Source organism: Rattus rattus, chromosome 2 (genome assembly GCF_011064425.1).
Source record: "Rattus rattus isolate New Zealand chromosome 2, Rrattus_CSIRO_v1, whole genome shotgun sequence".
NCBI lineage: Eukaryota > Metazoa > Chordata > Mammalia > Rodentia > Muridae > Rattus > Rattus rattus.
This window is the reverse complement of record NC_046155.1, coordinates 74,335,874-74,405,455: the sequence shown is the minus strand read 5'-3', so window position 1 is coordinate 74,405,455 and position 69,582 is coordinate 74,335,874. Positions and strand designations below refer to the sequence as shown.

The 69,582-nt window shown below is 42.7% G+C and overlaps 2 protein-coding genes and 1 non-coding gene across 6 annotated transcripts; all 3 read left to right on the top strand.

The window, feature by feature from the left end:
- Positions 1-15,059: 15,059 nt before the first annotated feature.
- Srcap (Snf2 related CREBBP activator protein) lies at positions 15,060-63,952 on the top strand. 4 transcript variants are annotated; one of them, XM_032892562.1, is made up of 34 exons: positions 15,060-15,391; positions 17,126-17,201; positions 18,895-19,157; positions 21,812-22,063; positions 24,120-24,305; positions 24,755-24,895; positions 28,069-28,291; positions 28,407-28,681; positions 31,007-31,100; positions 31,646-31,735; positions 32,705-32,887; positions 32,968-33,359; positions 33,461-33,638; positions 33,898-34,034; positions 34,286-34,455; positions 34,585-34,777; positions 36,444-36,580; positions 36,670-36,856; positions 40,063-40,232; positions 40,573-40,838; positions 41,019-41,306; positions 41,831-41,995; positions 42,279-42,461; positions 42,682-42,948; positions 43,290-44,758; positions 51,274-51,539; positions 51,670-51,872; positions 54,365-54,534; positions 54,685-54,881; positions 54,976-55,090; positions 55,290-55,409; positions 60,159-60,353; positions 60,502-60,585; positions 60,696-63,952. In XM_032892562.1, the coding sequence occupies exons 3-34, from the start codon at positions 19,104-19,106 to the stop codon at positions 63,528-63,530; spliced, it is 9,885 nt and encodes a 3,294-aa protein (XP_032748453.1). In that variant the 5' UTR covers positions 15,060-15,391; positions 17,126-17,201; positions 18,895-19,103; the 3' UTR covers positions 63,531-63,952. The 4 variants fall into 4 exon arrangements, with proteins under 4 accessions (XP_032748453.1, XP_032748456.1, XP_032748454.1 ...); XM_032892563.1 differs by lacking the exon at positions 15,060-15,391 and adding an exon at positions 15,462-15,679; XM_032892564.1 differs by lacking the exon at positions 15,060-15,391 and adding an exon at positions 15,709-15,830.
- LOC116894990 lies at positions 30,460-30,593 on the top strand. The gene has a single exon (XR_004387181.1). It is a non-coding gene; the product is annotated as a small nucleolar RNA SNORA30/SNORA37 family (small nucleolar RNA).
- A 14-nt stretch (positions 63,953-63,966) lies between the features above and the next one.
- On the top strand, positions 63,967-67,798 carry Tmem265 (transmembrane protein 265). The gene is made up of 3 exons (XM_032892566.1): positions 63,967-64,519; positions 65,662-65,832; positions 67,315-67,798. The coding sequence occupies exons 1-3, from the start codon at positions 64,358-64,360 to the stop codon at positions 67,474-67,476; spliced, it is 495 nt and encodes a 164-aa protein (XP_032748457.1). The 5' UTR covers positions 63,967-64,357; the 3' UTR covers positions 67,477-67,798.
- Positions 67,799-69,582: the final 1,784 nt, after the last annotated feature.

Sequence of the window (69,582 nt, the reverse complement as noted above, 5' to 3'; positions counted from 1 at the left end):
AATATATAGCCAAGGGTGACCTTGCACAACTTTTTTCTGTGTAATAATCTTTCCCACTATGTAGATAGTTTTAGCTGGCCTAGAACTTTCCATGTAAATCAGGCTGGCCTTGAACCTGTAGCATCACCATGCCTAGTTTTACAGGGCTATGGTATATACTCAGGGATTTGTACTCTATGAAAAGGTACTCTACAAACTGAGCTAGATACAGTCCTTCCTTGTTTGCTTTTAGAGGCTATGTATAGCCCATGCTGATATTAAATTTCAAATTCTCCTGCCTTACCACTCTAGTGCTGGGATTATAGACATCTGCCACTGTATCTAGTCCAAGTATATTTTTAAAAAGATGTGAAGGAACTGAAGAGATAGCTCAGTAAAGTTTTTGCTGTGAAAGCTTGAGGACCAAAGGTCAATTTCTAGAACATATGTTAGACGAGCCTTGTGAAGCCAATGACAGTAGTGGCACACGCCTTTAATCCCAGAACTCTGGAGGCAGAGGCAGGCAGATCTCTGAGTTCGAGGACAGCCTAATCTACAAAGAAAATTCCAGGACAGCCAGAGCTATAAACCTGTTTCAAAAAAAAAAAAAATTGAGGTTACTTCAGAACCTAACAGTAAAACTGTGTGGGTGGGGTTTAAGTAAGTGACCTGAAGCTCAGCACAAATACAGATTGTTTTGACTCTTAACTAAAAATACAATTGTGTACCCCACACTAGGTGTCCTGGATCAGAGTATTACAATAATAAACAATTATAGCAAGCTGAAGAAAGGAGTAGGGCTAAGGGTTGTAATTCAGTCAGCAGAGTGTTGGACTCCACGAAAGAAGCTGAGTTCCATCCCCAGTACCACATAAAAGTTGATATATGAGAATGGAGAGATGGCGCACCAGTTAAGGGCACACACTGCTCTTCCAGAAGGCCCATTTGGTTTGGTTCCTAACCCCCATGTCAAACAGTTCACAACCACCTGTATCTCTGGCTCCTGGAGATCTGATGATGTCTCTGTACTTGAACTTTGTGCTCATTCACAAAATAATTTTTTAATGGCTAGAAATATGCCGTAGTGGTTAAGAGTACTTACTACTGTGTCCTGCAGAGGACCCAGGTTCTATTCCCAGCACCCACATGGAGGCTCACAAGTCTTTCTACTATTTCCAGGAGATCTGATGCCCTCTCTTCTAAAGTGCCAGACATGCACATGATGTGCATATATGAATGCAGGCAAATATTCATACACAAATATATTTTTTCTAAATTTTATATTAAAATCATATGTAACAGTGAATGCTTCTACTTCTAGCACTAAGGGTTATCAGGAGTTCAAGGTCATCCTCAGCTACATACGGAGCTCCAATCCAGCAAAGGATATATGAGACCATGAAAGGGGATGATATAGGGGCTGGAGATGATTCAGCAGTTAAGAGTATTTGTTCCTTTTGCGAAGAACACAGGTTCAGCTCTCAGCACTCACATACATAGCAGCTCATAATCATCTGTAAGGTCAACATAGCAAATTGCAGGCTACCAGGACTACATAGGGAAACCCAGTCTCCAAATAACTTTTTAGTTTAAGAATCAAATGACAACTTCAGATATAATTCTTACATAATCCACCTTTTTAAAAAAAAAAAATCACCACTGCCAACGAATTGTCTTTCTCACAGTCTACTTTTCTGTCTGTGGTGGGTTTTTTTTTTTACTTTTTATTTTATTATTTATATGAGTACACTGTAGCTGTTTTCAGACACACCATTAAGAGGGTATTGGATCCCATTACAGATGGTTGTGAGTCACCATGTGGTTGCTGGGAATTGAACTCAGGACCTCTGGAAGAACAGTCAGTGCTCATAAGCACTGAGCCATCTCTCCAGCCCAATCCATCTAATCTTACAACTGCTTTCATTCATTTGGCATTATGGTATCATGATAAACACATTGTACCAGCCTTGCCTGGCTTCTACTTTTTTTTTAAAAGATGCGTTTATTTTATGTATATGATGAGTATACTGTCGCTCTCCTCAGACACACCAGAAGAGGACATCAGGTCCCATTACAGATGATTGTGAGCCACGTAGTGGTTGTTGGGAATTGAACTCAGGACTTCTGGAAGAGCAGTCAGTGCTAACCGCTGAACCATCTCTCCAGCCCCGTTCTACTCTATTTTTTAAGAGAGGGAATTTGCATTTCAGTTAGACTGACTGGCCAGTGCAGCACTGGGATGTGCTGTGTGGTAGGAATCCAAATTCAGGTCCTCATGTTTGAGCAGCAAGTACTCTACTCATGTAGCCCAGACTAGCCTTGAACTTGCTGTGTAGCTGAGTATGACCTTGAACTCCTAGCCCTCCTACCTCTTGACTTCTGGGATAAACACCGTGCACACCTGTTAATTGTTTTGAAGCAGGAAACTGTAATAGCTGGGTCTGGCTTTTATTTAACTCATGTCATCTGCTTCCCAGGTGCTATAATTACAGACATGAACTGTGATTGATATGGAGTTTTTTAAACAAAACTTTTTCACTTATTTTATGTGATTGGATGTTTTGCCTGCATATATGTCTGCATACTATGTGTGTACCTGCTGCTGCAGGGTCCAGAAGAGGGTGTTTATCACCTGCGGTTGGAGTTATACAGAGGGTTGTGAGGTGCTGTGTGAATGCAGGTTATTTGTACACATGAGTCCTCTTAATCACTGGCTGACCCATCTCTCCAACACCAAGATGTGGAATTTTAATAGTTTCATCTAGCTTCTTGCTGTATTTTTTTTTTTTTTGAGACAGGTCTCATTATATAGTTGTGGCTGTTCTAGAACTCTCTATGTAGACCAGGTTGGCCTCAAACGCAGAGATCTCTGCCTCCTGAGTGCTGGGGTAAATGTATCCCCACAGCCAGGCACACCTTGAATTCTAATACTAGGGAGGCAGAGGCAGGTGCATCTCCATGAGTTCGAGGCTAACCTGAGTTATAGAGTAAGATCTAGGACAACCAGAGCTACACATGAAACCCTGTCTCAAAAAAGAAAAGGGGGATGAGATGGCTCCGTTAATAAAAGCTCTTGCCACTGAGACTTAAGTTCAATTCCATGACCCATACAGTGGAAGGAGAGAATCAAGTTCCCAAAAGTTGTCCTCTGGCCTCCAAGTCCTGTGGCATGCATGCCTGCACGCACATAAATAAAATGTAGTTTTTAAATGCTTGCTATCCTTCCTGGAGATGCCTTTCTGATTAGAAACTCCAGAAGTCTCTGAGAGCTGTGATCAAAGAGAATGCTATTGTACATGCAGTTTGTGTGGGAAGCATATCTTTCAAACTTGGCTCTGAGGTGGGCAGAGTCTATCTGACGTGGGCAGAAAGAAGGGGGAGTCTGAGTTGTTGAAGAACATGGGCTGAAAACTTTGACACCAGAGCCCTCCAGTACTTGGCAATCCTATGGCTTAGAGACTTTCTGGTGGGAAAACAAGGGAAATGACAATCCTAGACAGGACACATGGGATAATGCATGTAAATAAAGGTGGCTTAGCACAGAATTTAGTACACAGCAAAATCAAACTGGGGTAGTTCAAAAGATGAGAAATGAGGCAGTGCTAAGGATGTAACTAAGTTGGTAGAATCCTTATGCAGCATGTAGGAAACTTGTATACCTGGCATGATAGTATACCCTGGTAATCCCAGCACTGGGCAGTGGAGATAAGAGAATAAAGAGATTCAAAGACCTGCCTGGTTTAGTGGTAAGGCCTTTAATCCCAGCACTTGGGAGGCAGAGGTGAATAGATTTCTGAATTTGAGGCCAGCCTGGTCTACCCAACAGGGTATGGGCCAGTCAGGTCTAAATAGTGAGACTCTGGTTCACAAACAAAAGAAAAAGTTCAAGGTTAGTCTTGGCTCAGTGAAGGCCAATCTGGGATTTTGTCTCAAAACAAACAAACCCAAGCCAGAAAGAGAGTAATGATGTAGAGCACTTACATATGACCCTAATAACAATAATAGTAATAATAGTTCACTATTGTACTTTATTTACTCTCAGTATTTCATGTGTGTTATTTGCACCTTTGTCTGTGCAACATGTGCATGTCTGCCCAAGGAGGTGGTGATAAAGCCTCCATGTGTGTACTGGGAATCGAATCAGTTTCACTTGCAAGAACCAGTGTGCTTAACCACTGAGATAACTCTTGAGCAGTAATTTCACTACTTCAAAATGGGTAAATTATAGACGTGGTAGTTTGCCTAGCATTCATTAAGTTCTGAGTTCAAGTCCCAGTACTACAAAGATGAAAAAGAAAGATGGGCAAGTTGAGGTTCAGAAACTATACATGGCTAATGGAAACTGGGGGAAGGATGTGTTTGGGAAGGGGATTGAAACCAGGTTTTCTACACTGAGAGTGCAGTTAGTGCTGGCCTAACATGTGTCAACCCCTCACTGAGTTCTATCCTTATACCACACACATAAAGGGAAAAAAGCCAAGTTGTAAGCAACTTAGCACTTAATAGCAAGGTTTGATCTTGTTAGAGTTTGTCAAAAAACAAAAAGAGAAAAACAGACAGGGTTGGTGAAATGGCTCAGTGAGTTAAAGGGGTTTGCCACTAAGCTTTTGATCCCCCAAATCCTACATGGTAGAAAGAACCAATTCTGATAACGTTTTTCTGATTTCTGAATGGACACCACTGAATCCATATACATACAACACATAATAAGAAAATTAATGTTTTTAATATCCTGTGAATCATTTTAATCTTTTTGGTTTTTTTTTTGTTGTTGTTGTTGTTGTTTTTTAGTTTCTCTGTGTAGCCCTGGCTGTCCTGGAAGTCCCTCTGTAGACCAGGTTGACCTCAAACTCAGAGATCCACCTGCCTCTGCCTCCTGAGTGCTAAATTTAAAGGCGTGTGCCACTGCCTGGCTCTTTTCTTTTTTAGACAATGTCTAACTTTGTAGCTATGGATGATCTAGAACTCATCAGACTCACAAGAGAACCACTTGCCTGTGCCTTCCAAGTGCTGGGATTAAAGGTGTGCTCCACTACACACAATGCTTTGTATTTTAAATCTGTATTATTTTATGAATCTTTTGTCTGCATGTATGTCTATTGACTACAATGGTGCCTGCTACCTAGACACCGGAAGAGGGTTACATATCTTCTAGAACTGTAGTTACAGATAGTTATGAGCTGCTATATGGCTGCTGGAAAATGACTCTGGAACCTCCTAACCACTGAGCCGTCTCTCCAGCTTCCAACTTCTCATTTTACAATACTTACAGGTTTACAGAACAATTGAATAGAGAATGTGGAAAGGTTCTGAAACTAAGCATACTCAGCCTCATTTACTATGAAAATCTCACAGGATAGAACTGACTCATCAAAAGAATGCTATTAGGAACTAAAGTTTAATCAGACTTCCTTGGATTTCACGCAATGTCCCTTGTTCCAGGATCCCAGTTACAATGAGGGTCTCATAGATGTTCATTAATATAGAGGGCAGAGATTAATGTTCAGTGTGTTTTTCTATGTAGCCCAGGCTATGCTGGAACTCAATCTGTATTCCAAGCTTGCCTCAAACTTCGATTTGCTTGTCTCTGCTTCCCTTCCCGAGTGCCAGGATTAAAGGTGTGCACCAGTATAACTGACCCCAGTTGTTTTTTCTTTTTAATCATATTTATTTTATTTTGTAGAGGCTCAAGTGTGCCATAGTCCCCAAGTGGAAGTCAGAGGAGAATTTGTAGGTTTGGTGGCAAACACCTTTTACCCACTGAGCTATCTTGCTGGCCCTATGCCCAGCTATTTTATGTGAGTTCTGGGACTGAATTCAGGTCCTTGTGATTCAAGGAAAGCATTTTATTAATTGAACTATCAAGTCCCAAATACATAAAAGTTTTTTTTTTTTAACTTTTGTCTCTTTTCTTCTTCCCCTTCCACTATATGAACCCAGAGATCAAACTTAGATCATTAGGCTTGGGGCAAGTGTGCTTACCTGCTGAGCCGTCTCAGCAGCCCCTAGTCTACTTCTAGGAAGAAAAAAAGGGCGGCAGCGCTGGCTGCTCTTTTAGAGGACCTGAATTCAGTTCCCAGCACCTATATGGCAGCTCACAACCATTTGTAACTCTAGTCCTAGAGAATCTGACACCCTCTTCTGGTCTCTGAGAGCACTGCACATAGGATGTGCACACACGTACATACAGGTAAAACATTTCCACATAAAATAAATTTTAAAAGTAAATTGAAAAAAGAAAAATAGGAATTGGGAGAGACGGCTCAGTGATTAAGTTTCTGTCCTTCCAGAGGACCTGAGATTGAATTGTAGACCAGGCTGACTTTGAACTCAGAGACCTTCTTGCCTCTGCCTCTGCTTCCTGAGTGTTAAGATTAAAGGTGTGCAGCACCATGCTTAGAATTTTTAAAAATCAAATATGTGTAAACGTGTGTCTGCATGTAAGTATGTGGACATGACTGCAGGTTGGACATGATTCACAGATCGGACCTGTGGATTCCAGGGTAGCCAAGGACAACAATAGTTAAAACCTGTCTCAAAACATAATAGAAATAGAAAAGGAAATAGATGTGAAAGTGTTAAATATGGACACTTGTTTTCTTGAGATAGGCTCATATTTAGATCAGGCTGACTCTGAATTTACAGGGGTCTGTCTGAATTCTGAGATTAAAGATGTGTGACACCATACTTGGAATAATAACATTTTTGAGATAAGGTTTAATTTATTACAGACTAGCATCATTCTTACTACATAACTGAGGATTACAGGTATGGACCACAATTTATGCAGTACTGAGGTGCAAACGTCAGGCTTTGTGGATGTTAGGCAAGCAGTATACCAACTAAGCTAAAGCCCTTTCTCCACTGGTAACAGTTTTTTAACCTCCCCCGAAATGCTCAGAAATAAGAGTTTGGAGACAGAATATATACTTCACAAAACGTTCTATGGTAACAATGAGGTGGCTGAGCTTGATGGCTCCTCTAGGAGGCTACCATGTCTGATGCCGATAATGAGTCATCACTGGCCCTGATGGCCATCCTGACCATTTTCTGCAAGTCTAGCAGTCATTAACCCCAGTATAGTGGACAGTGTGGAGTAGGACTGACAAATGCCTTCATCAGCTCCCACTGCTCTCAAGAGTCAGCAGGAGTTCTGGCCCCCATCTTACAAGGGGTCTTCTTGTCTCTGTCCATTCACTTTGTTCAGGATCCTTCAAATTAATGGAAGTTGAGCTCTGGATTGAATAAGTAACTTCACATCTCTGAAAAAAATCTGTCCCTCTGCAAAACCTATCTCGATGGAGTTATAAGAGTTATTGATCCATGAAGGGGGAGAATTCTTAATACTATTAGTCTGTCTCTAGGTACTGATTTTTTACATTATTTATAAATACAGAGGGGCTACCTGGCAGTGGTAGCACATACCTTTAATCCCAGCATTTGGAAAGCAGAGGCAAACCTCTGAGTTTGAAGCCAGCCTGGTCTACAGAACGAGTTTCAAGGCAGAAATCCGTCTTGAATGCACCCTACTCACATCCCCCTTCCCCCCCCCCAAAAAAACCCCAGAGTACTTGCTCATTCAGAGGACCAGAGTTCAGTTCCCAGAAAGTGTCACATCTGATGGCTGACAACTTCCTATAACTTCAGCCCCAAGGGCTCTGACAACCACATCTAAGTACACACACGAACATGAGCACACACTCAAAACTAAGTCTTAGGGAAATCTATGGAGCTGAACATAGTGGTGTATGCCTGTAATCTCAATAGTTACTGTTGTTGCTGTGAAATGGAGGAGGACTGCTGTAAGCTTGAGGTAGCTCTAGCTACCCCACAGAAATGTCTTCAAAAGACTGGGGTTGGCAGTAGATATGGCGATGTACACCTATCTGTACTTAGAAGGTAAAGGTAGGAGGATGGTGAATTTGCTCGAGCCTAGTTTACAGAGCAACACCTATCTCAAAAAAACTACACAGACTATTATGCTTAATTTTGGCTACAGCATTATAGCTTAATGGTACAGTACAAACTTTGGTTTATTCCCTAGCACTAACACACACACACACACACACACACACACACACACAATGCTTACCAAAAAAAGAAAGAAAGAAATGCGGGCTGGAGATGGCTCAGTGGTTAAGAGCACTGACTGCTCTTCCAGAGGTCCTGAGTTCAAATCCCAGCAACCACATGGTGGCTCATAACCATCTGTACTCTTCTGGTGTATCTGAAGAGAGCTACAGTGTACTTATATATAATAAATAAATAAATCTTTTTTAAAAAATGCTACAAACTGGGCACACCTTTAATCCCAGCACGTGGGAACCAGAGGCAGATGGATCTCTGAGTTTGAGGCTAGCCTGGTTTACAGAGCAAGTTCTAGGACAGCCAGGGCTGCACAGAGAAACCCTATCTCAAACTACAAAACAAAAAACCAAAACTGCTACAGAGTACAGGGGCTGGCGGTGTAGCTCCGTTATAACACCACCACATTAAAACAGGCATGATGGCATACACTTGTAATCCCTGCAATGGGGAGGTAGACACACAGGGATCAGAAGTTAAGGGGATCTTCAGCTACAAGGGAAGCAAGTTTGATGCCAGCCTGGGATACCTGAAGACAAGAGGGGGAAGGGGGAGAAGAGGGAAAAAGAGGAGGAAGAGGAGAAAAGAAAAGCAGCAGCACCAGCAGCTGGTTTAGATGAAACTAAGAGCTTTTCAACACTTGGAGCATGGTTAACCACCCCCAAATAGTAGAACTCCATGCTTATACTAACAGTTACAACTACTTCCTTTTATGGAGCTAGATATGGCTGTTTTATTAGGTTTTTAGGTGCCCAGGTCTGACCCATCTCATCATCTCACTTTTTTTGAATCTTCCTATATCTGCCACTCCCCACCCTCCTTCTTGATATTTGCATGAATGTCCTCACATAGATGCATGAGAAGTAGAGGCCAGTCTTCCTCTGTTGCTGTCCACCATATTTTTAAAAGATTATTTTTATATGTATGAGTATTTTGCCTGCATATATGTCTGTATACCACATACATGCTTGGTACCCACAGAGGCCACAAAAAGGAGTCAGATCCCCTGAGACTAGAGTTACAGGCCATTGTGAGCTAGGTGCTGGGAACTGAACTCAGGTCCTCTAGAAGAGCAATCAGTGCTCTTAATCATTGAACCATCTTCCCAGCCCCTCTGCCTTATTTTTCAGATAGCCTCTGGCTGAACCAGGAACTGATCCTTTGTGCTAAGCTGGGTTGCCTGTCCCTGGGATCCACTTGTGTCCACCCACCAGTATGAGGTTACAGACATTTATCGCTGCATCAGGCTTTTTATATAGAAGCTGAGGGTTCAAACTCAGGTCCTTATGTTTACTCAGTAAGCACTATACCCACTAACAGTTCTCCCCAGCCCTATGTTTTGAGGATGTTTAGTTTGTCCAAGGTTTTTTTTTTCCTCCCAAGACAATTTCTCTGTATAGCCCTGGCTATCCTGGAGCTTGCTTTGTAACCCAGGCTATCCTTGAACTCAAAAGGTCTGCCTGCCTCTGCCTTCCCAGTGCTGGGACTAAAGGTGTGACCATCACTATCACTCAGGTTCTTTGTCCAGAATTTTTTGAGACAGTTTTGATATATGGTCCTGGCTAGCCTGGTCTCTGCAGATGATTCTCCAGCTTCTGATGGAGTGTTGCAAGGTTACAGGTATGCCCCAACACTTACCTCCCACACCTTGCTTTTCTTTCCTTCTATTGTATTGGCTTCAATTTTTCATTGCCTTCAATCTCTAGAGTTTTGGGATTACAGACACCCGCCATCACTCACACCAATCCCTAGAGTGCTGGGATTATAGACATCCGCCATCACACCAAGCTTTTCTTTTCTCCACATCAGAGCCAGACTTTGAATGAGCAGGAGTGCTTTTAGTGATGCAGATGCATGTAGATACCCTTAACAAAAAAAAAAAAAAACCAAAACTGGGCCTATTGTAATAAACCAAGGATATGTTTAGAATGCTAAAAGGAGAGATATTGATTAATTAGTGTTTATATATTCACACCCATGTCCAAGTGTGTGTATGACAGTGTGATCCTCTACATGCATGTGAATACATATGTAAGTACACTCACACACATGAACATCCACCTACCCCGCTACACAGGAATATGTACATACATACACACACAAGCACCCCCAAATATACAGAGAAAGAGAGAGACAGAAACCCAGAGCATTTTAAAATGAAGCAGATAAATATCTTTTTTACTTCTGAGTAAAGAATTTCATAAATCAATAGTTAGATGTAAAATAGTTATCTAAGGATAGAACTCAGAGCACTGGCCTAGCCTGGTATAGGCCCTGGGTCTAATCCAACATTGAAAAAACACAAGTATAAAGCAATGTTAACAATATTGAATGTCATTATAAGCATTATATATATATATGAAGAAAATATATTACAGATATATTTAAACATTAAAGATATATGCTCATGTTTCTTCTATTTTTCTCTTTTATGTATGTTTTGCCTGCCTATATGTTTGTGCACCACAGAAATGCCTTATGCCCAAAGGAAGCCAGAAGAGGGCATCAGATCCTCTGACACTGGAGCTAAAGGCAGGTGTGTGAACTGCCATGTGGGTGCAGGGAACAGAACTGGGGTCCTCTGGAGAGACAGGAGGTTCTCTTAACCATTAAGCTGCCTTCTCCAGCCCCATATACATTGACACTGTACAGGACTATCCTCCAAGGCAAACAGCTACCATCTTGATCAATCATCTGTGCTGTTTGCAAAAGACCATCAAAGCTGGCTTGTGGACTACTGTCACCCCCTGGCATCTTTTGTTGTTGGTTTCGAGTAGAGCTGAAACAAGATCCCATACAACCCAGGTTGGTCTCTACTCACTGGGAAGCTCAGATAACGCTTAACTCCTGATCCTCAAAGCTCTACCTCCCATTTGCTGGGATTACAGGTATTTTGTTACCTTAGCCAATTCTGGCCAGAAACTATACAGCCCAGGCTAGCCTTGAACTCCTAAGTACTAGAATTACAGAATCACAGTTCTCAGGGTTTATTTTAAGTTTAGGCTGTCCTCAAACTTGTGATGTGGTCAAGAATAACCCTGAACACTGATCCTCCTGTGTCTACCTCCCTGGTGTTAGGATTATCATTTCCAGTTGAAGCAAGCACACTACCAACTGAAACACACACAACCCCCTCCATGTTTTTGTGGTATTGTGTGTGTGTGTGTGTGTGTGTGTGTGTGTGTGTGTGTGTGTGTGTTTTGAGAAGGGTCTCACCGTATATACCTAATTGGTTGGGAATTCACTATATAGACCAGAGTTGCCTCATGAGATCATCTTTCCTCAATCTTCAGGTACTGGGATTATTATCTTTCATAGCAAGTTTTATGTAGTGCTGACAGCCAACCAAAGACTTTGTGCCACAATGCAAACACACTACCAACTGGGCTAGCTATTTTTTTTTTTAGCAGAATTTCATATAGCCCATGCACGTCTCAAGAGTTGCTAGATAACCCTGAACTTCGTGTCTTCCTGCCTCCTCCTGCAGAATGATGGTGTACGCCATCACATCTGTTTTAAAATGACACTAAGAACTGAACCCAAGGCTTCACAAATGTTGGGCAAGCACTCTACCAACTGAAATAGAGACCCTTATTCGCCTTCTACTTTGTGAGTTTCGGCATCAAATTCATGTCAGGTTTAGTGGCAAATATGTTTACTCACTGAGCCCCTAATTTGTAAAATTCTTACATGAATATTAATGTTTTATCTGTATGTATGTGTACCATGTGCATGCCTGGTGGCAGAGGAAACCAAAAAGGGGGTTTGGATCCCCTGGAACTGGTATTATGAAAGATGTCAGTCATCATGTAGGTACTTGGAACCAAGCCCAGGTCCTCTGCAAGAGCAACAAGTGCTCTTGACTACTGAACGATTGATCTCTTCAGCCACCTGTTGAAGTTACTGTCTTGGAAGGCAAAGGTATACACATGGACTTTTGGGAGTTGGTTTCTCTTTTTACATGTACATGGGTTCTGGGGATTCGACCTGGCCCCTACTTTTTTTTCCTCCTACTCAGTAATGTGAATTCAAATCACACCCTTGCTGAACCTTGCCACTAGCCTTTAGGAAGGCTTGTTTGGGCTACACAGCAAGACCCAGAAAGATATTTTTGTTGTTTTTCAAGATAGAGTCTAAGTGGTTCTGGCTGGCTGACCTAGAATTCACTATTACACATCTATCTAGTATTTATTTGAGATAAAGTATGGCTATATAACCCAAGCCAGTCTGGTCTTGAGAAGGGGGTGTACTTGCATCAGGGCACAAATGTGAAGCTTAGAGGACAGTGTCTTGGGAGTTGATTTTCTTTTAACCTTGTTTTGAGGCAGGCTCATTCCTTCTGTTGTTGTTGTTATGCTCCATTCTAGCTGGCCTGGGAGTAATTTTTCAATGTTGCTGGTAGGAGTTCTGGAATTACAGATGTGTATCACTGAATCTAGTTTTTTTTTTTTTTTTTTTAAGTAAGAGTTCTTTGGATGTAGCTCAAGTGGCTAGCATTTGTACCCACTGAACCATTCCCCATGCTGATCTTCCTCCTACAATTTTCTTTTCTTAGATTCCTTAATTCCTGGGATTATAGGCACCCAGCACCTTACTCAGCTTTTATCTATTCAAGAGTGAAATAAAGCTTAGCATACATTTATTTTTTATTATTATTACTTTGGTGTTTTGAAACAGAACTATGTGGACCAGACTGGCCTTGAACTCACAGATATCTGTTTCTGCCTTCTGAATGTTTGAAATTAAAGTTGTTCATCACCATACCCAACATTTTAAAAATATTAAAATATATTTTAAATACGCATGGGTGTGTTTTGCCTGTATGTATATCTGTGCACTATGTGCAGTGGCACAGAGGTGAGATGTTTGCAAGATGTCTTGTTGGTCCTGGGAACTCAATAAAGTCAGGTCCTAGCCTGAGCCAGCCAGTGCTCTTAACTGCTGAGCCATCTCTCTTCCAGTACCTACATTTCTCCTTTCTCTCTTTCTTTTCCTTTCTTTTCTTTCTTACTATCTATCTCTTCTTCCTTCCTTTCTTTGTCGGGGGTGGAATACAGGAACAAGTGGGGTGGTAAGGACTGGACATAAAAAGATAAGGTCTCACTATGTAAAAAAGCTTGGACTTGAATTCAAGATTTTCCCTGCTAATGCCACTGAGCACTGTAGTGAAAGTGGCTACCACACCTGGCCCCATCGTTATCTTTATTAATATCTTTCCAGATATTATAAGCCTGAAAAGGCAAGGTGTAAAACAACTATAAATTGCCAAAGTGTAAAGAAAAATAAAACAATTTATAGTATGGTATCATTTAGATATAGGGGACTCAACACTGATTACTTCTGGGTAGGGCACTCTAGGCAGGGTACTGAGAACATGTGGGGAAGTTTGTTTTGCAGATAATCCTTTGATAATTCACATTAGATTTATTTTTACGAAAGCAAATATTTATTACCCCTGTAATTTTAGAATTTATCTTTATTTTATGCCTGAATTTTTGTCTCTGTGCTAGAAGGTTTCAATTCCCTTAATACTAAAGTTAGAAACTGTTAAAAGCTTCCATGTGGGTGCGAGAATCAAACCCTGGATTCTAAGGAAGAGCAGCCAGTGTTCTTAACCACTTAAACTATCTCTCTAGCCCTACATCTGTAATTATTTAAACACAAACACACAACTTTAAAGTCCTAAAGTGAAAAGAAGCAACACATAGTTTCTACAAGACTATATGCATGTCCTTTTAAAAGACAGGACAATCTTGAACTTTAGAATCTGTGTGTGTGTGTGTACTGAGTTATGCAACATCGAAGAAGGCTGGCCTCTACCAGTAAATTGGGATTGTGTGTATATGCTACCATACCTAGCTGTAAAGAATCTTTCTTTCAGTCTCTATTCAACTTCTATTTCCCCACAATGGCTTCTCCCCTGTCCATCTTTGATTTATTTTTATTTTATTCCACCTGTTTTCTTAATTATTAGTTATGTTTGGGGTAGGATCTTGCTATGTAACCAAGGGCTTAAGATCTTCCTTGGAACCGTTGCAGATAATAAATGCATTAAAATGGGGAAGGAATATTAGATTCTGGAAGGGATTTTTTTTCCCCCTAGACACAGGAATTTTTCTCTGTAGCCTTGGCTGCCCTAGAAATCAGAGATTCATCTGCCCTACTTTGGATTAAAGGCCATGGTGATCTTTAATCCCAATGGTGACCATCCAGCTTTTTTTTTTTTTCCCTTAAGGATTTTTATTTAATGTGAATGGGCGTTTTACCTTCGTGTATATCTGTGCACCATGTTTGTGCATTGCTCCCTTAGGCCAGAAGAGGGTGTCAGATTCCTTGGAACTGGAGTTAAAGAGCAGGAGCTTCTTTATTCTGGAGATAGAATGTGGGTTCTCTGGAAGAGGAAGCAGCCAATATTCTTAGTCACTGAGCTATGTTCCTAACCTCTCAAAATAGTTATTAATGTAAAAGACTGTAATCCATTGGCAAGATGTTTGGGAGCTCTTTGGAAACCAATGCTACAAAGTTGCAGCTGGTAGTGGTGGTGCACACGTTAATCCCAGGAAGATGCAGGAGCATTTTTGTAAATGTAAGTAAGGTTAGTTCGATCTACATAGTGAGTCCAGGTCAGCCAAAGCTACATTGTGAGACCTGGCCTTTCAAAAACAAACAAAAAAAGTAACTGCTTTGGGAATCAGGAGATCTAGGCTCTACTATTCATTTGTTTCATTTCACTCGGTGATCTGCAAAAATAAAAACTTCCAAATCCGTTTGAAACAAGTAGCCCTGAAAAAAAACCAAAAAACAAAACCTTCCTAAATCCAAAGGGCGGTCCCAGCGGGCAGCTGCAATGTAGCAGGAGTTTCAGACCCATTGAAGCATGCTGGGCCAGCATGGAGCCATGGAGCGAACTACAACTCCCAACTTGCTTTGCGCCCCACTGTCCTACGCTAGCACGCGAGCCTACCCGCCCCTCCAGCCTCCAGTTACTGTGTATCGCGAGAAGACGGGCCGCTCTGGCGGTAGCGATAACGAGCCTTGGTGGTGGTGGTAGTGGTGGTGGTAGTGGCGGTGGCGGCCGAGACGGCGGCGGCCATTTTGGTGAGGCCTCGGGAGCAGCGGCGGCGGCGGGGTCGCTGAGAGTAGCGTCTCCTTTTTCTTCAGCTCACTGATCTCACCTTCGTGGAGTGACTAGAAGCGGTGGGAGCACTGGAGTGGCTCTTGTTGCGGCCCTTAGGGGAATTTAAAGCAGTGAAGGCGGTGACCAAGAGGGGGCCCTCCCCCCTCCTCAGCGGGAGGGGGGGTGGTGAGCACGCCCCCGAGGACGCAGGTAAGGAGAGGGAGACAAGATGGCGGAGGCTCCACAGTTTCCCCTCCCCTGACGGGTGACTGCGCGCGCATCTACGAGCGCCTCTTCCCACCTTCCCGGGGTGCTGCGCGCGCACCGTCAGCGGGGCCCTGGGGCCGGTGAGCAAGGTTGCCTGCGCGCGCCCATAGAGACGTCGTGGGGGGTGGGGGGGTCAAGCCGAGTGGCACCTGGTGTCGGAGCGTCTCCTTGCCCTCCTGCCCTTCTGCGCACGCGTGCGTGAGCGAGCAAACCCCGAGAGGACGGACCCAGGTGCGCTTTGCCCGCCCACCAACCTGCCTCCCCTCAGGGGAGAGGAAGAGGAAAGGGAGCATGAGACGAATAGTCCGGGCGCATGCCCACCATAATCCATTTAGGAGACCGAGACTTTGCGCACGAACTCTTCCTTCCTGAGCCTTTTGCGGTCTGTTGATGTGTGGGCGCTGACGGACGCGGACTTCTGAGTCCTGTGACCCAGTCTATGGGATAGGGTTCTGGCGGGAACCCCCCCACCCTCAGGCCGTGCGCGCTGCCGGCTCACCCCGCCTCCAGCCGCGCACGCGCCAGCCCCTCCCCCAGCCTGGCGCGCACGTTGGGTGGGGTGGGCGACCGTGAGGGGGCGGGGCTGCTGTCTTGGTAGTAAAAACTTGGCAGAGGTCAAGGGTCATGTTGGGTCAGTCTACTGACGGGTATTGGGAGATCATTAGGAATGCTGGAGTCAATAATTCAGGCCCCATGGATTTGGATTTCCTCCACTCCTCGGAATGTTCTGGAGGATGAATCAAGGCAGCACAGCACCTAGATAAGGAGTTAACTGGACTTAAGCTTCTGGGCCTTGAATACTTTAACCCTGCTTGTTTCCGGCTGTTGGGTCTCCTTGGAGCCTTCTTCACTTATGCCCGCTTAAAAAGCGCTTTCTTTAAAGTTCTTTGGCTCTTTTGTCTTGCTCATTCTGTATCCAAAGGGTCCTTTACTTTATGACCAACTATTTGCTTTTTGCTTTTTTGGGAACTCCACTCTCATTTCTGTTCTCACTGAAAAGGCAAAGAAGCTATCAGGCATCCAGGAGGCTTTGGCAACTTCTAGATAAATCCTTCAGTTGTCTGTCGGAGCTTTAAGTGCTTTTAGCTTTTACAGTTTTTTTGTTGTTGTTGTCTTATTTCTTCCCTGCTCTTATTCAGCCAGAATGTATAACCTTGTGAAATTCTCCATACAAAACACAATTTGCTTTTGTTGCCACAACATGTATATACACTGCATGCATGCTTGGTGTCCTAACAGGCCAGAAGAATAAATTGGGTCCACTGGAACTGGAGTTTTAGCAGTTATGAACTGCAGTTGTGGCTGCTTGCAATGAAACCCAGGACCTCTGCAAGAGCAATAAATACTCTTTTTTTTTTTTCTTTTTTTCGGAGCTGGGGACCGAACCCAGGGCCTTGCGCTTGCGGTCTACCACTGAGCTAAATCCCCAACCCCAGCAATAATACTATTAAATCACTGAAGCATTTCTTCACACCCACCTCCAAGTCCTCACTGAGCTACAACCTAGCCCAGTTTACTGTCTTATTTTTCTGAAGCCTGAGCTTTTCCTATTACTATTATATGAAATGACTTTGGGTGTATTTTAAAGTCCAGTAAATCTGGTGTAGGTAACCTTAAATGGGTATTGATTGAGAAATGTGGGTTCTATCCTCATTGCTGCTTCCTCTCCTGTTTTAGGTGTGATTGCCTTCTTTACAGCACGGCACCGTGGAAGTGCAGACTTTCACAGGGGGTGTGGTCTCTGCTCACACAGGTGAGCTCACCTTCAGATACAATTTTGTATGCTGATGTTAAGTGGGAGAAAAACAGTATGAAATAATCAGAGAATAGCTTTCAAGTGGTTATTTGCATGTGTTTTCTGTGGAGGATTTGGTGATAATGGTACAATGGAACTGGGGCTGAAAAAAGGAAGGTGTTACTTTAGCACTACCAGGGAGAGCACTAAGAGTGTTATATTTTTCCGTGGTTTGTTTCTTTTTTTTCTTTTTTTTTCTTTTTTCTTTTTTTTTTTTGGTTTGGTTTTTGGTTTTGCTTGCTTGTTTTCTTTTTTCCTTTTTTGTTGTTGTTGTTTTCCCAAGTCAGAGTTTCTCTGTGTGACCCTTCATGTCCTAAAACTTTATTTGTAGATCAGGCTGGCCTTCAACTCAGATTTTTGTCTCTGCCTCCCAGTGCTAGGATTAAAGGCCTCTGCCACCAACCTGGCTTCTTCAGTGTTTTGAAACAAGGCTATCTGGATTTAAGTTCTCCTACTATTATCTTTCTTCTTTGTTTTCTTTTCTATTTCTTTTTTTAAGACAACCTCACATAATTTAACTGGCCTCAGCCTGTATAGCTGAGAATAATCTTAAGTGGTTTTGATCTTCTTGCCTCAAGTGTACTATCATGACACAATTCTCTGTGGTTCTAGGCACGAAATCTCAGGCTCTGAGGGTACTAGTCAAGTATCCTACCAAGTGAGCTTTGTCTTCAGCTCTATGCTTCTCCCTGTTCCTTCTCTGTTTTCCTTTTTAAGAGAGGGGATCTCAGTCTCTAGCCTAAGCTGACTTTGAATTCATAGCAGTGATTTTGCCTTAGCCCCCTAAAAGCTTGGGATTATAGGTATGAACCACCACCCCTGACATATTTCTTCGTTTTTGTTTGTTGTTGTTGTTGTTGCTGCTGCTGTTGTTGTTGTGGGGGGTTTTTTGTTTGTTTTTTGTTTTTTGTTGTTGTTGTTGTTGTTGTTGTTGTTGTTGTTGTTGGAGATAGGGCTTAGTTTTGTAGCCCTGGCTGTCCCGGAACTTTTTCTATAGACCAGGCTGGCCATTTGAACTCACAGAAATCCACCTGCCTCTTGTCTCCTGAGTGCTGGGGTTAAAGACATATACCACAACTGCCTAGCATATTTCTTCTTTTGAAATGAGATCTTATGAGTTTGAGGCTGGTCTCTAATGCCTATGTTCAAACAATTGTCCCCCAGTGTTCCAAACAGCTGTGAATATAGGCATATATAAATATGTCTGTCCTACCACCTTTGTTTAAGCAAGTACTTCCAGGTATTTATACATAGTAAATATCCAAGAAACATAGGAATAAGTAGCATCTTGAGAGTCTCATGGTCAATGTATAACCAAAGATGACCTTGAACTTCTGGTCTTCCTTTGCTTCCCAAGCTTTCAGATTGAAGGAGTTTACCACCCTGCTGGCTTTAGGTAGGGTTGGGAATTGAACCCATGTTTCATGGGTGTTAGACAGAACCAGCTGAGCTACCTTCTTATCCCTGAAAACAGTTAACCCCAGCACTTTGGAAGCTGAAGCAGGAGGATACTAAGTCCCAGGTCATTCTGGATAGTAGACTAAGACCCTATCTGTCTCAAAAACAATTGTTTTAATAGCCTTTAATTTCTACTTGTTTTTTCTTGTTTTTGTTTGTTTGTTTTGTCTTGTTTTGTTTTATCCAACTGTAGGTACTCCAGAGGCTGGTGGACCTGAGCGGAGGCTGGGACGCCCTGGTGGGCCCCGGGCCCTGGAAGGCAGGTCCCGGTGGCTGGTGGCCCAGAATGAGGCCAGCTCCCAGCATGCCCTGCAGCCGGACACCAGCCACTCGGCCTGCAGCAACGGTGGTAATAACCCAGTCATTCTTCAGGCATCCAGCAAGGAGCCTGGGAGTGGGACCATGCAGAGCAGCCCCTCCCCTGCTCATCCTCAGCTCCCAATCCTACAGACACAGGTTTGAAAGTGGGAAAGGATCCTTTGATTATTTTCTGTGAACTCATTCATGGCTTTGAGATAGAAGTGGTGTTGCAGGCCTGAATACCCACACAAATAGCTGAGTTTGAACTCTCTCAAATAGATAGGGGTATAACATATGTGAAGCCTAAATTTTTCTTTTTTAATTTGGTTTTCTAAGACAAGAATTTTTCCATCTACTACTGTCTTGGAACTTGCTCTGTAGAACAAGGTGGTCTTGAACTCAGATCCATTTGTCTCTGACTTCCAAGTGCTGTGATCAAAGGCTTGGTTTTGTGCCTGGCTTCAGGTACTTATTTCTACTTTACATAATAATAATAATAATGTTGACTTCCAAGAGTACAGATCTTGAGAAGTGTGCTAGTACATGCTTTAATTAAAGCACTCAGAGGCAGAGACAGGCAGATCTCTGAGATCAAGGCCAGTAAAGACTACATAGTGAGACCCTGTCTTAGAAAAAAAAAAAAGAAACATGGGCTGGCGAGATAGCTCAGCAGTTAAGAGTACTGACTGCACTTCAGAGGTCCTGAGTTCAATTCCCAGAAACCACTTGGTGGCTCACAACCATCCCTAATGGAATCTGATGCCCTCTTCTAGTGTGTCTGAAGAGAGCAACAGTGTATTCACATACATAAAATAAATAGATAAATCTTCAAAAAATTATTAAAAAAGAAAAAAGACAGGTCTTTCTTACCATAAGGAGGTCTTTCTTACCATAAGGAGGTGGCACATGCCTTTATTCCCAGAACTCAGGCAAAGGCAGTTCAAGGCCAGCTTGGACTACAGAGCAAGTTCTAGGACAGCCAAGGCTACCCAGAGAAACACTGTCTCAAAATAATGAAAAACTGAAAACGAGAGATCTAGGCTAGGCTGTAAATGGAAATTCTAAGACTATAGGCTTTGAGAATAGTTTAACTTCATTTGGAATTGAAACAGGGTAAGCATTTATTGAGGCATTGTTTCTTTCCTCATACCAAGGGAATGTGAAGTGGCGGGGGCCATTGGGAGGGGGCATGTTTTTAAAATTAATTAGATCTTCATTTGCATTTAATAAAACATGGCTTCTTGTGGGGCTGGGGTATACCATAGTTGGTACAGTGCTTTTTATGCACAAGGCTCAGGATTGGGCCTTAGGCTGATTCCCAGTACTGTGTGTATATATTGTGGCACAGAATGGTAATTCCAGTACTTTGGTAAGGCAGGAAGCTTTGAGGTCAGCTGGGTGGTGAAGCACACCTTTAATCCCAGCACTTTGGAAGCAGAGAGAAGTCAGACTCTAAGTTTGAGGCTAGCCTAGTCTACAGAGCAATTTTAGGATAGCCGGGACTACACAGAGAAACCTTGTCTTGAAAAAAGGAAAAAAAAAATGCCAACAGCAAAAGAAGTTGGAGGCCATTCTCAGCTATATAAAGGATTTCCAGCCTCACCTGCGCTGCATGTGACCCCGTTTCAAAATGGAGGTGGGAATTGGGAGATGATTTTTTTTTTTTCATGTATTCCAGCCTCCTGAGTATTGGGATTATACACCTGTACCACCATAGATAGCTAGTTCAATTGATAGTTTGTTCATTTGCTGTTTGTTATGCTGGCCTTTGAGGTTAAGTCCTCGTGCATGCTGAAGTAAACTCTTTTAGCATTGAGCCATATCCTTTTGAGCTTTCAAATATGTTGCTGGGAGTTGAGTGCAGGGCTTTGCATGATCCAGGTAAGTAAGCACTCTGCATTGCATTTTCCAATAGATTTGATACTTCACGGTTTTTTTTTTTTAGCTAATTGGACATTTTGATACATAGTTTTTAGCCATTTAGTTGTGTTAGGAATTTGAGGCTTCTGTATTGTACTGGATTCCATGAGTGAGTTCATATTTCAGTGGGACATTGTTTTCCAATATTGCTTTTATAGTTGATACTTAATAATGTGTGGGTGTCTGAGAAGAATGTTTTATTCCATCTCTGTATCACAACTGAAGAAGTTTAGGGGCTTTTTCCCCTGGTATTTATGTTAACTCAAATTGATTAGATGAATCTACCATATTTCCTCTTTCTGTGAGTAAAATCAAGGTCCTAAAAGGACTATTAAATTTGAAATCATAGCATGCTTTTGATCATAGCTCTCCTGAGGCAGAGACATGTGCATCTCTGTAAGTACATAGACTATCTCAGGGGCAAAAAGATCAAAAGAATTGTGTGTTGTAGTATCCTAAAACAAACAAGTCTCATTTAGAGAGCTATACCTCATCACTGTTGTAGAAGTCTTTTAGGTAGTTGTATGTATCAGCATGTTAGTCTTGCACGTCAAAAGTATACCACAAATTTGCCTCTACCATTTTAATTTGTTTAAAAAAAAAAAAAACTTCCCAAGCCTGGTGTAGTGGCACTAGCCTGTTAATCCAGCACTTGAAAGGTGAGTTAAAAATCCCAGGCCAGATGCAGTGAGGTTTTGTCTTCAACTGTAGCATCCTCCCTTTGACACGAACCAAAAAGAAGAAAGAAGACAACAACATGTTTGGGTTGATAAAAATGGGAGTGATATCTTATTCTGCATTTTTTGTTGTAAAATGGAATATAAAAATGCATTTAAAACATTTAGCACAATGCTTAGCATCCTTTTTCTCCATATTTTCCTTTTTTCTAGATGGTGTCGGACGGCATGACAGGCAGCAATCCTGTGTCCCCTGCCTCCTCTAGTTCTCCAGCTTCTAGTGGGGCAGGTGGCATCTCCCCACAACACATAGCTCAAGATTCCTCACTGGATGGACCGCCAGGCCCGCAAGATGGTACCACAGTTCCTCTGGAGGGGTTCAGCTTATCCCATGCTGCTGACCCAATCAACAGGGGCCCAAAGTGGGAGAAGAGCCATGCAGAAATTGCAGAGCAAGCCAAACATGTATGTATTGGGAAGGCCCATGAAGATTTGTGGGAGTTGGCTTAAATTCCAGGAGGTCCAGTTCCCTCTGCTTGCCTTCATGGATATCAGGCATTCAAGTGGTATGCAAACACACATGCAGGCACACCGCCATACACAGATGAGAGAACAGCATGAGCAGCCTTCCCTCAGCCTAAAGTGAGATCTTGTGCATGCTAGGCAAGTGTTCCCCTTTTTTTTTTTTAAAGATTTATTCATTTATTATATATAAATACACTGTAGCTGTCTTCAGATACACCAGAAGAGGGCATCGGATCTCCTTACAGATGGTTGTGAGCCACCATGTGGTTGCTGGGAATTGAACTCAGGACCTCTGGAAGAGTAGTCGGGTGCTCTTAACCGCTGAGCCATCTCTCCAGCCCAAGTGTTCCCCTTTTATTAAAAGGTTAATTTGTTATATTTTTGTATGTATGAGTGTCTTGCCTACATGTATGTATTTACCACATCCAACCCTGGTCTTCGTAGTGTTAAGAGAGGGTGTCATATCCTCTGGAACTGGGACTTATGAGCCACTATGTTGGTGTTAAGTATTAAACTAAGACATGTGCTTTAAATTGCTGAGCTGTCATTCTGCTCTAGGCAAGTGTTGTTATCAGAGTCATACCCCAGTTTTCATTTTCTTTGTCAGAATGGGGTGTCTGTTAAAGTAAGTATACTCTCAAACTTCCTCTTGTACTGCTCTGGGGATTGAAGTCAGGCCTTTTGCATGTACTAGGCAAATTCTCAACTGTCACCAGATTTAAAGAATTAGGCAGGTGGTGTGGCTCTACCTCTAATTCCAACACTGGGAGATGAAGGAAATGAAGTATGAGATCAAGGCCGCCTAACTATGAAATGGTCAGTGTCTTTTTTTTTTTTTTTTTTTTTTTTTTTTAAAGGTAAATGATAATTGAAAAAAATTAGGCCAACTGATGATAGTGTACATTTTAAATCCCTCGAGGCCAGCCTGGACTCCAGAGTGACTTCCAGGACAGCCAAGGCTACATGGAAAAACCCTGTCTTGAAACTGAAAAATAGATAACATGTATAAAGGAGCTAACCGAGGTAGTTCACACCTGTGTGGAGTACAGAGTCTGAGTCAACCTAGACCTCAGAGTGAGCTAGACACTATCTCAAAAAGTGAAAAAAGCCAAAAATAAATAAATAAATAACAAAACAAATCTAAATAAAGACGGCATTAGACACTGAAGTACTTTATAGGATGTTATGGTATTTTTTTTCTTTTTTTTTTTTCGGAGCTGGGGACCGAACCCAGGGCCTTATGCTTGCTAGGCAAGCGCTCTACCACTGAGCTAAATCCCCAACCCCGTTATGGTATTAAAATGTTTTCCCATTTATATCTAGCCTATAGCCTGTGAAATTTTAAATTAGATTGAAATCGTATTTCTAAGAAATAGATTTCTACATTGCTGAGAACCCTTCAGAAGTTAAGAAAGAATTAGGCACTCCTTTTGAAGTACGTTTTCCTGAGGCTCATCTTTGTTCAGGGTTTTTAGAGATTGTGTGAACCGAAAGAGTATGAAACCATGGCCTGACATTTTATACCTGTTTCACTTGTGTTATGGTTATAGGTGTTTGTGTGTGCACTTTCACATGGAAGGCAGTTGTCAACATTTCATTACTTCTTTGGGTATTTGTTTGTTTGTTTGTTTGTTTGTTTTGAGACAGGGTGTTAGTATGTAGCTCTGATTGGTTTGAAAGTTACTGTGTGGAACAAATTAGCCTGGAACTCAGAGTTCTGCCTGCCTTTGCCCTCCAGGACTAGGGATTAAAGACATATGCTACCATGCTCAGGTTTCTAGACATTTTTGATTCCCAGTTCTTTCTTAGCTATATAATTTCAGGAAAATCATTTAATTTCCTAAATATCCCCCCCATACCACTCCCAATAGAATCTTTTACCTTTTAGGAGTGATATGAGCATAAAACACCGAGCCCATTCAATGGTCAGGATTCCAGACATGGCAGTGAGATGTATGTGTAGGAACTCTTGATCAATGTCATTACCCCACATTAGGAAGCTGAAATTGAAACTCGGATTGCTGAACTTCGGAAGGAAGGATTCTGGTCATTGAAAAGGCTACCTAAAGTGCCAGAGCCTCCCCGCCCTAAAGGGCACTGGGACTATCTATGTGAAGAGATGCAGTGGCTCTCTGCTGACTTCGCTCAGGAGCGCAGATGGAAACGAGGTGTGGCCCGCAAGGTATGTCCTGTTTGCTGTAATGTATGTATGTTTTCAGGTGTTTTTGAAACCTTAATGATTAGCTGTGAGGTAGTGGTGCATACCTTTTTTCTTTTTTCTTTTTTTTTTTTTTTTTTTTTTGAGTTGGGGACTGAACCCAGGGCCTTACTGAGCTAAATCCCCACCCCGGTGGTGCATACCTTTAATCCTAGCACTAAAAAGGCAGACAGGAGTGAATCTCTTGCGTTTGAGAACAGCATGGTCTACAGAGTTTTAGGGTAGACAGGACCACACTGAGAAACCCTGTCTTGCACACAACACCCCCAAATAAAGCCCATGAATTAATATACCCCTTTTGGTGGTTTTTGCATTTGAGGTAAGCCTTTTCTTGCCCTTGATTACATTTGTGTTTATTGTGGATAGGGATATTTAGCTTTGAACGTTTTCATTCTGGGTTATTATTTCTATAGGTAGTACGTATGGTGATTCGGCACCACGAAGAGCAGCGACAAAAGGAGGAACGAGCTCGGAGAGAAGAACAGGCCAAGCTGCGCCGAATTGCTTCTACCATGGCCAAGGATGTTAGGCAGTTCTGGAGCAATGTAGAGAAGGTAAGTAGTGAGGCTGACAAAAAGGAGATGGCCCTGAACTAGCTTAGAGGGAGGTATATTAGTAGGCCTTACCAAAACTCACTGAGGAACACTGCAGTTCCAACTCTTTATGACATTTCCCTATGTACTGGACCTTTCTACCACTGAGTGTCACAAGGGAGAAGGACTTTAGCTTCCCTTTCCTACCTACTCCGTTAAAAGACCCAATAGTCTGTTTTATAGTGGCATATCCATTATATATTTAGGGGTGAATAGGACTCCTTGACTCCTAGGCCATACTTTTGCAGGGTGTATTTAGCTTGTTTCCTGTTTACTTAATTATCCCTCCTGCCCATATGTTAAATTGTAATTATCTCTGAATCCTTTCCTCTCCCTTATTGTGCTTGTGTGGTTGGTTCTGGGACTCCCTGTGGGCATCTAATCTGGAGATATTCAAGTCCAGGACTTAAAATGTATATAATATATGAACATCTAATTAAAAGAGTTTCAAATAGTTTCAAATTGTTTTATTATACAAATTGTGGTGTAAAAAGTATTATGTAAGTCATTGTCATACTATATTGTTTGAGATAGGGGTATTCTGTATTTCATAGGTTTTCTTATTATTTTAGTTTTGAGACAGTCTATAATGTAACTCATGTTATCCTCAAATTTGCTATGTAGCTAAGGATACTTTGAACTCCTGATACTCCCACCTTTTAAGGGCCCTTTGTTGTTGTTGTTGTTGCTGCTGCTATTCAATTTTGCAACAGGGATCTCAAGATTAGCTTCAAAATCACTGTGTAGCAGGGCTTGGTCCTTTTTCCTCTTTGCTCTCAAGTGCTGGATTATGAGAGTTTAACAGCATGATAATTGGTCTTGAACTCACTTTTCTTTAGTGTGCATACTTGGCTGCAGTGTTTATTTTGTATTATGTTGAGACAGTCTCTCTATGCAGCATATGATGTTCTGGAGCCATCTTTAGTTTCCTCCAGAACCATCTTCAGTCTCCTGAGTTCTGAGGCTGTGCCATTTAATACCTAGAATGGAGGGAAGGGGGATTAACATTTGTTTATTATGTGTGTATTTGGTTTTGGGCTGAGGAGACATACCATGTCACGCATAGGAGGTCAAAGGACAATTTGTGGCTGTCTAGTCTGTTTTCTGTTTCTGCTGTGTGAGTCACAAGGATTTAGTTCAGTCAGGCCTTTAGTCTTGATGTTGAGCCATCTTGCTGTTCTTTTTTTGTGCATTTGAGACAAAGTCTTACTATAGTCTAGATTGGCCTGGAATTCATGTAACTCAAGCTGCCCTTGAACTGAGTGTAATCCTGATTCAGCCAGCATGCCTAGGCATTTATTTGTTTGTGAGAGATATAGCTATGGCTAACCTAGAACTCCCTGTATGAATCAGGCTAGCTTGAGGTCTACCTACTTCTACCTCTCTAGACTGGATGTTCAATACTATGCCTGGAGGTAAAAAACTTGAAGATTTGTTTGTTTTATGCATGTATGTGTGCTTATAGGAGATTTATGTGCCCTACGTACATATAGATACCCACATACCTACCAGAGCAAGTTGGACCTCTGGGAACTGGAATTATAGGTTATTGTGAATGAACTGATACAAATGTTGGGAACCAAACCTCGAGAAGAGCAACACATGCTCTTAACCTCTGAGCCATCATTCTAGTCCCCAGTTTAAAAAACCTTTACATTCATCATTTTTAAATTATGTGTGTGTCTGTATATGGGTATATGATGTGCACAGGAATGCTGGTGACCTTGGAGGCCAGAGGATGTTGGGTCTCCTGGAGCTGAAGTTACAGGCAGTTGTTAATTGCCTGATGTGAGTGCTGAGAATTAAACTTCTGTCCTCTGTAAGAATAGTAAATGCTCTTAAGCACTGAGACATCTCTCCAGCCCTCATCCCCATTTTTTAAAAATTTAATTATTTATGTTAGGTGCACATGAGCCACAGCTGATGTGTGGGTCAGAGGACAATTTGTGGAAGTTGTTGGTTTTCTTTCCCACCCTGTAAGTCCTAGTTGAACTCAGGTTGTTAGCCTTGGCAACAAGTGCCTTTACCTACTAAGCCATTTTGTCAACCTCAAGTTTTTGAGGTTTAGTTTTTGTTGTTGTTTTGGTTTCTTTGGGATAGGCCTCTCTACATAGCTCTAGCTGTTCTGTAGACCAGGCTGGCCTCAAACTCAACAGGGATCTGCCTGCCTTTGCCTCCCCAATGCTGGGATTCAAGGTGTGTGTAACCATGTCCACCTATGGTTTTAGTTTTATTAACCCAGAGCCTCCTGTTGCTAAGTTTGTGCTTTGGTCACTGTCTTTTAACCTCCAAATTTTTTTGAATAATTTTTATTTGAGGTTAGTTCACATACTGGCCAATCACACATGATTTCTTTCTACTTCTGCCATTCTCCTTATTAGTAGTTAAAGAAGACAACACCACCACTCCCAAACCCCCACCCAAACCTAGGACTATGCATATGCTAGGCATGTGCTCTTCTACTGACCAACACTGGTAGCCACACATACTCTTGTTTATAATTTGATTGTTTGGATTTTTTGGTTTTTGAAAACAGGGCTTCTCTCTGTAAACCTGGCTGTCTTGGAACTCACTCTGTAGACCAAACTGGTCCTGAATTAAAGAGGTCTGCCTGCCTCTGCTGATACTAAATGTGTGTGCCACCACTGACTGACTACTTTATTATTAATTTTTTTAAATATTTATTTTTATTTATGTGAGTATACTGTAGCTGTCTTCAGACACACCAGAAGAGTACATCCCATTACAGATGGTTGTGAGCCACCATGTGGTTGCTGGGAATTGAACTCAAGACGTCTGAAAGAGCAGTCAGTGCTCTTTTAAACATCCAAACTAAGCTGATAGTGTTCTCCAGCTCATAGATACTTTTATTCAGTTTTTGGCTGTTTTTGTTGTTGTTTTGGGATTGGTGGGTTTTTTGTTTTGTTTTTGGTTTTTTGTTGTTGTTGTTGTTGTTTTGTTTTGTTTTGTTTTTCAGAAGTACTGTATACATCAGAGACCCCTTAAAGAGTTTTTAGCTTTTTCTGAATGGCCAGGCCAAAGTCTGGCATAACTGTATTATCCCTAAGTAGTTGACTAAGAGTATATAAACAAGTGATTATGTGGGTGACTGATGTCTTTTGTGATTATGGTAGGTGGTACAATTCAAACAACAGTCTCGTCTTGAAGAAAAACGTAAGAAGGCCTTGGACCTGCACCTGGACTTCATTGTAGGGCAAACTGAGAAGTACTCAGACCTTCTATCTCAGAGCCTTAACCAGCCACTAGCCTCCAGCAAAGCTGGCTCCTCCCCTTGTCTTGGTTCTTCCTCAGCAGCATCCAGTCCTCCACCCCCTGTTTCTCGGCTGGATGATGAAGGTGTGTGTGCTCTTTGGTCCTGTTACTCTTCCCCAAGTGCCCTTTCCAGAGCTGAAAAACCCACCCTGTGGCTTGCAGGGCCCGTGGACTTTGTGACCTTGTTCTCCTGCTATAGATGGGGACTTTCAACCCCAAGAGGAAGAAGAGGAGGATGATGAGGAGACCATAGAGGTTGAAGAACAGCAGGAAGGCAATGATGCAGAGACCCAGAGACGTGAAATTGAACTTCTTCGACACGAGGGGGAACTGCCGCTGGAAGAGCTGCTCCGTTCCCTCCCTCCTCAGCTATTGGGTGGACCTTTTAGCCCCTCTCAAACACCTTCTCATGACAGTGATACCCCTGATGGGCCTGAGGAAAATATTGAAGAGGAGCCTTCTCAGGATTTGGAGGTATAAACAGAAGAGGTACAGGAAGGAAGATTCAGAAGGGAAGTAGCTGGATAATTTCAGCTCTAAAATCCTGGGCATAGATTGAGCCATGGTTTTAAGAATATGGGTTAAGGGGTTGGGGATTTAGCTCAGTGGTAGAGCGCTTGCCTAGGAAGCGCAAGGCCCTGGGTTCGGTCCCCAGCTCCAAAAAAAAGAAGCAAAAAAAAAAAAAAAGAATATGGGTTAAGGACAATTGGGGTTTCATTGCTAGGGAAGTTGATCATTTGCGAACCAAATTGAAGCCTGCAACTAGCAAGGTTTCTTATAATATAATGGAAGCATTTATTGTACTTTTAAAATTCCTAGGGGAGGACTGAGGAGAGATAGCTTAGTTGGTACAGTGCTTGAGTTCATTCCCCAGTTTGCCACATGAAAAAAAGGCATGTGTAGTGGTATGTTATAGTAGTCTCAACTTTAAGAAGCAGAGATCGGAGGGTCCTGGAGGGTTGCTTGTCTAGCTAAATCAGTGAGCTCCAAGTTCAGTGGAGAGTGATTGAGGAAGACACCAAACAATGAGCTCTGATTTCCACAAGCATATGCAAATTATTTGATTTATTTATTTGTGTATGTGTGTGTGTGTATGTGCACTATGTGTTAGGTGGTATGAATTTGGGAGTTGTGGTCAGCTTAAAAATCATTTTTGGGGGGCTGGAGAGATGGCTCAGTGGTTAAGAGCACTGGCTTCTCTTCCAAAGGTCCTGAGTTTAATTCCCAGCAACCACATGGTGGCTCACAACCATCTGTAATGAGATCTGATGCCCTCTTCTGGTGTGCAAATGTATATAAAGGCAAGCTATCCATATATACAAATAAATAAAAAAAAATTTTAGAAATCGTTTTTGGAGCTTATGTAGTGTCATATACTTTTATCCCAGTACTCAGGAGGCAGAGGCAGGTGGATCTTAGACCAGCTTGGTCTACGTAGTAATTCCAAGACAGCATGAGGTACATAGTGAGACTTTGTCTCAAAAAAAAAAAAAAATCTTCTGGACCTTTATACCATTGGTCTGTATGTCTGCATCTCAAGGTTGTTTTTTAAATTACTATTATTGTCATTTTAAATTTTTTATGATGTCTTTTATTTGTAATTATAAACACAGATTTTTATTTCTGGGTATGGATAGGCATACACTGTAGCAGATGCCAGCAGAGGCTAGCGTCCTTAGATCCCCTGGACCTGGAGTTACAGATGGTTTTGAGCCACTTGAGAAGGGTGCTAGGAATTGAGCTTAGGTCTTCTAGCAACAGAACAGTGTTCTTAACCAACAAAATATTCTAGCCCGTGATTTAATTCTTTTTAAATTTCATTTTATTTATTTTTTGAGACGGGGTCTGACTGTGTTGTCTTGGCTGGCCTTGCACTCATGTAGATTAGGCTAACATAAAAAATTATTAGGATTGTGTCTGTGTATGTATAAATATGGAAGTCAGAGAATAGTTTTGTGGCATTGATTCTAACCTACCTATACAAGGATTGAGCTTTGGTTGTCAGGCTTGCTATTTTGATGGGGGTGGGGTTGAGGAGTTATTTGGTTTGGTTTGTTTGTTTTTTGTTTTTGCTTTTTTGTTGTTGTTTTGGTTTTGGGGGGAGGTTGGTGGGGGAGGGGAGGTGAAAGAGAGCCTCATTATGTATCCCTGTCTGGCTTGGAACTCATTGTGTGGACCAGTCTGGCCTCAAATTCAAAAACTCTAACTACGTACAGCTTGGATTAAGGGAATGGTCCCCCTTTATTTATTTTCTAGCACTTTTCACAGGTCCTTCCTTTGTCGGTGGGGTCAGGATTTGGTAGCTGGTGCTGAGAGAAAACCCTTGATTACATCCTTGCCCTGACACTCACTGTACCAGTGGCAGCTGTTACTCAAGGGAACAGTGATGCTTTTCTGAGCTATATGTCTGTGTCTTTCTACTTTGTTTTGGTTTTTGTTTGTTTGTTTGTGTTTGGTTTTGTTTGGTTTGATATTTTAGTTAAGGTTTCTCTGTGTAATAGCCCTGGCTACAGTGGAACTGACTTTGTAGACCAGGCAGACCTCAAACTCAGAGATCCCCCTTATTTCTACCTCCTGAGTTCTGATATTAAAGGTATGTATGTGCATCACACAGGGCCTTGTTTGTTTGTTGGTTTTTGACTCTCTGCTGACCCGGAATTCACTATGTAGACTAGGCTGGCCTCCAACTCAAGAGCTGCCTCTGCCTCCCCGGTGCTAGGATTAAAGTCTCACCACAACACCCTTTCAACTTTGTGCTCAGATGTTAAATTCTTCCCCTCTTTACCCTTTCCCAAACAGGTAGACCCTCCATCTTCCTCTGTCACACAGTGTAACAAACAGTGCTGGCATCCAGATGAAGATGATGAAGAGTTCACTGCTAATGAAGATGAAGGTCAGACCTCTTCTGTCATTTTTATTGTTGCTTTCTTTGTTTTCTTGAAACAGGGTCTATATTATGTATCCTTGGCTGTCCTGGAACTCTATATAGATTAGGCTAGCCTCGACCTTACAGAGATTCGTTTATGGCTGCTTCCCAAGTGCTGGGATTAAAGACGTGTGTCAGCGATGCCTTGCGCTCTCTCTCTTTTTTTTTTTTTTTTTGGTTCTTTTTTTTTGGAGCCGGGGACCGAACCCAGGGCCTTGCGCTTCCTAGGCAAGCGCCCTACCACTGAGCAAAATCCCCAACCCCTCCCCCCCCCCTCTTTTAATCAATCTGTTTTGTTTTTTTTTTGACATTTCAATACATGTATAAGATACATTTTGATTTCTCTTACTTTCCACCTCTGTCAACCTTCCATCTTCCCTACAAATCCCTTTCCTACGTCCATGCCTTTATTTTCTTTTTCACTGAAATTATGACCAGGACTACGTGTGTTACCATGGTTTTGGAACTGTCCTTTGGTGGGCTCACCAGTGGAAATGTCATTCTCTTTGTAGCAGAGGATGAAGAGGACACGATAGCAGCTGAAGAGCAGTTGGAAGGGGAGGTGGATCATGCCATGGAACTGAGCGAGTTGGCTCGAGAAGGTGACATTTACCAGATATTTTACGGAAAATCTGCTTGCTGTCTCTACTGTGCAGAAAATTGGTGGATAAATATACAATAAGTCATATTTTTATCTTCCTATCTTCAATTACTGATTATTGCATATGTATAACAACAAAAAGATATATAAATGAAAGGCACTTAAAAGTAGAAAGTGTCATGATTATGATAGGAGATTGAACTGAGATCTCAGTTGAAGGAATCACCACTGTAGCAGGATATTAGTAACATTTGACCAAAATTTTAAAAGGGTGTTTTAGTGCCTCAAGAGACAGCAGACATGCCTTGGTGGCTCAGGCATGGCTTGACACCTGGGGAGTGAAAGTCCTGAAAACTGAGGCTTGAGCCCTTGGAAACAGTGAGAAACCTGAAGAGGATTGACACCTCTGAGAGAAAACTAGAAAGCAACTGCCTCGAAGAAAAACTATGGTGATGAGATCAGACACCATGGAAAGGAGATTGAGCATCTGCAGAACAGTGCAACATAAAAATAGAAAAGTCTGGGTTGGGGATTTAGCTCAGTGGTAAAGCGCTTGCCTAGGAAGCGCAAGGCCTTGGGTTCGGTCCCCAGCTCCGAAAAAAAGAACCAAAAAAAAAAAAAAATAGAAAAGTCTAAAACCTGGAGTTTAAATGCACACAGTCCCCACTTAATGGCCCATGTCATCACCCACTTCTATAGATACATAATTCTGATTAATTAATATTTGGTCTGTGTGCTATTGACAGATAATAAATTACCAGCAGTGAGGGGAAGTTCACAGGTGTAGGTACTATTCTTCTCAGAAGAATGCTATACCTACTATGATTGATACCAGGATTGGATTTATTAGCTAGTGCTAAAGCTAAAAACTAGTCTTCCTATAGACCTGGGTAAAATAAACCAGTACCACTAAAATACCTGTTTCCAATCCTCTCAGAGGAACCCAGTGTTTACTTCTCTACTCTGTCAGGTGAGCTTTCTATGGAGGAGCTACTGCAGCAGTATGCAGGGGCCTATGCCTATGATGCCTCCGCTCCAGGCTCGGGGAATAGTGAAGATGAAGAGGAGGTTGAAGCCAATAGTTCTGACTGTGAATTAGAAGAAACAAGAGACGTTGAAGAGGCAGCTCAAGACGATAGTAGCAGTCAGTCAGGTAAATACTTGGTTTAAAGGGCAACTGGGAAGGGCTGGTGTTGGAGCAATAGTTTACCAAGCTTTGGTCTTCTCATTTAGACTCTGCTGAGGAGCATAGTGAGGATGAGGAAGATGAACATTCAGAGGAAGAAATGAGTGGGAGTTCACAGTCAGAAGAATCTGAGTCTGATGAGTCTGAGGATGCTCAGTCACAGAGCCAAGCAGATGAAGAACAAGATGAGGGAGATGATGATGATAATGATGATGATGATGATGATGATGATGATGATGATGATGATGATGATGATGATGATGATTTTGGAGTAGAATACTTGCTTGCTCGGGATGATGAAAGGAGTGAAGTAGATGGGGGCAGTGGACCTCCCACCCCTGGTCCCACGACCACTCTAGGGCCCAAGAAAGAAATTACTGATATTGCTGCAGCAGCTGAAAGTCTCCAGCCCAAGGGTTATACTTTGGCTACTACCCAGGTACCTACAGGCTATAGTTCTACTTTCTCATATCTTGACTTACTGTTTGCTACTAACAAGTGCCTCTTCTCCACCCTGTGTGATAACTCCCTTTCTATTAGGTGAAGACACCTATTCCACTACTCCTTCGGGGCCAGCTCCGAGAGTACCAACACATTGGCCTTGACTGGCTGGTTACCATGTATGAGAAGAAGCTGAATGGTATTCTTGCAGATGAGATGGGACTGGGAAAGACAATCCAGACCATCTCTTTGCTTGCTCACTTGGCCTGTGAGAAAGGTAATTTTTTCCTCCCTTGGAATCTCTGTGGCTAATTACCAGGAGGAGCTTATTCAGTGGTGATTTTACCTGTAGGAAAGTGAATTACTTGTTTCCCTTATTACTGTCTTGGTAGCCTCATTGAGTCCAGTCAGTATCTACATAAAGAGAACAGCATAGGTGCTGAGGTCTTAAGCATTATCAGAAAGATAATAGTTAGGGTTGTATAACCAGAGCTGCAAGATTTACATAGTCTTACTATGTCTTTTTTGCTCAACAGGTAACTGGGGTCCCCATTTAATCATTGTTCCCACCAGCGTGATGTTGAACTGGGAGATGGAATTGAAACGTTGGTGCCCCAGTTTTAAAATCCTCACTTACTATGGAGCTCAGAAAGAGAGGAAGCTCAAGCGGCAGGTTTGGTCTTCCATGTGATCACTTCCCTTATTGGTGTTTCCTTCAGTTTTAGATTCTTTCCTCACATGAATTACTTTGCCTCACTTTCCTGTTGCTCAATTCTCTTGCTAGTACTGTTTGATTTCCTCCAACCTGATTTCTGTACTCGAGTGCTTTAACATGTCTTCCCATTCCCCTTGTGGTTTTTTGTTGTTGTTTTGTTTTGTTTTGTTTTTTATCTTGTCATAAGCTGTTTTCTATTTGACTCTTAGGGCTGGACCAAGCCCAATGCTTTCCATGTGTGTATCACATCTTATAAGCTGGTACTGCAGGATCACCAGGCTTTTCGTCGAAAGAATTGGCGCTATCTCATTTTAGACGAGGCTCAGAACATCAAAAATTTCAAGTCCCAACGATGGCAGTCACTGCTCAACTTTAACAGGTAAAGATGAATATAGAGATTCATAGGAGACTTATCTTTGCAAGAAGTGCTGGCTGCCTGGGACAGCTATATTAAGAATGCTTAGAAAGTTGAAATTTTACTATGTCCTAATTCCTTTTGTCTTTACAGCCAGAGGCGCCTGCTCCTCACAGGAACTCCCTTGCAGAATAGCCTCATGGAGCTGTGGTCCTTGATGCATTTTTTGATGCCACATGTCTTCCAGTCTCACCGAGAATTTAAGGAATGGTTCTCTAACCCTCTAACTGGCATGATTGAGGGAAGCCAAGAATATAATGAAGGTCTAGTCAAACGCCTCCACAAGGTAGGACCTGTATACAATAAGTATAGTAAAAGTTAAAGTGGTGCCTAGTAAGGCTTTTAAAGGGAGAAGTCAGGATTGGGCTAAACTAAGTTGTCAAGCTGTAGTGCTGAAGAGAATCAATATTGCCAGGCTGAGCAGCTTTGACTTAGTTATTCTTTGTTTTCTATAGTTGGAGATGTTTTCTTCTTATTTTTTGTTGGGTCTTGAAATGTGCTATGATTTCACTTTATATGGACAAATTTGTATGTATATAGTGTTTTCCTCTGCATATATTATGTACATGCCTAGTGTTCAAGGAAGTCAGAAGAGTGTAGATACTGTGGAAATGTGATTGAAGATAGTTGTGAACCACGATGTAATGCTAGGAATTGAACCCAGATTCTCCGTAAGAGCAAGCTTTGCTCTCAACCACTGAACCATCTCTAGCCCTAATCTGAACTTATTTAATGTGATTTGGTTATTGTTGTTTGTTTTGAAACAAGGTTCTCTCCACATAGGCCTCGCTGTCTTGGAACTCATGTAGACTAGGCAGGCTGACCTTGAATTCACAGAGATCCCCCTGCCTCTGCCTTCTAAGTGCCAAGGTTAAAGGCATGTGCCACTCGGTACTGGAAATTAAATCTAGAGCATTACTGTATTATTGAGTTGTATCTCTTGGCTCTCTATTTTGTGGGAGTGTGGTGGTTGTCTCTGGTTCTTCCAGGTTTTGAACAGCTAGCTTCAACATTCTGAGACACACACATACCCTCCCTTTCTTTTGGTTTTTAGAGACAGGGTTTCTTTGTGTAGCCCTAGCTGTACTGGAATTTATTCTCTAGATCAAGTTGACCTTGAACTATCAGAGATCTGCCTGCCTCTGCCTCCCAAGATTAAAGGCTTACACCATAATGCCCTATGAAACCAGGAAGTATTAATGATTACTTTTTTCTTTTTAAGTCTCTTATCTTAGTTGATACTGAAGATTATGTCCTGAGATCTGTTCTTGAGCTGGGTCTCTCTACAAAGCTCTGGTTGTCCTGGAACTGATATGTAGATCAATCTTGAACTCACAAACCTGCCTTTGCTCTTAGGAGGTTTTTTTTTGTTTTGTTTTTGTTTTTTTGTTTTGTTTTGTTTTTTTTAATCTTGTGATTGCAGATTTATTTGCCTCTAGAAATCTAGAATGTCAAGGCCACTTCTTTGTTTTTTTTATTTTTTAAGTATTGGCAATTGAATCCAGGGCCTTTAGGCCTATTAAGAATGCTAACACTGAAAAAAAAAAAAAAAAGAATGCTAACACTGTCTCACACCTCATACCAGGTGGTGATGGTAGCAGCACACAGCTTTAATCCCAGCAGTCCCAGCCTGGTTTATTTTTGCAGCATGTAACATAACAAATAGTTTTTCTTCCAATTGTAATTTGAATCATCTGTCTTTCAAAGCTAGTTTGCCCTAGGTTCATCTTTGTATGTTGTTTATAATTATCTTTGTGTTTGTCTTCTCTATAAACAGTAAGTTACATGAGAGGAGACTTTGTGTCTGAGTGTATTTAATATCTGGCATGCCTGATGACTATTTTCTGGTGAATTAAGCCAGTACTTTGCCTATCCTGGAGCCAAGACCTATGTAGGAAGACTATGGGGAGCATAGTGCCCACTCTGTTAGCACCCTGCTTGTTTGCCTTTAGGTTCTGCGACCTTTTTTGCTGCGCCGAGTTAAGGTGGATGTTGAGAAGCAGATGCCCAAAAAGTATGAGCATGTTATCCGGTGCCGACTCTCCAAGCGCCAGCGCTGCCTCTATGATGACTTCATGGCACAGACTACGTAAGAAGGGACTGAGGGTAGATTCTGGTACTCTGGTAGAACCCAGGTAGCTGTCAAATGTCCCTTATTTATTATTTCTCTATCCCCAGAACTAAGGAGACACTAGCTACAGGCCATTTTATGAGTGTTATCAACATTTTGATGCAGTTGCGGAAAGTCTGCAATCATCCAAATCTATTTGACCCTCGACCTGTTACCTCCCCGTTCATCACCCCAGGCATCTGCTTTAGCACCGCATCTCTGGTGCTGAGGGCCACTGAAGTTCATCCACTCCAGGTATGTAGTTGCCCCTAAGGTTAGTGGTTTTATTATACAAACTTTCTGCCTCCACTTTAAGGTCTGACCTTTTACACATTTACTATTTCCCTATTTTATCAACTCAATACTATTTTCATAGCATCATTGTTCTTTAGTCATGTGACCTATGGCAAGTTAAATTATTGAACTAAGTGTCCTTGTCCATCAAAGCAAGGATTATAAAGCCTAGGTTACAGCGTGCTTGAAAATGAAGCTAATACTTTTGAAAACAAGTCTGTAATATCTATTACTATTTGGCAAATACTACTTTTCCTCTCCCCCCCACCCCCCTCTTTTTTTTTTAAAGACAGGGTCTTACTGTGTATTCTTGGCTGGTTTGGAACTCACTATACAGACCACTCCGGCATCAAACTTAAAGAGATTCCCCTGCCTCTGCGCCTCCAATACTGAGATCAAAGGCACATGCCACTAGGCCTGGCTCTTTCCCACCTTTTTAAGAAATTATTTTAACTATTCCAGGATAGCTTGAAACTCCTGTTCTGCCTGCCTCCACCTTCTACATGCTAGGATTACAGCATGTCCTGGTACTCCTGAATCCCCTAATTTTATAATTGTGGTGAAATACATTCATCGAAATTATTATTCTAACCAATTTTAAGTTTACATTTTAGTGATCTCAAGGGCATTTATGTTGTGTAGTCATCTCCATCCTCAGAACTGCCTCTATTTTCTTAAGCTGGTACACTGTACTATATATATATATATATATTGAAAAACCGTTCAGTTTTACCCATCCCCTGACATCTACCATTCTACTCTGTTACTATTCTGAGTATGTGATAAAATGGAATCCTAAAGTAACTGTCTACCAACACAGTGGCATGTGTAAAAAATTCTCCCCCATCCAATTTTTAAGCTAATTTAACTTTTTAAAGAAAATGGTAGGCCTGGAGTTTAGCTTGGGTAGAGTTCTTGCCTAGCTTGCATGAAGTAGTGAGCTCAAGCCCCATTACTGTATCAGCTGAACATAGTGGGACCATGTTTGTGAGGTGTGAAGGTAAAAGAATCAAAACTTCAAGCTCATCCTCAACTGTATAGTTTTAGCCTACTTCTGCAGTATCTAAGACTTTGATAATCCTGCTCCTAATACTAAAAACATGAAGGTACTTTTAGCCAGCCAGTGGCTGCTTTAATGCCAGCAGAGGTAGGTGGATCTCTGAATTCAAGGCCAGCCTGGTCTGAAGAGTTGGGTTCAGGACATCAAGAGCTACTCAGAAAAATCCTGTCTTGAAAAACAAAGCAAACAAACAAAAAAGTGAAGGTATTTTTATCAGTCAGAGCATAGTGGCATAGTTGGTAACCCCAGCATTTAGTAGCATTATTTATAATAAACTTTACATGTAGCAACTTCCCCAAATAAAAGACCTTGATCATTAAAATGCTGTAGTTGAAAAGTGTACAGTGAAATGTTCACCACAAAATACTTTGTTAATATGTATTTGTGGGGTTGGGGATTTAGCTCAGTGGTAGAGCGCTTGCCTAGGAAGCGCAAGGCCCTGGGTTCGGTCCCCAGCTCCGAAAAAAAGAACTAAAAAAAAAAATGTATTTGCATTCTCCAGTGTAAGCTAGATAGAGGCTAGCTAGGGATATAGCTTCTTTATTCTTGAAGTGCAGAAAGGGCCTGTAGTGTCAGTTTCACATTTACAAATGGACTAGGAAATCCCTAGTTCAAAGTCAACAACTGAGGGAAAATAGCAGACTTACTTTTGGGATTTCTGTCAGAATCATGGAGCCATTTTTCCATGTAAACCTTGACAATAGCTGAGCCTCTTGTTCCCTTTATACATTTAAGTAGTGTCCTTGAGACTGACTAGTTAAGAAATCTGAAATTCTTACTGACCTTCTCCCATATTCCCTCCTTTATCCATTGGAAAATAGGAAAAAAAAAAAAAAAAAACCCTGGGTTTCCCTTCATAGCTTAGAAGCTAGAATTGGCACTATCCCAAGATGGGTCATTAATGTCCATTGCAGTGGAATTAAGTGCCTTCTCACTACATGGCTATTAAGTATATAGGATTCCACTCTACACTAATCAGTTGTCCTGTTTAGGGGAGGGCAACTGAAACTAGGACTCAACCAGGCCCACAATTTTGTCCACTTCACTTGCTCACTTCTCTTCCAGAATATATGCTAGCCTTACTTTGACTTTGAAGAATTGGCTCACTGTGGGGGCTAGCTGCCTGGGAGTTTTTGTAGGGCTGGCCAGCAGGGTGGAAATCAAGGAATTCCAGGTGAGAGTTTTTGTTGGAGAAGCCAAAGCCAAACAGGGCTTCAAATGCTCTTCTCAGACAGATTTCTTAAGACTAAATAGAATTTCATTGTGTGGATAATGCCACATTTTATTTATTTATCTCTCAATGGACATACGACTTGTTTCTAATTTTTAAATGAATTAAATTTTTTAAAATTTGTTTGAGACCAGGTGTGGCTGTGTACAGGTCATCCTTGAACCCAGGATCTCTCAGCTTCTTGAATGCTGGGGTTACAGGCCTTCATTGCCACACCCAACCTACCTTTCAGCTTTTATGAATAATGCTGCCATAAACATACAGATAGTCTGTTTGAGTCCCTGCTTTCTATTTTGAGTCTGTACCCAGAAATGAAGTTGCTAGATCATGTGTTAATTCTATTTCTAATGTTGTGAAGAGCTGCCTCATTTATCCCTAGTTGCTGCTATATATTTCACATTTATTTTACATTTCTATCAGCAATGTTACAGGGGTTCTGTTCACATCCTTTCCAAAGGGTTCTTTTTAAGTAGTAGCCATGTTAATGTGTGAAATGTTAATTTATTTTAGTTTCGATTTGCATTTCTCTAATAATTATATTAAGCATTTTTCATGTGTTTATTGATCATTTATATGTCATAGGAAATGTTTGTATCCAAGACATTGGTGACTGGTTATTTTTAAATCAGTTTTGTCATTAAGCTGGAATGTTTTGTATATTTTGGAAATTAACCTCTTGTTAGATATGTGATGTATAAATACTTTATTTTTTCTATGGGTTGTCTTTACTCTGTGTTCTTCTCTACACATCATTTAAATTGTTTAATGTCCACTTTGTTGGTTTCTTTGTTACTTTTACTTTTGGTGTCATATCCAAGACATTATTACCAAAATGGTTTTATTGATAGTGTGCTTTGTGTTTTTTCTGTATGGCAGCAAATTGACATGGGTCGATTTGATCTTATTGGCCTGGAGGGTCGAGTCTCTAGATACGAGGCTGACACATTTCTGCCCCGCCACCGTCTTTCCCGCCGCATACTATTAGAGATAGCTACTGCTCCTGATCCCCCACCTCGTCCCAAGCCAGTCAAGATGAAGGTCAACAGGTACATGCATTAAGGAATAAGGGGATGGGTTTCTTGAAATAAATAGAGGAATTAGAATAGAGAACTTGTAAGTTAAGTTAGCTTATGCAGCTTTCATCAGAGTGTTTTGCAGTACAGGGGTTGAAGAAACAGAAGGACTGGTGAACTCTGGGAGGTATTCCTTTGTTGCTGATGTTTTTGTTCTCTCTTCTTGGTACTTTCTGGTTATCTCTGATTCCTTGCCGTGCTTTATCCTTAAGATGGTCTCTTTTCTTTTTGCTTGTATAGGTTTTCTGTCTTAATTTCTTTTGTTACTTATTTTCCTTTTGTACCTATTTAACCCTTTAATTTTTACTCGTAGGATGCTGCAGCCAGTGCCCAAGCAAGAAGGTCGTACAGTGGTGGTGGTGAACAGCCCACGGGCTCCCCTTGGCCCTGTCCCAGTCCGCCCCCCTCCAGGCCCTGAGGTCTCAACCCAGCCCACTCTTGGTCCAGTTCCTCCAGTGTTGCCAACACCACTCATGGTGTCGGCTTCGCCTGCTGGAACCCCAGTTGTTCCTGCATCCCGGCCGCCTGGACCTGTTCTCTTGTCTCCCTTGCAGCCAAATACTGGTCCTCTCCCCCAGGGTGAGTTAAAAGGAAACCAAGTGTCATGGGATTACTTCTGGGTATGAAATAGTGAAATTAAATAGTTCAAGGATTAGGGAGCATAGTGTTCAATAGGCTAGAAGGAATGGTAATATGGAGGCATTTCAGCCCAGCTAAGGTGTTTGTCAAGATGTATCTGACAGATGTTTGTATCTGCAGTGTTGCCATCCCCCATGGGAGTCATGAGTGGCACCTCACGGCCTCCCACACCAACCCTGTCACTGAAGCCAGCCCCACCTGCCCCAGTTCGGCTGAGCCCAGCTCCACCTCCAGGTTCCTCCAGCCTGTTGAAGCCCCTCACAGTGCCACCAGGCTATACTTTATCTCCCGTTGCTGCTACCACCACCTCTTCCACCATAGCAACTGTTACCACTACAGCAGTGCCAGCTCCGAATTCTACACCACAACGCCTCATCTTATCTCCTGAGATGCAGGCTCGTCTGCCTTGTAAGTTATCAGGGCTATATGATGAGGGTCTTTATGCTAGAGAGCTGTAGAAAAAGAGGAACAAGAGAATATAAAAATTTAGACAGCTAATTCACATTAGATATTTTGTGCAATAATTTTCAGTCATAATTAAGAGACATCAAGGAATTCACAGTTTATTCTGTGGGAGAGGTGGCCTATAGATGAGTAAATGGTGGTAAGCTATGGTGCTGACCTAGTCAGTGGTAAACTCCTTAACCAGCATGTGGAAGGCCAGAGTTCAGTTTTCTGGAGAAAGTCAAAAGGTGGTACAGAGCAAGAAGTAGTGGTTATCTGACTGGTAGCAGGCCATTAGAGAATGTAAAGGAGATTACAGACAAATGAATGGCATTCATTGGCCACAAAGCTCTCAGTGGAGGTTTACTTTGTTAAACATGGCAAATTTTGGGGAAGATTTAGATTCAGAAGTGATACATACTTGGTGGGGATCTGAGATGTGGTTTTGGACATGTGCCCTGTGTATATAAGTCTTTCTCTGTTTGTAGCTGGAGAAGTGGTCAGCATTGGACAGTTGGCTTCCTTGGCACAACGTCCAGTGACTAGTGCTGGGGGAAGCAAACCTCTCACCTTCCAAATCCAGGGCAACAAACTGACTTTGACTGGTGCCCAGGTGCGCCAGCTTGCTGTGGGGCAGCCCCGCCCGCTGCAAAGTAGGTAAAACCCACCCCCTGTCCTGCCTTTTTCCTCCTTACTCTGTCTTTGTGTGATTCTTTTTAGATGTCAGCCTTAATGTTTCTTAGCTTTGGTGGGTAGGGCCAGAGGGTATGGTTGGAAGGGGTCTTTGCTAAAAATGGGAAAAGATGATTCTAGAGCTGTTACTTCCTGCCTATTCTCTCTCTTGCTCTTGCCTCTGCCCTCAGGCTGATAGGTGTGTGTGTCTCTATCTTTCTCTCTTTCTCTCTCTCTCTTTCTCTCTGTTTTCCCTTAACCCAGGGAATGTGGTGCACCTGGTGTCAGCAGGGGGGCAGCACCACCTCATCAGCCAGCCTGCCCATGTGGCCCTCATCCAGGCCGTGGCCCCGACCCCTGGCCCCACCCCTGTCTCTGTGCTGCCTTCGACCCCCAGCACCACCCCTGCCCCCACTGGCCTCAGCCTTCCGCTTGCTGCTAACCAGGGTGAGGCTCTTGGCCTTTGTATTTACTCAGTCCTTACTTGGCCTTGGTCCTTTTCAGGCATGCCCTGGGCCTACTATGTGTCTAGCCTTCCCTCAGTGTTGTTTCTCTAGTCAGTATCTCTAGTATCTGTCTGCCACTTTTCCTTTCCCCTGGACTTCTTCCATCCTTTGCGTCTCTTGTTTCTTTTCTACCTTCCTCTCAATGTAGCTTCCTCTTGCAGTGCCACCATCCATGGTGAACAATACAGGCGTGGTGAAGATTGTAGTGAGACAGGCCCCTCGGGATGGATTGACTCCTGTTCCACCACTGGCACCAGCACCCCGACCTTCAAGTTCTGGTCTTCCAGCTGTGTTGACACCACGCCCTACATTAACCCCTAGCCGTCTAACATCACCTACTCTGGGTACTACTCGTACTCCCATCCCCACGCCCACTCTGGTGAGGCCCCTCCTCAAGCTGGTCCACAGTCCTTCGCCTGAAGTCAGTGGTGAGTTCATAATGGCCAAGGCCAGAAATTTTTATCAAGCATGAATGAGACATTGGTAGTCCTTAAGTTTTCTTAGTCACAGTGGATTCCTTTGTTAGCATATTGTCTTAATTTGCTATGAATTTCAAGCCTTGACTTAATCAAAGATATATTACTTAGAATCTTCCTAGAAAGGTCAAGTGACCCTATTTCTTAAACTTTGACCTTGTGTTATGGGACTGAAGGCTGCCTGGAAAATTAGTGAAGCTTACGGATTAGTGGAAAGGATGGGACAGGGTAGGAGTAGTAGGAGCAGAAAAATAATTCTTCATCAAGCTAACTCGTCCTCTGTGTCTCCACAGCTTCAGCACCCGGAGCTGCTCCCATGACCATCTCTTCCTCTCTGCACATGCCGTCCTCACTCCCTGGGCCAGCCTCTTCTTCGATGACAATTCACAATTCCTCTCCCCTTTCTAGTCCTGTGGTGTCCTCTACAGTCTCAGTCCCTGTGTCGTCTTCACTTCCCATCTCTGTCCCTACTACACTTCCTGTCCCTGCCTCTGCCCCACTAACCATTCCCATCACAGCCCCCTTGCCTGTTTCAGACTTAGGTCCAGCCCTGCTGACCGGTGTGACCCCAGCACTAGCTGTTGTCTCAGCAGCCTCTGGACCACCTTTGGCATCAGCTGGGGTTTCTCCGTCGGTGTCAGCCCTGGCTCTAGGTTTGGCTACTACTCCAGCTCTGTCCCCACCTCAGACATCTGGTCACTCTCTGTTGTTAGCTACCACCTCTTCACATGTTCCAGGATTGAACTCAGCTGTGGCCCCAGCATGCTCACCTGTCCTGGTGCCAGCTTCGGCTCTGACCAGTCCGTTCCCAATATCACCAAGTTCAGCTCCAGCTCAGGCTTCCCTTCTGGCTCCAGCACCTTCTACATCTCAGGCTTTAGCCACCTCTCTGGCTCCTATGGCGGCTTCACAGACAACAATCCTGGGCCCTTCTCCAACTCCTCCTCTGGCTCCGCTTCCTGTTCTGGCTGCATCACAGACTCCGCTTCCAGCTATGACACCACCATCAATGTCAGGAGCCCCTTTACCCTCATCATCATTGGTATCCGCTCCAACTTCTGTGTTGGCTCCCTCATCAACTCAAACTCTGGTATCAACCCCAGTTTCATCACCTCTCTCAAGCCTGGCTTCTACTCAGACATTGACCCTAGCCCCAACTTTAGCACCCACTCTTGGTGGATTGTCTCCGTCTCAGACACATTCTCTGGGAACAGGGAGCCCTCAAGGGCCCTTTCCAATTCAGACATTGTCATTGACTCCAGCATCATCCCTGGTACCAACACCAGCCCAGACACTATCTTTAGCACCAGGAGGACCAGTAGGTCCAACTCAAACATTGTCTCTGGCTCCAGCACCCCCTCTGGCTCCAAGCTCTCCAGTGGGCCCAGCTCCAGCTCACACACTGACTTTGGCTCCAGCAGCATCATCTGCTTCACTCCTGGTCCCAACCTCGGTGCAAACACTGACCCTGAGCCCTGCTCCAGTTCCTGTGCCCACTCTAGATCCATCTGCCACCCAGACGTTATCACTGGCCCCAGCCTTAACACAGGCTCCAGCTTCCCAGGCATCTTCCCTTGTTTCTGCATCTGGTGCCGCTTCCTTGCCTATCACCATGGTAAACCGGCTACCTGTTCCCAAGGATGAGCCTGAGACACTGACTTTGCGCTCTGGTCCTCCCAGCCCTCTTCCCACTGCTACCTCGTTCAGTGGGCCCCGGCCTAGACGCCAGCCCCCGCCGCCACCTCGTTCCCCTTTCTATCTGGTAAGTTTTACTTCCACAAAGGAATTGCCAGTTGAGTTTCTTGTAGTGTTGATAGAGTGGCTAGTACAGTTTGAAAGCTTAGTGGCCAGGACACATTTGGGTAGACTCCTCCCTCATAGGTGTGTATTCCGATATGTAAAACAGAAATATTGGGGTTGGGGATTTAGCTCAGTGGTAGAGCGCTTGCCTAGGAAACGCAAGGCCCTGAGTTCGATCCCCAGCTCCGAAAAAAAAAACCAAAAAAAAAAAAAAACAGAAATATTAATGTCTTATTTTTCTCATAGGATGCTTAGTTCAGGTTTTGGTGCTAGGGATTGTACACAGCATCAAAGAGTAAACTTAGTACAAATTAACCTAGAAACAGAAATGTCCAGCAACTTCAGATGCTTTTTCTCCCTATGTTGATTGTTCTTTGTTGAACCCCTACTCTTTATCAAGCAAAATTTTGCTAATAAGCTAAGTCACCTGTACTTGCCCTCTCTTTTTAAAAAAAGATTTTTTAAAAATATTATGTGTATGCATCTTTGTTGCACATTTATGTGCAGGTGTCCTTCAAGGCCAGAGGAGGGCATCACCTATTATGAGTGCTTAGTGTAATTGCTGGCATACTTTTTTATGAGAAGACTATCTTACTATATATAGCTCTGGCTATCCTGGAATGTGTGCCACAATGTCCAAACCAATACTAGAACTCTTAATCTCTGATCTTTAAGTCATTGCTCCTTCTCATTTTCTTTCTTCCTCCCTCGCTCCCTCTCTCTGTCCATTCCTCCTCCTCCCTTTCCTCTCCCACCCTCCCCATGCTAAGGGTCTTACTATGTATCCTAGGCTATCCTAGAATTTACTATATAACCTAGATTGGCTGTAAATTTATGATCATTCTATCTCAGTTTGCCTCCTGTGATCTCTGCTAACATGCCTGTCTTTATGTCTTACGTGTTTATTTTGGTCATTTGTATATTAGTTCAAGGAATGTCTGTGCAGATTATTTACCATTTTAAATTACTCTTGAAGCCTATCACCACTTTCTCCAGGTGCTAGGGATTAAACCCAGACCCTGTGTTTGCCAAATATTGAGTTTTAAGAATATTTTCCTCTTTTAATGTTTTTATTTAATATTTGGGAATTGTCTGTAATGTTTTTTGATCGTGTTCTTTGCCCTCCCCAACCCCTCCCAGATGCTCCTTCATACCCACCCGAACTTCATTATTCTTCCTCTCTGTTAGAACAAACAACAACAAAAAAAAGAAGAAAGAAAGGAAAAAAAAAAGAAGAAAGAAAAGGAAAACGTGGGGTCTTGATTTGTGTTGGCAAACTACTCTTAAGCTTAGGACCTACACTGGAGTGTGGTTGATATACTCAATGTCACTCAGTTGTGAATAGCTTCTTTTTCTGTTGTTTGGTTTCGTCTTTAAATGTATGAACTGCTAAACACCTGTCAAGAATAGCTTTTTGACTAAGGGTGGACTTCTCCTTCCTCCCCAGAATGGTTACTGAGGTCCAGTTTTGTGTTTTGTTTGTTTGTTTGCTTTCTCTTCCCTATGCCAGGGATCAAATACAGGGCTTTCAGCGTGGTAAATAAGAGCTCTACCATTGAACTATCTGGAGCACTAACATAAATTTATTGATAATGTACCTTTATGTCAAACAATCAACAATTAGAGCGATCAAGGTCAAATATTAGTCATGTGACATTTGCAGTTCAGTGAACAGAAGACCAAATAATTACATAAAACTATAAGCATGGTGAATGCTTTGACAAAAGGTGGAATTTTTGGTTTTGATTTTTAAAACAGTTTACTATATAGTCTTGACTGGCCTTGATTCATTATGTAGACAAGGCTGGCCTCAAATTCATAGAGCTCCTTCTCCTCGCCTGTGCCTCCCAAGTGCTGGGATTAAAGGTATGCTCCACCATGGCTGACAATAGTTGGGTAGTTTTACAGATAAGCTAGAAAGACAGATATGGGAATGAAATCAATCAAGGCTTTACCATTTTTCAGACTGACAAGTTGCCCTTATAAAATTCTAAGATACCTAGGTGACTGCTTAGTAAGTTCCCACCCATCACATTTTATTTTCTGGCTCTTGGCAAAAAAAAAAAAAAAAAAAAATGGCATTAGCTCTTCTGTATCTGTTCTTAAACTTTTTAAAACTAACAAATGTGTGTGTGCGTGTGTGTGTTGTTTGTTTTCACTTTTTCTAACTTCCTTGCATTCCTTCCCACTCCTGTTGAACCCTTTGTTCTCAAGACTCCTCCTGCTTTACCTTAATGTCTTTTTGTTTTAGTTTTGGTGGCCCATTGAGTTTAATTATGCTTGCTTATATGAGCATTAGTGGGTTGGTTATTGACCAATGGCTTTACCACTGAAGAAAATGACTACCTCTTTCTCCATGAACTACCACTAATGGAATGTTGATTAGTTTCATCTAGTGAAGGTAACTAACTATACAGCTGCTATGAGTTCATGAGTGTAATAGCTATTTCATGTCTAGAGACATCATTACATAGCACTCTGCCTCATTATCCAGGCCTCATAGTCTTTTCTTTCTATCTTGCTTTATGTTTTCTGAGCTCTGGAAAAGATGATATAGATTTAGGGTCCTATTTAGGGTAAGCAAGTAACAGTCATTTAATCTCAGCACTGTGACCAGTACTACCCTCTGCAAACAGAATCTTCTCTGCCCAGAGATGACAACAGTGCTCATCTGAGTACAAGTATAAATGTTTAGGCTGCAGCTTAACACACTGTCCACTTAGTAAAACAATAGTAGATATCATCGTGTCCATGTCTGTCCCCCATGAAGTGTGAAGGAGCTGGTTTTCTCCTTCCACTCTGGGTTCCAGGAATTGAACTCAGGTAGTCAGACTTGTGTAGCAGATAGTTTTACCTTGTGCCATTTTACCAGCCTAGCCTTAGACTTTTAGCCAAGCATAGGTACCTTCCTGTGGAGGAGACCTCAAACCCAAACAGAAGCATTTGGATACTTCCATTAACATGCCACTCTTAAATTAGTGGGCACATCTTGCCTGGCATGTTAGTTTTATAACTTGTAGAGTTTACAGCCAGAAAAGACCATTGCTGACTTTTCTCCTCCAGATGTTTGCTGAACATTTGGTGGTACCAAGACAGCTAGCAAGGAGCAAGCTTACAGCTATTTACAATTTAATTTCTCTGTCCTAGTGTGTAGAATCTTCTGCAATAGGGTTTTTGCCATCTAATCTGATGGGAAACCAAGAGCAGAAGGAGTAGCTTGTTGTTTGGGAGCCTTCTGGGACCTCTCTGAACAACAACTCAAATGGAGATATCTAATACCTGGCAACTGGCTTTTGTTTAATAACCTACAGCTTTTAGGAATAACTCTATCCACCCAAGCAGGTTACCCACTCACTTTTTTTTTTATTATTCTTATGTATATAGGGCTACAGACATGGCTCAGTGGTTAAGATCACTTGTTCTAACAGAGGACTGGAGTCAAATCCCAGCACCCACATAGTGGTTTACAACCGTCCATAAATCAAGTTCTGATCTTTAGGCCACTGTGTGCATATGTGCATGTGTTTTGTGTTTGTATGCGTGTACACATGTACATATACAGGTGCACACAGAGGCTAGGAAAGGATATCAATGGTCCTTTATCACTATCCCCTGTTTTGAGGCTTGGTGCTCTCTCTAAATCTGGAATTCACATTTTGTTGGCTGGGCTGGAATTGAAAATCCTCAGAATTCTCCAGTCTCTGATCAGTGCTGTGACCACAGGATTTGTGAGGATGCCTAGTGTGTTACTTGGATACTGGCTAAGATCCGTACTCAGGCCCTCAAGACTGTGAAGCAAGCACTCTTAAAAGACTAGGTCCTATCTCTAACCCCCTTAATTATAGATATGCAAAAATGGTTTGTTTACTTTGAAACTGGATCTTTCTATGTAGCTCTAACTGTTATGGAACTCACTATGTAGACCAAGCTAGCCTGGAATCTATACCCTGTGTATTTTTAAGTTAGCTTGTAAGTTTCCTTTTGGCGATTTTATTCTTAGTTTTGGTTAATCTTCCCCTTCCTTCTGCTCTGCCCCATTCCTCACCTACATTCCTTTCGATTCCTGATAGTCGCTTTCTCTGGAGCAGTAGATCTCAACCTTCCTAATGCTTCAACCCTTTAATACAGTTCCTCATGTTGTGGTGACCCCCAACCATAAAAATACTTTGGTTGTTCATAACTGTAATTTTGCTACTGTTGCAAATTGTAATATAAATATCTGATATTCAAGATATCTGATATGTAACCCCTATGAAGGGTTGGTTATTCGACCCCCATTGAGAACCGCTGCTCTCATATGTATTCTTGACCTCTACAGGCACTCCAAGTTAAACTCTAAAAATTCAAAACTGGGATCCACATATGATAGTGAACATGTAACATTTTTCTAAGACTGAGTTACTTCACTAAGTATATTTCTAGTTCCATATATTTTTCCTGCAAATTTCACAATTTGATTTTTCTTTTTACCTGAATAAAAATAAACAGAATGTTTTAATGTGGTATATATACACAATTGGTAATGTGGTATATATACCACATTAAAACATTCTGTTTATTTTTGGCTTTTATATCGGTGATTCAACCCAAGACCTTGAGCATATTAGCCAACGATTCTATCGCTGAGCAACATCTTTGGCCACAAAACTTCTAAATTGTGTCTGATTGCTATAGCAAATGTCAGATGTTTATCACTACACAGGATTTTGGAGCGGGGAGGTGTGCTTTGCTTCCCCGCCCCCCCCCCCAAGATCAGTTCTGGGGATCAAATTGTATGGTAAGGACTGTTATCCTCTGAGCTTTTCATCCCTGTACATTTCTGGCATCCATTCACAGACTGATGGGAATTTAGACTAATGAAATTTCTTAGCTTATGAATAGAGCAGCAGAGAATGTGGTTGTACATATATCTTTGTAACAGGATACTACCCCACACCCAAAGTGAATGAGGATATTTCTTTTCTTACATATTCTAGCATTTGTTGTTATTTCCATGACTTTTGGAGTAAATTGTCCAGAATGCACAGCAAAGAAACATTTATAGCCAGATGTAATGATGCACCCTTTAGGGTTGGGGATTTAGCTCAGTGGTAGAGCGCTTGCCTAGGAAGCGCAAGGCCCTGGGTTCAGTCCCCAGCTCCGAAAAAAAACCAAAAAAAAAAAAAATGGTGCACCCTTTAATCACAGCTCTTGGGAAGCAGAGGCAAGCTTATTTCTGTGAGTTCTAGGTCAACCTGGTCTCTTCAGTTCTACTGGGGTTCATGAAAGAATCCACTGATAAGTTATGCTAGAAATCAAAACAAAACAAAACAAAAACCGGTGTTGTCCTATATTTGTGTGTGTGTGTGTGTGTGTGTGTGTGTGTTCAGAATGTCAGTAATTTGATGAATATGTATAATTGGGAGCTGTCTAACTTGAATACAAAATTACGTGGATAAGGTAGTTCATATTTTTATAAATTTCCTAATACTTATAGTCAGTTTTGGAGTTGCATTTGATTTATTAGTATACTTCTAACTGGAATGTTAGTTCTTTTTTTCACAGTGACAGAACTTGAAAATGAACTATTATAGTTAAATATGTAAGGAAAATTAAAAATTGACATTCATAGAAATTATAAAAAAATCAATGAAACTAAAATATAGAAATGTATATGTAAAGTCATGATAGTTAAAGTAATCACCTAAATAACTACGATGTATTACGATGTTCTTTGCTTTCCCTCTGTGAACTTTCCTCTGCCATCTTACAGAGAGAGTTTACTTCCTGTTTAGAAGGCCCTCCTTAGCCAGGTGATGGCTCACATCTTTAATACCAGCACTGGCAGCCAGCACATTCCAAGAAGGAAATCCTGTCTCAGTAATGAAAAGGGGTCCCTCCTTATTTCATTCCTTTTCATTCTCCCCTTTCTTTTTCCTTATTTTTCTCTTTTTCATTTTTGCTTTTTTTGTAAGCCTATACTCCCTGATTTTTATTTTTTGAGACAGGGTCTCTCAGTATGTAGCCCTGGTTGTCCTGGAACTCATAGAAATCCACCTGCATTCCCTCCCAGATACTGGATTAAAGGCATGCACCAGCACACCTGGCTCAGTGTCTGCTGTTTTGTTTTAGTTACATTTATTTGTGTGTGTGCATGAATGTGCCCATTCACATTGCATGGAGCTACTTCAAGTATCAGTTAGATCCCCTGAGGTTGAATGTTATAAGAAAATTCACAATTGTTGGATATATAGGTTTTATTTTGAATGTTTTGCATTCTGCTTCAATAAGCATATGGGGGAAGATTGGTTTTCTCTTGTAGAGGATGTCATTTCGCACTGTGAAAACAGTATTCATTGACAGTTTTGAAAATGATAAAGCACAAGGTATCTGTCTTAACGCTAATTATTACTCCAGATTCCATGTGGAAGAACCTAGGTTTTTATAAAGTTTTGTTGCAAACTCTTGGCTACACTAGATTCTTTTTTTCTTCTTTAGGACTCTCTGGAAGAAAAGCGGAAGCAGCAGCGATCTGAGCGCTTGGAACGGATTTTCCAACTTAGTGAGGCTCATGGGGCTCTGGCACCGGTGTATGGGACTGAAGTCCTGGATTTCTGTACCTTGCCCCAACCTGTTGCCAGCCCCATTGGCCCTCGTTCTCCTGGCCCCAGCCACCCCATCTTTTGGACTTACACTGAGGCTGCCCATCAAGCTGTACTGTTTCCCCAGCAGCGACTAGACCAGCTGTCGGAAATCATTGAGAGGTTGGCAGGGCTAAGTGCTGATGGGGAATGGGTCTTGAGGCTTAGTTCTTAGGGCTAATGAAGGTGCTAGTTTCTATGGTATTTCAAGGTCATATCTTTTACAGTGTTTACTTTCTTCTTCCTTTCACAGATTCATCTTTGTCATGCCTCCTGTGGAGGCACCTCCCCCTTCCCTGCATGCCTGCCACCCACCTCCTTGGCTGGCCCCTCATCAGGCAGCCTTCCAGGAGCAATTAGCCTGTGAGCTCTGGCCCCGAGCCCGTCCTTTGCACCGTATTGTATGTAATATGCGAACTCAGTTTCCTGACTTGAGACTCATCCAATATGATTGTGGTGAGTTCTTGTCCATTTCAATACCCTCAGTACTTGTTTTGTTTGAGACAAAGTCTTGTGTATCCCAAGATGTCCTCTGACTTGCTGCTAGTGCGGAGGATGACTTTGAACTCCTCCACACCAAATTATTCCTGAGTTTTTGTCTCAAGACAGTTTACATCAAAGAAACGATGCTTAGAGGCAACATTTGGGAGCTTTTGTGGAAATGATGTTTATGTGATGTTAATTGATTTATTTATCCAGTGTTTGTCATGAACATCTGTCATTTTGCTTATCATACGGGATAGTGAGTGAGACATCATAGCATACAAGCACACCTTTAATCTCAGCAAGGCAAGCAGATCTCTGAGTTCAAGGTCATGCTAGTTTACAGAGGTTCCAGGACAGCCAGTGCTGCATAGAGAAACATCTTAAAAAACCCAGAAGTTATGGGAAAAGGCAGCTGTGTCTGAGGTGCATATCTGTAAACCTAACACTTAGGACAAAGAAGTGGGAGGATTGCTACAAGTTTAAGACTAGTCTATAGGGGTTGGGGATTTGGCTCAGTGGTAGAGCGCTTACCTAGGAAGCGCAAGGTCCTGGGTTCGGTCCCCAGCCCCGGGGAAAAAAAAAAAAAAAGACTAGTCTATAAAGTAAGTTTGGCAGTGCAGGGCTATAAAACAAGACTGCCTTAGTTCATGGGAAATGGTTTGTGGTGATATTAGAGTGCACATCTAAAGACAAGAATCCTTATATTGAACATAATGCATTTGGCTTCAAGAAACAAAGCCAAGGTTTTACAGTCACTTAAACCACAAGGACATTTATTGTTTACATAGTGAGAAATTCTGAAAATGATAATTTAAAACCTTTGTGTATCTAGGACCATCTTATTTGCCTGCCCTGTATACAACCCTTACCTCTTACTCTCAGCCCTTTTATTCTCCTGCTGCTTCTTATCATTCTTACTATTATATATTTTGTTGTTGTTGTTTTTGAAATGGGGTTTCTCTATATAGCCCTGGCTGTCCTGGAACTCACTCTGTAGACCAGGCTGGCCTTGAACTCAGAAATCCACTTGCCTTTGCCTTTGCCTCTCTACCAGGATTAAAGCTGTGTGATACCTCTGCCCAGCTGAAAAGTGGAATTTTTATTCAGCAGATGGAATGCAATATATGAGAGAAAAATAGATTCTTTGGGTTGGGCACCTGGGACTGTAGTACCTGCCTATAATCCCAGCATTTGAGACACAAATAATGTGCAGGAGAGTAGCTTGAGGCCAACCCTCTTCATATAGTAGGACCTGGTCATAAAGGAAAAAGAAAAAATTTTTGGGGTTGGGGATTTAGCTCAGTGGTAGAGCGCTTGCCTAGGAAGCGCAAGGCCCTGGGTTCGGTCCCCAGCTCCGAAAAAAAAGAACCAAAAAAAAAAAAATTTTTTTTCTTGTGCCTATAATGTGTCTGTTCATACATGAATATCCATGTGCTCTTGCCTGCATATGAGTGTAGAGACCAGAGATCAAAGCTCTCAGTGATAAGTGCTTTCCTAGCATACATGAGGCCCCAAATTCAATCCCGAGCTCGAATGCACGCATGAAAACTTGGAGCTGAAAATAAAGTAACTCCCAAGTTTCAACTGAGGTTGTCCTAGGTATCCAACACTACCAAAACTCTTTATTACTCTGTTAGTTTTCTGTAGCATAAGGTCCAAGACAGTTTATGTGTGTTGAATTCATGTGAGTTCTAGAACTGACTGGAATTGTCAGACTTGACAGTGAGTACCTTTATTCACTGGTCTTGGTAGCTGAGTTACTGGAAATAATATACATGTTGTTTCTGTTTTAGTGTTTTTTTTTTTTAACATGTATTTTATGTGAGTGTTTTGCCTGTATGTATATATTTGTGCTATGTGCATGTCTGCTGCCCATGCTCTATGCAAGAGCACTTTTTTCTTGGAGTCCAGTGTCATTTGTGTTTGTCATAAGATAACTAGATAACCCTCTTACCATCCTAGCCTGTCTTTTTCTATGCTTGTAATCTGATCTTAAGTTCCTTTCTGTAAACCTTGACTATAGATTTGTTGATAATTCTTATGTGAATCTATTCTCATTTTAGCTGACATGACTGGTTAATACTTTAAGATTTCTTCCTTTAAACACTGAGAACACACACTCCTACTCTATCCCCTGATGATCTGTTGCTGTGTGGCTTCAGCCCTAGATTAAAGAGGAATTAAGTCCAAATAGAAATACACTATAAAGAAGAACCTTTAAGGGTAAAATAGAGAGTTAAATGGTTTTTATTCATTGGACTAGTTGAAACTGTAGTTTTCTAGTATTACTTTCTTTATACCGTCATGTAGTTAACTACTTGTATTCCTTTATTTATTTTTTTTTTCTTCTTTTTTTTCGGAGCTGGGGACCGAACCCAGGGTCTTGCGCTTGCTAGGCAAGCGCTCTACCACTGAGCTAAATCCCCAACCCCTATTTATTTATTTTTTATTTATTTTTTCAGGAAAGTTGCAGACATTGGCAGTGCTCTTACGGCAGCTTAAGGCGGAGGGCCACCGGGTGCTCATTTTCACCCAGATGACCCGAATGCTGGATGTATTAGAGCAGTTTCTCACCTACCATGGCCACCTATATTTGCGTCTGGATGGGTCTACTAGAGTCGAGCAGAGACAGGTAACTTAGGCATCCGTAGCCCTCTAGAAACTTACCTCAGTTTCTGTTTCTTTTTCTCAAGCTCTCAGCTTAAAGAAGGGACCTTAAAAATTAAAGTCTTTGGTTTGTTTTGGGAATAAATCTCCAAATACCATCTTTTTTCCCTTCTAGGCCTTGATGGAACGGTTCAATGCAGACAAACGCATATTCTGCTTCATCCTTTCAACTCGAAGTGGGGGTGTGGGTGTGAACCTGACAGGAGCAGACACTGTTGTTTTTTATGACAGCGACTGGAATCCCACCATGGATGCTCAGGCCCAGGATCGTTGTCACCGAATTGGTCAAACTCGAGATGTCCACATCTATAGGTATCACCTAATGTTTCCTCACCTCCCTTCCTCTTTATGTGTAGGGCATCCTTGATATATTTGTACTTTTTACACTTCACTTCTCATTTTCTAGGCTTATCAGTGAACGGACAGTAGAAGAGAACATTCTTAAAAAGGCAAATCAGAAGAGAATGTTAGGAGATATGGCCATTGAGGGAGGCAACTTCACTACAGCCTATTTTAAACAGGTACCAAATAAAATCTTTCTATCTAAACAGAAGAGAACTTCTATTCTTAAAAGAGTTACCCAGTTGCTAGACAGCTACTGCTTTGACCTCCACAGATCTCTCTGAGTTGGTAGTACCTCTCATACTTCCAGACCTCAGTTTTTGTCCTTGAAGTGATATATTCTGTTGGTTGACCTCTCCCCTCTGTTATATCCAATAGCAGACCATCAGGGAACTGTTTGATATGCCTCTGGAGGAGCCACCTGGCTCATCTGTGTCTTCTGTTCCTGAGGAAGAGGAGGAGACTGTGGCCAGTAAACAGACACATATTTTGGAGCAGGTAACAGAAGAGGTCATTCGTAAGATAGCACTGTTGCTCAAATACATGTTGTCTTTCCTTTTCTCTGGAGTTTGTCCAGGAAAACTATAGTTTCTACTGATTCCCAGATTATAGTCAGTGCTATATTTCATTTTGATTTTTCTTTTGTTTTTAAAGATTATAATGTGATTGCATCATTTCCCCCTTCCTTTTCCTGCCTCCAAGCCTTAGCTCTCCTTGTCATTCAAATTCATGGCCTCTTTTTTACTTAATTGTTACATATACACATGTGTAAAAGTACGTATATATGTATATTCCCAAATAAGTACAACCTGTCCAGTCCGTATGATCTTACTCACGTATGTTTTCAGAGGAAACTATTTGGTACTAGATAACCGATTAGTAAGTGCGTTCTCCCCCAGGGAAGACCATTTCTCCTCTCAGCATTCCCTAGTTGCTTGCAGTTCTTTGAAGCCTTGTGGTCTTTCCTTGTCCACTTTGGCACACCTATGGCTGTTGTCCTTGTCCAACCTGTTGTTAGGCAGTCATATCTGAGACTTTATGGTTCTGGCATTACTAAGAGACAGTCTCACAGCAAATTCATTGATGTTCAGGCTGGAAAGATAACTCTCTCAGTGGTTAAGAGCACTAGCTACTCTTCCAGAGGTTCTGAGTTCGTTTCCCAGCAGCCTCATGGTGGCTCACAACCATCTGTAATAGAATCTGATTTCTTCTTCTAGTGTGCATGAAAACAGAGCACTCATATATATTAAATAAATAAATATTTTTTTAAAAACTCCCTGATCTTTTCTCTGGCGTTTACAATCTTTCTGCCCCCTCTTCCAAAATATGCACTGATGGGTGGGGCAGTTATTTTGTAGATAAGTCCATTGAGACCATGCTCCACAACTCCACATTTTTTTTTTTTTTTTTTTTTTTTTTTGGTTCTTTTTTTTTGGAGTTGGGTACCGAACCGAGGGCCTTGCGCTTCCTAGGCAAGCGCTCTACCACTGAGCTAAATCCCCAACCCCACAACTCCACATTTTAATTGGTGGTTGTTTGTTATAGGCTTTTGGATTCTGTTGTTGTTATTTGGTCTTATCGCTGTTGCTACTTTTATTGTTTGGTTTTGATGTTTTGGGGTGGGGATGGTGAGACAGGATTTTCTGTATAACCCTTGCTTCCCTGAAACATGCTCTATAGACAAGGCTGGCCTGGAACTCAGAGATCTGCCCTCTGAGTGCCAGGATTAGAGGGATTAAAGGTATATGCCTCCACCACCAGGTTGAGATTTTTTTCTCGATGAGAGATGAGAACTTCTATAATCTGTAGGCATAAGAAAGAATATTGAGAATATGGTTAAGGATTATACTGGTTTTGTGAAGTAGTAGATGTAGGTTTTCCTTTAAGATTCATGACTTCATTAACTGTGTGTTTTCAGTACTGGGAATGATCTTCTCTTGTTGAGCGGGGTAGTAGTTGTGTATATTTTGTTTTTTGTTTTGTTCTTTTTCGTTTTGAGAGGTGAGGGGTAGGGTAAGATAGAGTCTTTATATGTAGCCCTGACTCTCCTGGAATTCAGTACATAGACCAGGCTGGCTTTGAACTCAGAAGAGATCCATCAGCCTCTGTCTCCCCCATGGTATGTGTGTCTATATACCTGGCATAGTTAGTGTTTTAAGTATGTTACTTGTTTAGTAGAGAAAAATACAGGATTTGGAGTTTTGAGTGCGAATTTTTATTTTAACTATGCTAGGTTTGTCTTATTTTATGAAATGGAAGTCACATTATATAACCCAGGCTGCTCTTGAGCTGCTGGGCTCAAGCCATTCTGCCTTTGAATAGCAGTGCTTTTTGATAATTTTACTCATTGAGCCAATTTGGAAACTTCTATGCTTATTAACCTCACATTCTACTTTTCTGTATTGTAACTCTTTGAATTAAGTGATTATTGTAATTACTGTTTTATTGCTGTGAAGAGACACCATGACCTAGGCAAGTGTTACAAGATTAAGCATTTAATTGGGGACCAGCCTACAGCTTCAGGTTTGTATGTTATCATCATGGTAGAGAGCACGGCTATACAGTAAGTGTTGGAGCAGTCGCTGAGAGCTTTATGATACTGAATTGTGGGCAGCAGGCAGAGAGATTAAAACCTCAAAGTCCACTCCCGAAAACAAACTTTTTCCAACAAGGCCATACCTTAAATCCTTCTGAAACTGTTTACCAAACTGGGGACTAAACATGCAAATATATGAGCCTATGAGGGTCATTCTCATTCAAACCACTACAGAGATCTATGTAAAACATCCCTTGTATATGGTTTTCAGATGTGGAAGCCATAAAAAGTTAATTGGTTAATTTTTTTTGGTTGTGGTTTTAAGAAAATTCTCCATAGCTCTGGCTATCCTGGAACACACTCTGTAGACCAGGTTGTCCTCAAATTCAGAGATCTGTCTGCTTCTGCCTCCCAGGTGCTGGGATTAAAGGCATAAACCATTATGATCAGCTTGGAAAGTCTTTTTAACTTTTTAAATATTGCATTTTTGACTTAGTGTGTACATGTGTAGGTGTGCATGCCATAACACCTGTGTGGATGCTAGAGGACAATTTGGGTAATAGTTTTATGTCTTTCCATTGCGTTCATCCCCAGAATCAAAGCAAGCATCTTTACCCGCTGAGTTATCTTCCCAACCTAGATTTTAAGGTTTTGGATATTTATTTGTTTCTTTGTTTGGAGATAGGGTAAAACCCTAACTTAAGACAGGTCTATGAACAGGCTACAAATATGACTCAAGTGCTTCAAGAAGAAACTTTAGCCATGGGTGATCTATGTGTGTTTGAGTCTAGCTCAGTCTGCTCAGTCTGCAGCTACTCAAAGAAGCATATGGAAGGTTACCTATCAGATACTTTCTTGTTGCTGGGCATATACTCTAGACTTATCATTTTTTTAAATATTTATTTATTGTGTATGGGGTGGGTAAACACATGCCACAGTTTACATTTGGAGGTTAGAGGACAGCTCAATAGGTTTTGTGGGAATCAGTGATCTCCTTTTAAATATAAATTTCAAAGATACAACTCTTGTCATCAGGTTTAGTGACAAGTGCATTTAACCCACTAAGCTAATTCAGTGGCCCATAGGTAGGTAGCTTCTCTTGGTGCATTTGATGTGAATCTAATTAATGGTGAGGTGTGTGTGTGTGTGTGTGTGTGTGTGTGTGTGTGTGTGTGTGTGTACGTGTACGTGTACATGGGTGCAAGTGCTCACATAGTCCAGAAGGGAGCATTGGAATCCCTGGAGCTACTAGTGTACAGGGTGTTATGAGTCACTTAGAGTAGGTACTGGGAATTGAAAGGATCTTTTACAAGCGCAATAGGAATTCAAAGCCATCTCTCCAGGCCTTACTTCATGGTTTCGTTTCTGGAAGCTTGCATTCAGGCAAGTACTCCACCAGCTACACCCTTCCTTGACCTATTCCTACATTTCTTAAAAGATAACTCTAAGACTGATTATAAAGGAAAAGAAGCAGAGATAAAGGACTCTATTTTAGAGTCCCTAATGAGAGAGCTAGTGAAATCCATTGTGTCATGTGTTGAGCATTGAGCTGCTTTGATAAATCTAGTGTTCCAGAACATTGCTGAGTTGATTTATAAATCTGTTTGGTGTTTGCTTGTTTGTTTTTCAAGACAGGGTTTCTCTGTGTCCTGGCCACCCTGGAACTCTATGTAGGCAGAGCTGGCCTTGAACTCACAAAGAGCCACCTGCCTCTGCCTTCTTAGCACTAGGATTAGTGCTTAGAGCACCACCACAGCTAGAGTAAATCTGTTTTTATATAAACCCAGATTCAATTTTTTTTTCTTTTTTTCGGAGCTGGGGACCGAACCCAGGGCCTTGCAGTTGCTAGGCAAGTGCTGTACCACTGAGCTAAATCCCCAACCCCAGATTCAATTTTTTTAATTAATTTTTTTTTTTTAATTTGAGATAGGTCTCAAATATGTAGACCTGGCTGCCTTGGATCTCTTTATTTAGACCAGGCTGGCTTAGAATGCAGATCTACCTACCATTGCCTCCTGAGAGCTGGAATCAACAGTGTGTACTGCCACACCCAAATGCCTCAAGTGTTTCTCCAGGAATTAAATGGCAGGCATACTGGAGGCAGTAGTAGATGGGACTCTAAATTTAAAGACAACTTGATCTACACAGTGTATTCCAAGCCAGCCAGGGCCACATAGCTTGTTACTCTTGTCATAAATAAAAGGTAAATTAAAAGATGTAACTTTATTTTATTTTGTTTTGAGACAGGGTCTTGTCATGTGTTTGGTTGACCTGGAACATTCTATATAGAGCAGGCTGACCTCAAACTTGCAACGATCCCATTTCTCCCTCCTGAGGGCTGAGTATATGGACATATACCTGCAACATGCCTAGAAAATTTGGGTGGGGAGGGTGTTTTCTAAGATTTTTTTTGTATTTTTAGTTATGTGTCTATGTGTAGGTACTGTGAGAGGTCAAAGGGGCTCTTCTCCCTCCTCTTTTCTCTTTGAAAAAAAAATTTTTATTGTTCATTATAAGCAGTATGTGCTACAACATGTATATGGAGGTAAGAGAACAACTTTCTCTAACCCATCTCCTTCTACTGTGGATTCTGAGGATACAGGTTATCAGGCTTGCTGGGCAATTGCCTTTTACCCACTGAGCCATCTTTCTGGCCTCCATGTTCTTAAATTTCTTATTTATATGTGCTTTGTTTTCTGTGTACCTCGAAGGCATTGTGTCGGGCAGAAGATGAAGAAGATATCCGTGCAGCCACTCAGGCCAAAGCTGAACAAGTGGCTGAGCTTGCAGAATTTAATGAAAATGAGGGGTTTCCTGCTGGTGAAGGAGAGGAGGCCAGTCGACCGGGGCCTGAGGATGAAGAGATGTCCAGAGCTGAACAGGAAATTGCTGCCCTTGTAGAACAGGTCGGTGTTGGATCCACTACCTCTTGTCCGATCGGTCATAACGTAGCCAGGACTCTTCTCCCCCCCGTCTTTCCTGGTGGTAGTAAATAATGGTGATAGACCCTGAATTCCAGGTCCTTATGTTTATCAACTTTTATCCTCCCTTCAGCTGACTCCCATTGAGCGCTATGCCATGAAGTTCCTAGAAGCTTCATTGGAGGAAGTAAGCCGAGAGGAGCTCAAACAGGCAGAAGTAAGTCTTAAGTAGGAAGTAAGGGGATCAAGATAGTGGAAAGCTGTTTTCCTACCATGCCTTGCTCTGCTCTGTCTCTTCCTGACACCATTGGGCTATGTTGTTGATAGGAACAAGTGGAAGCTGCCCGAAAAGACCTGGACCAAGCGAAGGAGGAGGTGTTTCGACTACCCCAAGAAGAAGAAGAAGGGCCAGGGGCTGGGGACGAAATGTCTTGTGCAACTAGTGGAGTCAGCCACCGGCGTAGCAAGAAAGTCAAGGCTCCTGAGAGGCTGGGGACTCGCGTCAGTGAACGTCTTCGTGGAGCTCGGGCCGAAACTCAAGGAGCAAACCACACTCCTGTTACATCTTCCCATCAAACCTGCAACACCTTCGTGCCTCCCCGATGCAGCCCTGTGAGAGAACGAATTCCCAGGCCAGTTCCTAGGCCTAGACCTGCTCCTCCTCCTGCTCCTCCTGCTCCCCCTCCTGCTGCTCCTCCTTCTGCTCCTGCTTCTGTTCCAGCTCCTGCTCCTGCTCCTGCTCCTCCTCCTCCTGTTCCTCCTCCTCCTCCTGCTCCTTCTCCTCCTGCTCCTTCTCCTGCTCCTCCTGCTCCTGCTCCTGGTCCTCCTCCTCCTGCTCCTGCTGCTTCAGTTGCTTCTGCTCCTGCTTCTGCTATAACTTCTGCCCTAGCCACAGCTCCAATACCCATTTCAGCCCCAAATCCAGTAACCATTCTTCCTGTTCATATCTTGCCTTCTCCTGCACCTCTGCTTCAACTTCCTCCTTGTTCTTCTCCTGCTTCTACCCCTCCTTCTGCCTGTACCCCTCTACCCACTTGTACCCCCTTACCAGCTCAAACCTCTCTATTAACCTCTTCTTCACCAGCCCCACTTGATTCCCTTCCTGTTCCCATCTCTCCTGGGGTTACCAACCTCCTCTTGGACTCAGGGGAAGTAGAGATGTGTACACAAGAGTTGGCACCTGTGGAGTCTCTAGAGCTGCCTGGAATGACCAATTCTGAAGCTTCCCTGGTTAGTCTTGTGCCTCCAAATGATCTTTTGCCAGTAGCTGTTGATGCCCTGCCTGAATCAGAGAAGAATCTTCCTTTAATTCCTGCACCCAGTTCAACTCTGGAAGCTGAGAGCATCCCGGATGATCAGGAGCAGGAGGTGCCAGGTCCTGTGGAGGGGACCAATCGCACACTGCTACCTGGTGGTGGGGAGTTGACCGTGAGTCTGAGTGAGAGCAATGGGCTGGAACTCCCACCCTCAGCAGCATCTGATGAGCCACTTCAGCTATTGGAGACTCACAGGAACTTGGAAGATACAAGAGAGGTTCAGACCCCAGTCTCCAACTCAGAAAAGCCACAAGAACTTGTTAGAGCTGAGGTTATAGCCCCATCAACCTCATCTTCAGCCACCTCCTCTCCTGAGGGTCCTTTGCCTGCCCGCCCTCCACGGCGACGAACCAGTGCTGATGTAGAAATCAGGGGTCAGGGGTCTGGTCGGACAGGACAACCCCCAGGTCCCAAAGTGCTTCGAAAGCTGCCGGGAAGGCTAGTAACTGTGGTGGAGGAAAAAGAACTTGTAAAGCGACGGCGACATCGGGCAACTGCCAGCACCCTAGTACCTGGGGTATCTGAAGTTAGCGCCAGTCCAAGAAGCCCATCGATCCACAGTATGTCAGGGCCAGAATCCTCACCTCCTAGCAGTGGGCCCTGTGAAGCTGCTCCTACATCTTCACTATCTACCCCAACCCAGCATACCTTCATAGCTTGTCGTCACAATGAACTGGGGATAACTGGTGGGGGCAGCCCAGAGAATGGAGAAGGAGCAGAGCTTGCCATCACTCCACCCGCTGTGAAACGGCGGAGGGGGAGGCCTCCCAAGAAGAACAGGTCTCCAGCAGATGCTGGGAGAGGGGTGGATGAGGCACCTTCATCCATCTCTAAGGGGAAAACAAATGGGGTTGACCCAGTCCCTGGGCCTGAAACTGTAACTGCAACTGCTGTGGAGCCTGACCTCAAGCCCCAGCCTCTTGCACCCCAGCCAGTTCACAAACCAGAGCCCATCATCCTATCACCTGTGGAGAAAAGACGGCGTGGGCGTCCCCCTAAAGCAAGGGATTTGCCCATTCCTGGGACCATATCTTCTCCAGGGGATGGCAATTTAGAGAGCCGGACACAGCCACTCCCTTTCCCAGCAACCCTTACCCCACTCCTAGCCTGTCCCACTGCTGTCGCCAACACTGTCACCACTGTCACCATTTCAACATCCCCACCGAAGCGGAAGCGGGGCCGACCTCCCAAGAATCCACCATCACCGAGACCCAGCCAACACCCTGTCTTGGACCCTGATAGCTCTTCTGTTCTTGAGAGTTGTGGACTGGGAGTGCAGCGCCAACCCCTAGGCCAGGCGGAGAGTGAAGGCAGTTCCTCTGATGAGGATGGAAGCCGCCCTCTCACCCGCCTGGCCCGCTTACGGCTTGAAGCTGAGGGGATGCGGGGACGAAAGAGTGAAGGGTCCATGGTGATGGCTGTAATTCAGGATGACCTGGATTTAGCAGATAGTGGGCCAAGTGGGTTAGAACTGACACCGCCTGTGGTCTCGTTAACTCCCAAATTTCGTTCAACCCGCCTGCGTCCAGGGTCTCTAGTCCCCCCACTAGAAACTGAGAAAATGCCTCGCAAAAGATCAGGGGCTCCAGTTGGGAGTTCTGGGATGGCAAAACGGGGCCGTTTGCAGCCCCCAAGTCCCTTGGGGCCTGAGGGTTCAGTAGAGGAGTCAGAGGCAGAAGCCTCAGGTGACGAGGAGGAAGGAGATGGAACCCCACGCCGTCGAACTGGTCCCCGCAGGCTCGTTGGGACCACCAACCAAGGGGACCAGCGTATCCTGCGTAGTAGTGCTCCTCCACACCTGTCTATCCCTACTATTAGTCACAGAGGTCGAAAGGCCAAGACGTGAGTGGGCAGCCCCTTCACTTAGGTATCCTACCATGGCCGCTTCCCCATGCCCAGGCCTGACTCTGTTAACCACTACTTGAAGTCTTTGAGGGAAAAAGCCTCCAGGGAGACATAGGGGGCTGTCTTCCTTTCCACCAAAGTAGGGGGTAGGTTACTGGTTGTCATGGAAATGGGGCTTGTCATAACCCCCCTTCTCTCCTATCCCATATGGCTGGGCAGTGTTAAGGGTGGCAAGATAGTTTCTGTCCCCACCCCCTTGTACTTGATTCCCCAGCTGTCTTTCACAGCCTCAAACCCTTAGGGAAAGGGGGGAGGGGCTTTTCAATGAGGTGGGGTGGGTTTGTTTTTTTTTTTTTTTTTTTTTTTTTTTTTTTTTTTTTTTTTTAGAAAAAAAAAATAATAAACTTAGTTTCTGTACAAGCATCCGTGTAAGGAGGCTTCTGATTTTCTGGTCTGGTGGAGGGTTGGGTGGGAACTTGGACGTCATTTTTCACCTCCCTCTTGCAATGACTTTTTGCCTGATCTCCAATCCAAGATTCTATACCCTTGAAACAGAACTTAATCCCTCTCCCAGCCCTCCCTCCCCCAAAAAAGGAAAGATTGTCAAGTCTGATCTGGTAGGCTGTGTAGTCTTTTAGACCATCCAGATGAACTCTTTTCTCTGACTCTTGAACTTTCCCGCGGCTCTCCGACGTCTGGGAGTTCCCTGTCAGTCTCCTCGCTCAGGTGCTTCCTTACACTCCTATCTTCAGAAAGCAGGCATCCTCCATTTGCTCATGCCTTAGCCCTCCTCTGCTCTCCATCTAGCCAAACTGGTTTGAGTTGGCCATGCCCCTTCCTAGCTCCCTGGGCTCTTCGCATGGTGGCTGGCCCCACAACTCGACCTTGGCTTGCTTGGCCTGGAGCCATGAGTCAGCTTCATCTCCACCCAACCCAAATCAAAACCTGAGGCAGGAGCAGAAACTCACAGTTCTCAAAGCCTATGGCCAGGTAAGAATCTGCTTATATTTATAGTTTCTGACCTGTGCCCTCTCTTGGGCTCTTCTCATTTGCTATTGCAACTTTGCCACATCCTTTTGCTCTCAAATCTCTGCATTTTTGTTACTTGTGGTAGGGATATGTGTGGGCTGTAGGATAATGATAGGACATGAAGGTGGAAAGATGTTTGGTGTGCCAGAGAGCCTGAGTAAAGAAGGCATTGTGTAGATCTCTGTGGGTGAAGTCATTTAGACTCTGCTAATCTGATGGAGTTGTGTGGTCTGAGATAAAATGGAGAGAAGTGGCAAGAAAGTGTAGATAGCCAAGGAGGCGTCTCATGTTCAGGGGTTTGCTTTGAGGCTGGATTTCATGTATCCTCAGATTCTGAGCTAGCAATGCTGGCCTTGAACTTCTTGGTCTTTCTACAAGTTGGTATTATAGATGTCTGCCACCACTCCTGGGTTAGGTGTGGGTTTTTAAGTTTTTGTTTTGTTTTTATAAACATCAGAAAGAACTTAACCATATGATCTTGCCTTTCCTTCATCCTCAGAACTATTCATGCCCAGGTTGGTGGTACATGCCTTTAATCCCAGCACTCAGGAGGCAGAGGCAGGTGGATCTCTGTGAATTCTAGGCCAGCCTGGTCTACATAGCGAGTTCTAGGACAGCCAGGGCTGAACAGAGAAACTGTCAAAATAAATAAACTAAGCACAAAGCCAGAGGCAGGCAGTCTCTGAATTTGAGGACAGCCTTGTCTATATACTGAGTTCTAGGCCAGCTAGGGAGGTTCTGCATAATGAGACCCTGTGTCAAAACAAAATAAAGAAAAGCTACCTAGTCATAAAGTTTTAAGATTCAATTTCTCTCCCGTTTCTTGGTATCTAGGTCAGTTTCCTTCTCTGTACTTGTTGAAGAGTAAGTACATTTACACATGTTTGCCCCTTCAAAAGATTCAGAATCTTAAATTGATGAAAAGGGTTCTAAACATGTACTTAATCTTCTGTCCTGAGTCACTGGAGGAACTTCCCAGTAAGACAGCATTCCTGAGTATGGGGTTAGGACTAGACAGCATGCTTTGAGAAGGGTGGAGTCACCGTGCCCAAGCAAAACCTTATTTGTTGGGCTTAAAAGTGCCTTGACTATATCGCCCACAGGTGATGGAGGACGAGGAGAAGGCAGCGGAGAGCTTGATGAGCAACATGGAAGCTGCTCATTCTCCATCCCCTATCCACTGCTGCTGGCTCCGCCTCCAACACTTGGCAGCTATTAGCATTATCTGTGGCTGTTCTTGCCTGGGAATCATGGCTCTTGTGTTTGCCATCAAGGTGAGGAATAAAATTCCTGTGGGAATGGGTGGGTATAATAAAATGACTGTATCTGACCTGTGTACAGTTAATTAAACGGATCACTAAATATCTGTTGATGCTTAGTTCGGGCTTAGTGCCAGAGTAAGGATACTTTCAAAGAATCAATGTCTTATGAAAGCAGTAGTTGTGAAAATGGATAATTAGAATTCAGCTCATCAATGCTGTAGTACAGGAGAGGCATAGGAACAAGGAAAGATGTACCTAGGGAGGAGGGTAGGAGTACAGCATCTCTGTTAGTAAATGGCTACCAACACATCAAAAAGATGACAGTAAGAATGTAAGTTTAAGAAAGGGTGAGTGTATGCGGATGGAAGGACAATCCGAATAAAGGCAGCAATGTGTACAGAGGTCAAATAAGGAATATTGAGAATTGACATCAAAGGAACCAGATTCCTGAAGGCCTCCAATTCTATACTTGGGCATGTTAACTTTATCCTGAATAATAGCAATTTAAATTTTTTTCAGAGGAGTGACATGGCCAGATTTGTGTTTCAGAAAGGTCTACTCTCAAACCCTCCATTGAGAGTGAATCACAAGGGAGCAAGACTACAGGCAGGCAGACTATTAAATCATGGTGACAAAAATATCCATCGTGTGGAAGGAGCAGTGTAGTTAGTTGTTAGAGAACAATCTGCACCTTCTTTTTTTCTTTTTCTTTTTTTTGTGGTTAGGGTGGAGGTGGGATTACTAGGAATTGAGCCCAGAGTCCTGCCCATGAAAAGTGGATCAACATACACATATACCTAGGCTATTCAAACTAATTTAAACATCATTCTGGAATTTTCTCACTACCTGGATGTATCTTGACAGAAACATTTTCTGTCATCATAAGAATTTCACTGGGTCAAAAATCATAAAAGCAATCCTTCATGATGAAAATGATGATGCCTTTTGGACCATGAGAGAGAAAATGAATGTCGGACAAATAGAAAAGAATGGGACTCTTGCCTTCTTGCTCTTGCTCTCTCCTCTCTCCCCTTCCCCTTCTCCCGATTCTGCTCCCCACCCCATGTGCTCATGGCCTGCTTCTACCACTCCCTCCCCTCCCCTCCCTCCTTCTCTCTGCCTCTACTACCTTCTCAACTCCCCTCCCCATGCCCTGAATAAACTCTATTCTATACTATTAAAAAAAGAAGGAATACAAAGTATTTTCCAGTCTAGAAATGTAATTCAGCAGAGTACTTGGCTAGTATGCACAGGCCCTTGGGTTCCATCCCAAACCACAGAACAGACCAGAGTCATTAAAAATGCAGTCTTGTGACCGCATTTTTGTGACTGTGGCTGGTTTGTATTGCAGATGAGACAAGAAAGAAAAGAAAAGGTTGTAAAATGTTTGTGTGTGTGGTTCTGAGCTATGATAGATCAAGAAATGAAATGGGGCAATGGGTACTTTGTGACGGAAGCAGGGGAAGAATCTAACCAAGAACCTGCCCCCAACAGGCAGAAGAGCGGCATAAGGCAGGCCATTCGGAGGAGGCCATGTACTTGGGGGCCCGGGCCCGGAGACTCATTGTGGCCAGTTTTGCTGTCTGGTTTGCTGTCCTTTTTCTGGGTCCCCTGCTACTGTGGCTGCTCTCCTACACCATTGCTCAGGCTGAGTAGGCCTGGGTGGCCTTTGCTGAGAGACAGTCAAGACCTGGATCCAATCCAACAGTTCGGCAGTGCTCAGTTCTGGTGTCAGGAGTGGTTCGTGGTCCTGTCTGGAAGGATGTTGCCCTTCTCGGGAGCCATTGGAAGAGCTCACCTAGGCTCTTTAAAGCACCTGAGACTCAAGGGGAGGTCAGCCTGCTCTGTTCTTTCATTATCCTCTGCTTCGTCTCCCTTGCCCTTCCTCCTAGGAGCCTCCATTCAGAGAAAGGGATGAAAACCAGTCTTGATTTTATTAGAATTTGTTTTATAATAAAAATCTTTTTTGGTGGTGAAATACTGTTTAATTGTTCTTTTTCCTGCTTTTCCCCTGGGTCTTTGGTGAAGGCAAGACGTCTAAACGATAAACCTGCATCTGGCCTCTCATTCTATCTCATTGCTCCAAGAGAAGAAAAGGTTGGGGGTTTGAGAGTTCTTTTGTTTTGGAAATTTTCCTTGGAAAAACTCCAAGCTTCTTATAAGCCATGAACCTAAAGTCAGACAAAAAGAATAGTAGTAGTAGCTAGCACACTGCTCACTAGGTAATTACTGCTAGGCCGTGCTCCAGGCACTGTTTGTTTCTTTTGAGGCCTCACAATGACTCAGCAGTAAGTGCCATTTTTCTTTATAGTTGAGGAAATGGGTATATGTGTCCTAGAAAAAGTATGATTGAGTTCAGACAGTTTGGTTCCAGAGGGGTGGATTACAGGAACTACCACCCTACCTATTATTGACAGTTACAGGATTAAATGCATTTTCTATTCTTTTTTTTTTGGTTCTTTTTTTTCGGAGCTGGGGACCGAACCCAGGGCCTTGCGCTTCCCAGGCAAGCGCTCTACCACTGAGCTAAATCCCCAACCCCGCATTTTCTATTCTTTATATTGAGACTCCTGATAGTATTTTAAATATTTAAGGATGGGATATGAGCCTGGTTTTGTTTTATTGAGTCAGGCTGTCACTCCAAGTTGCTGTGCAAGTACTGGGCTTACTGGTGTATACCATCATACTTGACTAGTTTTTTCGTTTTTAAGTTGCTGCTGTTTTGTTTTCTGAAATGACAAGACCTTACCACATAGCCCATACTAGCCTCAGTCCTGATCCTCCTGCTCCCATTCCTGAGCGCTAGAGTGCACTCGGGTGCACTACCCAACTCTGCTTCAGTAGGTTTTTTTTTGTTTTTTTTGTTTTTTTTAAGTTTTAAAATATACTCCATAAGCAGGTTCCCAAACAAACATAAAGTTTAAATTAACACCTAGCCAATACCTGAAAGCTATCCAAATTGATTGCTGTCAGCACTGTAAAAAACTTAATATATACTCTTAATCATTTCTTATCCCAAATAACTACTATTCTTACTTCTCACAATGTAACTTAATTTTGCCTGCATCTGCTTTATAGAAATGTAGTCAGCCAACTAAGGAATAAATAAATGTTAAAAATGGGATACATGGGGGTTGGGGATTTAGCTCAGTGGTAGAGCGCTTGCTAGGCCCTGGGTTCGGTCCCCAGCTCCAGGAAAAAAAAAAAAAATGGGATACATGATGGCTGGAGAGACATTCCACATATAAAAGCACTAACTCTTGCAGAAGACTTGAGTTTCCCCTTGTCTTCATGATGGTTCATACCTTGATAATGGCAGTTCCAGCGATTTCCAGTGCTTTCTGATCTCTATAGATAATGCACATGCAAAAAATTCAGACAGTAATGGTTTTTATTTATTTTATGGGCGTGAGTGCTGTGCTGCATGTACACCTGGATGCCAGAAGACAGCATCAAATTTTTTGTATATAGATGGTCATGAGACACCATGTGGGTGGTGGGAATTTGAACTCAGGACCTCTAGAAAATCAGCAAGTGCAGCCATCTTTCCAGCCCAGCAAATCTTAATGGAATACAAGAGCCTCTTCCTCGAAGGGGCTAGAAAAATGACTCAGGCGTTACAAGCACTTGCTGCTCTCGCAGGGAACCCAAGTTTGGTTCCCAACATGCCTATCCAGCAGTTCAAAACTCCACTTCCAGGGTATTCAACACTCTGGCTGCTGTGAATGTACACATAAATAAAAATTAAGTGTCTTTATAGAG

Coding starts and splice junctions, on each gene's coding strand:
- Srcap (XM_032892565.1), top strand. CDS start 19,104: ATGCAGAGCAGCCCCTCCCCTGCTCATCCTCAGCTCCCAATCCTACAG. Junction 34,456..34,584: donor TCACTGCTCAACTTTAACAG/GTAAAGATGAAT, acceptor TTGTCTTTACAG/CCAGAGGCGCCTGCTCCTCA. Junction 40,233..40,572: donor GTCAAGATGAAGGTCAACAG/GTACATGCATTA, acceptor TTTTACTCGTAG/GATGCTGCAGCCAGTGCCCA.
- Tmem265 (XM_032892566.1), top strand. CDS start 64,358: ATGCCCCTTCCTAGCTCCCTGGGCTCTTCGCATGGTGGCTGGCCCCAC. Junction 64,520..65,661: donor TTCTCAAAGCCTATGGCCAG/GTAAGAATCTGC, acceptor TATCGCCCACAG/GTGATGGAGGACGAGGAGAA. Junction 65,833..67,314: donor CTCTTGTGTTTGCCATCAAG/GTGAGGAATAAA, acceptor TGCCCCCAACAG/GCAGAAGAGCGGCATAAGGC.